This window comes from Triticum urartu, chromosome 1A (assembly GCF_056163025.1).
Source record: "Triticum urartu cultivar PI428250 chromosome 1A, HENAU_Tu73, whole genome shotgun sequence".
In the NCBI taxonomy this organism is placed as follows: domain Eukaryota; kingdom Viridiplantae; phylum Streptophyta; class Magnoliopsida; order Poales; family Poaceae; genus Triticum; species Triticum urartu.
The window spans coordinates 151,313,229-151,384,804 of record NC_141873.1 but is presented as its reverse complement, the minus strand read 5'-3'; the positions used below and the strand labels follow the sequence as shown (position 1 = coordinate 151,384,804).

General features: G+C 48.2%; 2 protein-coding genes, 2 long non-coding RNA genes and 1 pseudogene across 9 annotated transcripts in view; 4 read left to right on the top strand and 1 right to left on the bottom strand.

The window, feature by feature from the left end:
- Positions 1-16,675: 16,675 nt before the first annotated feature.
- On the top strand, positions 16,676-49,034 carry LOC147990421 (plant-specific TFIIB-related protein PTF2-like; annotated as a pseudogene).
- On the top strand, positions 43,035-44,551 carry LOC147990422 (uncharacterized). Its single transcript, XM_087516229.1, has 5 exons — positions 43,035-43,082; positions 43,162-43,364; positions 43,448-43,760; positions 43,848-43,946; positions 44,030-44,551. The coding sequence occupies exons 1-5, from the start codon at positions 43,050-43,052 to the stop codon at positions 44,549-44,551; spliced, it is 1,170 nt and encodes a 389-aa protein (XP_087372355.1). The 5' UTR covers positions 43,035-43,049.
- Positions 49,035-49,147: 113 nt separating the features above from the next.
- LOC147990420 (uncharacterized) lies at positions 49,148-51,199 on the bottom strand. The gene is made up of 3 exons (XM_087516231.1): positions 50,035-51,199; positions 49,708-49,948; positions 49,148-49,594 (listed from the first exon to the last, which is right to left on the bottom strand). The coding sequence occupies exons 1-3, from the start codon at positions 50,259-50,261 to the stop codon at positions 49,484-49,486; spliced, it is 579 nt and encodes a 192-aa protein (XP_087372357.1). The 5' UTR covers positions 50,262-51,199; the 3' UTR covers positions 49,148-49,483.
- A 1,822-nt stretch (positions 51,200-53,021) lies between these two features.
- On the top strand, positions 53,022-53,514 carry LOC147990419 (uncharacterized). Its single transcript, XR_015599391.1, has 3 exons — positions 53,022-53,090; positions 53,191-53,302; positions 53,386-53,514. It is a non-coding gene; the product is annotated as an uncharacterized LOC147990419 (long non-coding RNA).
- A 7,004-nt stretch (positions 53,515-60,518) lies between these two features.
- The window catches only part of LOC125552705 (uncharacterized), an 11,664-nt gene continuing 606 nt past the window's right edge, over positions 60,519-71,576 (top strand). The window contains exons 1-6 of one of the 6 annotated variants that reach the window (XR_015599390.1): positions 60,519-60,687; positions 60,770-60,813; positions 60,926-61,014; positions 61,445-61,512; positions 65,001-65,083; positions 65,432-65,475. This is a non-coding gene — a long non-coding RNA (uncharacterized LOC125552705). Of the gene's footprint in view, positions 60,688-60,769; positions 60,814-60,925; positions 61,015-61,444; positions 61,513-61,659; positions 62,203-65,000; positions 65,476-71,576 lie in introns of those variants that run through there. The other 5 variants (XR_015599389.1, XR_007303752.2, XR_007303746.2 and 2 more) reach the window with 5 other exon arrangements.

Sequence of the window (71,576 nt, the reverse complement as noted above, 5' to 3'; positions counted from 1 at the left end):
AGTAGAGGACGTCTAACTTGTTTTTGCAGGGCATGTTGTGATGTGATATGGTCAAGACGTGATGAGATATAAGTTGTTGTATGAGATGATCATGTTTTGTAACCGAGTTATCGGCAACTGGCAGGAGCCATATGGTTTTCGCTTTATTGTATGCAATGCAATCGCCCTGTAATGCTTTACTTTATCACTAAGCGGTAGAGATAGTCATAGAAGCATAAGATTGGTGAGACGACAACGATGCTACGATGGAGATCAAGGTGTCGCGCCGGTGACGTTGGTGATCATGACGGTGCTTCGGAGATGGAGATCACAAGCACAAGATGATGATGGCCATATCATATCACTTATATTGATTGCATGTGATGTTTATCTTTTATGCATCTTATCTTGCTTTGATTGACGGTGGCATTATAAGATGATCCCTCACTAAATTATCAAAGTATAAGTGTTCTCCCTGAGTATGCACCATTGCGAAAGTTCTTCGTGCTGAGACACCACGTGATGATCGGGTGTGATAGGCTCTACGTTCAAATACAACGGGTGCAAAACAGTTGCACACGCGGAATACTCAAGTTAAACTTGACGAGCCTAGCATATAACAGATATGGCCTCGGAACACGGAGACCGAAAGGTCGAGCGTGAATCATATAGTAGATATGATCAACATAGTGATGTTCACCGTTGAAACTACTCCATCTCACGTGATGATCGAACATGGTTTAGTTAATATGGATCACGTGATCACTTAGAGGATTAGAGGGATGTCTATCTAAGTGGGAGTTCTTAAGTAATATGATTAATTGAACTTTAATTTATCATGAACTTAGTCCTGGTAGTATTAGCATATCTATGTTGTAGATCAATAGCTCGCGTTTAGCTCCCCTGTTTTATTTTGATATGTTCCTAGAGAAAACTGAGTTGAAAGATGTTAGTAGCAATGATGCGGATTGGATCCGTGATCTGAGGATTATCCTCATTGCTGCACAGAAGAATTATGTCCTTGATGCACCGCTAGGTGACAGAACTATTGTAGGAGTAGATGCAGACGGTATGAACGTTTTGACAAAAGCTCGGTATGATGACTACTTGATAGTTTAGTGCACCATGCTTAACGGCTTAGAATCGGGACTTCAAAGACATTTTGAACGTCATGGACCATATGAGATGTTCCAGGAGTTGAAGTTAATATTTCAAGAAAATACCCGAGTTGAGAGGTATGAAGTCTCCAACAAGTTCTATAGCTAAAAGATGGAGGAGAATAGCTCAAGCAATGAGCATGTGCTCAGATTGTCTGGGTACTACAATCACTTGAATCAGGTGGGAGTTAATCTTCCAGATAAGACAGTGATTGGCAGAGTTCTCTAGTCACTATCACCAAGTTACTAGAACTTCGTGATGAACTATAATATGCAAGGGATAACAGAAACAATTCCCAAGCTCTTCGTGATGCTGAAATCGACGAAGGTAGAAATCAAGAAAAACATCAAGTGTTGATGGTTGACAAGACCATTAGTTTCAAGTAAAGGGCAAAGGGAAGAAGGGGAACTTCAAGTAGAATGGCAAGCGAGTTGCTGCTCAAGTGAAGAAGCCCAAGTCTGGACCTAAGCCTGAGACTAAGTGCTTCTACTGCAAAGGGACTAGTCACTGGAAGCGGAACTGCCCCAAGTATTTGGTGGATAAGAAGGATGGCAAAGTGAACAAAGCTATATTTGATATACATGTTATTGATGTGTACTTTACTAGTGTTTATAGGAACCCCTCGATATTTGATACTGGTTCAGTTGCTAAGAGTAGTAACTCGAAACGGGAGTTGCAGAATGAACAGAGACTAGTTAAGGGTGAAGTGACGATGTGTATTGGAAGTGGTTCCAAGATTGATATGATCATCATCGCACACTTCCTATACTTTCGGGATTAGTGTTGAACCTAAAGTAAATGTTATTTAGTGTTTGCGTTGAGCATGAATATGCTTGGATCATGTTTATTGCAATACGGTTATTCATGTAAGTTAGAGAATAATTGTTGTTCTGTTTACATGAATAAAACCTTCTATGGTCATACACCCAATGAAAATGGTTTGTTGGATCTCGATCATGGTGATACACATTTTCATAATATGTAAGCCAAAAGATGCAAAGTTAATAATGATAGTGCAACTTATTTGTGGCACTGCCATTTAGGTCATATTGGTGTAAAGCACATGAAGAAACTCCATATTGATGGACTTTTGGAATCACTTGATTATGAATCACTTGATGCTTGCAAACCATGCCTCATGGGCAAGATGACTAAGACTCCGTTCTCCGGAACAATGGAGCGAGCAACTGACTTATTGGAAATAATACATACTGATGTATGCGGTCCGATGAGTGTTAAGGCTCACAGCAAGTATCGTTATTTTCTGACCTTCACAGATGATTTGAGCAGATATGGGTATATCTACTTGATGAAACACAAGTCTGAAACATTTGAAAAGTTCAAAGAATTTCAGAGTGAAGTGGAGAATCATCGTAACAAGAAAATAAAAGTTTCTACGATATGATCGCAGAGGTGAAATATTTGAGTTACGAGTTTGGCCTTCAGTTAAAACAATGTGAAATAGTTTCACTACTCACGCCACCTGGAACACCACAGTGTAATGGTGTGTCCGAACGTCATAACCGTACTTTATTGGATATAGTGCAATCTATGATGTTTCTTACTGATTTACCACTATAGTTTTGGGATTGTGCATTAGAGACAGCTGCATTCACGTTAAAAAGGGCACAATCTAAATCCGTTGAGACAACACCGGATGAACTGTGGTTTGGCAAGAAACCAAAGTTGTCATTTCTTAAAGTTTGGGGTTGCGATGCTTATGTGAAAAGTTTCATCCTGATAAGCTCAAACCCAAATCGGAAAAGTGCGTCTTCATAGGATACCCAAAAGTTACTGTTGGGTACACCTTCTATCATAGATCCGAAGGCAAGATATTCGTTGCTAAGAATGGATCCTTTCTAGAGAAGGAGTTTCTCTCGAAAGAAGTGAGTGGGAGGAAAGTAGAACTTGATGAGGTAACTGTACCTGCTCCCTTATTGGAAAGTAGTTCATCACAGAAATCTGTTCCTGTGACTCCTACACCAATTAGTGAGGAAGCTAATGATGATGATCATGTAACTTCAGATCAAGTTACTACCGAACCTCGTAGGTCAACCAGAATGAAATCCGCACCAGAGTGGTACGGTAATCCAGTTCTGGAGGTCATGTTACTTGAACATGACGAACCTACGAACTATGAGGAAGCAATGATGAGCCCAGATTCCGCAAAATGGCTTGAGGCCATGAAATCTGAGATGGGATCCATGTATGAGAACAAAGTGTGGACTTTGGTTGACTTGCCCGGTGATCGGCAAGCCATAGAAAATAAATGGATCTTCAAGAGGAAGACGGACGCTGATAGTAGTGTTACTATCTACAAAGCTAGACTTTTCAGAAAAAGGTTTTTTGACAAAGTTCAAGGTGTTGACTACGATGAGATTTTCTCACTTGTAGCGATGCTTAAGTCTGTCCGAATCATGTTAGAAAATTGCCACATTTTATGAAATCTTGCAAATGGATGTCGAAACTACATTCCTTAATAGATTTCTTAAAGAAGAGTTGTATATGATGCAACCAAAAGTTTTTGTCAAAATATGCAAGCTCCAGCGATCCATCTATGTACTGGTGCAAGCATCTCGAAGTTGGAATATACGCTTTGATAAGTTGATCAAAGCATATAGTTTTATACAGACTTGCGGTGAAGCCTGTATTTACAAGAAAGTGAGTGGGAGCACTACAACATTTCTGATAAGTATATATGAATGACATATTGTTGATCGGAAATAATGTAGAATTATTCTGCAAAGCATAAAGGAGTTTTTCAAAGAAGGACCTCAGTGAAACTGCTTACATATTGAGCATCAAGATCTATAGAGATAGATCAACACGCTTGATAAGTTTTTTCAATGAGTACATACCTTGACAAGATTTTGAAGTAGTTCAAAATGGAACAGTCAAAGAAAGAGTTTCTTGCCTGTGTTACAAGGTGTGAAATTGATAAGACTCAAAGCCCGACCACGGCAGAAGATAGAAAGAGAATGAAAGTCATTCCCTATGCCTCGGCCCTAGGATCTATAAAGTATGGCATTCTGTATACCAGATCTATTGTATACCCTACACTGATTTTGGCAAGGGAGTACAATAGTGATCTAGGAGTAGATCACTGGACAGTGGTCAAAATTATCCTTAGTGGAATATGGATATGTTTCTCGGTTATGGAAGTGACAAAAGGTTCATCGTAAAGGGTTATGTCGATGCAAGTTTTGACACTGATCCAGACGACTCTAAGTCTCAATCTGGATACATATTGAAAGTGGGAACAATTAGCTAGAGTAGCTCTGTGCAGAGCATTGTTGACATAGAAATTTGCAAAATACATACGGATCTGAATGTGGCAGACCCATTGACTAAACTTCTCTCACAAGCAAAACATGATCACACCTTAGTACTCTTTGGGTGTTAATCACATAGCGATGTGAACTAGATTATTGACTCTAGTAAACCCTTTGGGTGTTGGTCACATGACGATGTGAACTATGGGTGTTAATCACATGGTGATGTGAACCATTGGTGTTAAATCACATGGCGATGTGAACTAGATTATTGACTCTAGTGCAAGTGGGAGACTGAAGGAAATATGCCCTAGAGGCAATAATAAAGTTATTATTTATTTCCTTATTTCATGATAAATGTTTATTATTCATGCTAGAATTGTATTAACCGGAACCATGATACATGTGTGAATACATAAACAAACAGAGTGTCACTAGTATGCCTCTACTTGACTAGCTCGTTAATCAAAGATGGTTATGTTTCCTAGCCATAGACATGAGTTGTCATTTGATTAACGGGATCACATCATTAGGAGAATGATGTGATTGACTTGGCCCATTCCGTTAGCTTAGCACTTGATCGTTTAGTATGTTGCTATTGCTTTCTTCATGACTTATATATGTTCCTATGACTATGAGATTATGCAACTCCCGTTTACTGGAGGAACACTTTGTGTGCTACCAAACATCACAACGTAACTGGGTGATTATAAAGGTGCTCTACAGGTGTCTCCGAAGGTACTTGTTGGGTTGGCGTATTTCGAGATTAGGATTTGTCACTGTGCTTGTCGGAGAGGTATCTCTGGGCCCTCTCAATAATACACATCACTTAAGCCTTGCAAGCATTGCAACTAATGAGTTAGTTGTGGGATGATGTATTACGGAACGAGTAAATAGACTTGTCGGTAACGAGATTGAACTAGGTATTGAGATATCGACGATCGAATCTCGGGCAAGTAACATACCGATGACAAAGGGAACAACGTATGTTGTTATGCGGTCTGGCCGATAAAGATCTTCGTAGAATATGTGGGAGCCAATATGAGCATCCAGGTTCCGCTATTGGTTATTGACCGGAGACGTGTCTCGGTCATGTCTACATAGTTCTCGAACCCGTAGGGTCCGCACGCTTAACGTTTCGATGACAGTTATATTATGAGTTTGTATGTTTTGATGTACCGAAGGTTGTTCGGTGTCTCGGATGTGATCACGGACAGGATGAGGAGTCTCGAAATGGTCGAGACATGAAGATTGATATATTGGAAGCCTATATTTGGATATCGGAAGTGTTCCGGGAGAAATCGGGATTTTATCGGAGTACCGAGAGGTTACCGGAACCCTCCGGGAGCCTAATGGGCCATAGTGGGCCTTAGTGGAAGAGAGGAGAGGCAGCCAGGGCAAGGGCCATGCGCCCCTCCCCCCTAGTCCGAATAGGACAAGGAGAGGGGGGCGGCGCTCCCCCTTTCCTTCCTCTCCTCCACCTCTCCCCCCAAGTCCTAATCCAACTAGGAAAAGGGAGGGAGTCCTACTCCCGGTGGGAGTAGGACTCCTCCTGGCGCGCCCTCTCTCCTGGCCGGCCGCACCCCCCTTTCTCCTTTATATACGGGGGCGGGGGGCAACCTAGAAACACAAAAATTGATCGTTTGATCTTTTAGCCGTGTGTGGTGCCCCCCTCCACCATAGTCCACCTAGATAATACTATAGCAGTGCTTAGGCGAAGCCCTGCATCGGTAGAACATCATCGTCGTCACCACGCCGTCGTGCTGACGAAACTCTCCCTCAACACTCGGCTAGATCGGAGTTCAAGGGACGTCATCGGGCTGAACGTGTGCTGAACTCAGAGGTGTCGTACGTTCGGTACTTGATCGGTCGGATCATGAAGACGTACGACTACATCAACCGCGTTGTGCTAACGCTTCCGCTTTCGGTCTACGAGGGTACATAGACAACACTCTCCCCTCTCGTTGCTATGCATCACCATGATCTTGCGTGTGCGTAGGATTTTTTTTGAAATTACTACGTTTCCCAAAATTATATAATAAATTTTTACCGACCATGAAGAGTATACCACAAGAAAATGGAGTCCAGGAGGTACACAAGGTGCTCACAAGCCCCCAGGCGTGCCCAGGGGGTAGGGGCGTGCCTGGCAGGCTTGTCACCTCCTCGTGCACTTCTCGGACTACTTTTAATTTTTCTATTTTTCTACATATTACAAAATGGATAAAATTTTCTATTGGAAAAGTTTTGGAGTCTGTTTACTTACCGTAACTCATACCTCTTTGTTTTCGGAGTCTGAAACGGGCTGGTAGATATCCCTTATGTACACCTCCGGGGTTATGACATTAATAATATTACTTTCAACATTTATAGGAGTACCTAAGATATAAATGCTTGATTCTTTGCCCATTCACAACTCTCGGAAAGGTTCCTTCTGCGTTGTTGATTTTGATGGCAACGGAACGATATACTTCCTCGACAATGTAAGGACCTTCCCATTTGGAGAGAAGTTTTCCTGCAAAAAATCTTAAACGAGAATTGTATAGCAAAACATAATCACCTACATTGAACTCATGTTTTTGTATCCTTTTATCATGCCATCTCTTAACTTTTTCTTTAAACAACTTGGCATTCTCATATGCCTGAGTTCTCCATTCATCAAGAGAGCTAATATCAAATAACCTCTTCTCACCAGCAAGTTTAAAGTCATAGTTGAGCTCTTTGATTTCCCAATAGGCCTTATGCTCTAGCTCAAGAGGTAAATGACATGCTTTTCCATAAACCATTTTATAAGGAGACATGCCCATGGGATTCTTATAAGCAGTTCTATAAGCCCATAGTGCATCATCAAGTTTTTTAGACCAATTCTTTCTAGACCTATTAATAGTCTTTTACAAAATTAATTTAATCTCTCTATTACTTAACTCTACTTGACCACTAGACTTAGGATGATAAGGAGATGCAATTCTATGGTTGACATCATACTTAGCAAGCATTTTACGGAAAACACCATGAATAAAATGTGAACCACCATCAGTCATTAAATATCTAGGGACTCCAAATCTAGGGAAAATAACTTCTTTAAGCATCTTAATAGAGGTGTTATGATCAGCACTACTAGTTGGAATAGCTTCTACCCACTTAGTAACATAATCAACATCAACTAAAATATGAGTATACCCGTTGGACTTTGGAAAAGGTCCCATATAATTAAAACCCCAAACATCAAATGGTTTAATAACAAGTGAATAATTCATAGGCATTTCCTGATGTTTACTAATATTACCTATTCTTTGACATTCATCACAAGACAAGACAAACTTACGGGCATCCTTGAAGAGAGTAGGCTAATAAAAACCGGATTGCAATACCTTATGTGCAGTTCTATCTCCAGCATGGTGTCCTCCGTATGCCTCGGAGTGGCATTTCTGTAGGATCTGTCCTTGTTCATGCTCAGGTACACAACGTCTAATAACACCATCTACTCCTTATTTATAAAGGTGAGAATCATCCCAAAAGTAATGTCTCAAATCATAGAAGAACTTTTTCTTTTGTTGGTAAGTGAAACTAGGTGGTATATATTTAGCAACAATATAATTAGCATAGTCAGCATACCAAGGTGTATTACGTGAAGTACTGATGACCTTCAATTGCTCATCAGGGAAACTATCATCAATAGGTAGTGGGTCATCAAGAACATTCTCTACACTAGACAAGTTATCTGCTCCAGGGTTCTCGGCACCCTTTCTATCAACAATATGCAAATCAAATTCTTGTAGCAGGAGAACCCATCTAATAAGTCTAGGTTTAGCATCTTTCTTTTCCATGAGATATTTAATAGCAGCATGATCAGTGTGAATAGTAAATTTGGAATCAACAATATAAGATCTAAACTTATCACATGCAAACACAACTGCTAAAAATTCTTTTTCAGTGGTAGCATAATTTGTTTGGGCACTGTCTAAAGTTTTACTAGCATAATGGATAACATTTAATTTCTTATCAACTCTTTGTCCCAGAACAGCACCAACAGCGTAGTCACTAGCATCACACATAATTTCAAAAGGTAGGTTCCAATCAGGTGGTTGAACAATAGGTGCAGTTATCAAGGCCTTCTTAAGTATTTCAAATGCTTCTACACAATCATCATCAAAAACAAAAGGTATATATTTTTGCAAGAGATTAGTGAGAGGCCTAGAAATCTTAGAGAAGTCTTTAATAAACCTTCTATAGAAGCCGGCATGACCAAGGAAACTTCTTATACCTTTCACGTCTGAAGGGCACGGCATCTTCTCAATAGCATCAACCTTAGCCTTATCAACTTCAATACCTCTCTCAGAAATTTTATGTCCCAAGACAATGCCTTCATTAACCATAAAGTGGCACTTCTCCCAATTCAAGACAAGATTAGTTTCTTCACATCTCTGCAAAACTCGATCGAGGTTGCTTAAGCAATCATCAAAAGAAGACCCATAAACGGAGAAATCATCCATGAAAACCTCAACAATATTTTCACAAAAGTCAGAGAATATAGCCATCATACATCTTTGAAAGGTAGCAGGTGCATTACATAAACCAAAAGGCATACGTCTATAAGCAAAGGTACCGAAAGGACAAGTAAAAGTGGTTTTCTTCTGATCAGGTTGTGCAATAGGTATTTGGGAGAAACCAGAATAACCATCTAGAAAGCAAACGTGTGTGTGTGTTTAGATAATCTTTCTAGCATTTGATCGATAAAACGTAGAGGGTAATGATCTTTCTTAGTAGCTTTATTTAATTTCCTAAAATCAATTACCATTCTATAGCCAGTAACAATTCTTTATGGAATCAATTCATCTTTATCATTAGGAACAATGGTAATACCTCCCTTCTTAGGGACACAATGTACTGTACTTACCCAATCACTATGAGCAACAGGATAAATAATACCTGCTTCCAGGAGCTTTAATATTTCTTTTCTTACCACCTCTTTCATTTCAGGATTCAATCTCCATTGGTGATCGGCAACTGGTTTGGAATCAGGATCAGTTTTAATTTTGTGCTGACATAGAGTGGGACTAATGCCCTTAAGGTCATCAAGAGTATATCCAATAGCAGCACGGTGCTTTCTCAGAGTTTTCAATAATTTCTTTTCTTCATGCTCTGAAAGGTTAGCACTAATAATAACATGATATATTTATTTTTCATGAAGATAAGCATACTTAAGAGTATCAGGTAATGGTTTATGCTCAAACACGGGATCACCTTTAGGTGGAGGTGGATCCCCAAGTAACTCAACAGGCAAATTATTCTTAAGGATAGGCTGTTGATCAAAGAAGATTCTATCTATTTCATTTCTTTCATTCACATGCATATCATTCTCATGCTCAAGTAAATATTGTTCTAACGGATCAGTAGGAGGCACAACAATAGAATCAAGACCAATAATTTCATCCTTACTACGCAATCCTTTATCATGAGGTTGTCTACCAAACTTTGAGAAATTAAATTCATGTGACACACCTCCAAAATCAACAGTAACAGTTTGCTTCTCACAATCTATTTGAGCATTAACAGTATTGAGGAAAGGTCTACCAAATATGATGGGACAAAAGCTATCTTGTGTGGTAGCAAGAACAAGGAAATCAGTAGGGTACTTGGTTTTTCCACACAATACTTCAACATCTCTAATAATTCCCACAGGGCAAATAGTATCTCTATTAGCAAGCTTAATAGTAACATCGATAAATTCCATCTCAACAGGTGCAATCTCATCTTTAATTTCATCATACAAAGTTTTAGGTATTGCACTAATACTAGCACCCACATCACATAAGCCATGATAACAATGATCTCCTATCTTAACAGAAACAACAGGCTTGCCAACAACAGGTCCATGTTTATCGTTAACATGAGGTTTAGAAATTCTAGCAGCAGTTTCACAGAATTGAACAACATGCCCATCAATATTATCGGCCAAGAGATCTTTAACAATGGCAATACTAGGCTCAACTTTAATTTGTTCAGCGGGTGTAGGTGTTCTAATGTAGCCCTTACGTACCACGGTTGAAGCTTTAGCATGATTCTTCATTCTAACAGGGAAAGGTGGTCTCTCAATATAAGTAGTAGGAATAATGGAATAATTATAAGCAATAATTTTCTCTTCAACCGGAATGGGTTTAACTACATTAAATTCTATGGGAGGATGATATTTAAACCACTTCTCCTTAGGGAGATCAATATGAGTAGCAAATGATTCACATAAAGAAGCTACTATCTCAGAGTCAAGTCCATGTTTAGCGCTAAAATCATGAAAGATATCTGTTTCTACGAAGGATTTAACGCAATCAAACTTGAGATTCATACCTGACTCCTTACCTTCATCAGACTCCCAATCTTCAGAGTTCCGTTTAATTCTTTCCAATAAATCCCAACGGAAGTCAATATCTTTTTTCATAAAAGAACCGGTACAAGAAGTATCAAGCATGGTGCGATTGTTGTGAGAAAGTCGAGCATACAAGTTCTGAATAATAATTTCTCTCGAGAGCTCATGATTGGGGCATGAATATAACATTGACTTAAGCCTCCCCCAAGCTTGAGCTATACTTTCTCTATCATGAGGCCAAAAATTATAGATATAATTCCGATCACGATGAACCAAATGCATAGGATAAAACTTTTGATGAAATTCCAATTTCAATCGGTTGTAGTTCCATGATAAGGGAAAGACCTTCTTCTTGACCTCATCCTCGGGCAAACCTGCAAGCTTAAAATCATCCTCGGGCAAACCTGCAAGCTTAAATAAACCACAAACTTCATCTACATAGATTAGATGCAAGTCGGGATGTGATGTTCCATCTCCAGTAAAAGGATTAGCCAATAGTTTCTCTATCATACCCGAAGGGATCTCATAATAAATATTTTCAATAGGTGCAGTAGGTTGAGGAGCAACTCTTTGTGCCTCGGGTCGGGGTGAAGATACCCCGAACAAGCCCCTCAAAGGATTAGTTTCCATAGCAACAAGTAACAGAAAATTTCAGCACACTGTATAGATGTTTCCTTACCAAATTCCACTCACCAAAGGCGCTTCACTCCCCGGCAACGGCGCCAGAAAAGAGTCTTGATGACCCACAAGTATAGGGGATCAATCGTAGTCTTTTTGATAAGTAAGAGTATCGAACTCAACGATGAGCAGAAGGAAATGACAAGTGGTTTTCAGTAAGGTAATGCCTGCAAGTGCTGAAGGTAGCGATAACAGATAGTTTTGTGATAAGATAATTGGTAGCGGGTAACAAGTAACGGTAGTAGTAAAAGTGCAGCAAGGTGGCCCAATCCCTTTTGTAGCAAGGGACAAGCCGAAACGAACTCTTATAATAGGTAAAGCGCTCCCGATGACACATCGGAATTACTGTCAAGCTAGTTTTCATCATGTTCATATGATTCGCGTTCGCTACTTTGATAGATTGGTATGTGGGTGGACCGGTGCTTGGGTGCCGCCCTTACTGGGACAAGCCTCCCACTTATTATTAACCCCCTTCGCAAGCATCCGCAACTACGAACCAAGTATTAAAACATAGTCTAACCATAGCATTAAACTAGTGGATCCAAATCAGCCCCTTACGAAGCAACGCATAAACTAGGGTTTAAGCTTCTGTCACTCTAGCAACCCATCATCTACTTATTACTTCCCAATGCCTTCCTCTAGGCCCAAATAATGGTGAAGTGTCATGTAGTCGACGTTCACATAACACCACTAGAGGAGAGACAACATACAACACATCAAAATATCGAACGAATACCAAATTCACATGACTACTATTAGCAAGACTTAACCCATGTCCTTAGAAACAAACATAACTACTCACAAAGCATAATTATGTTCATGATCAGAGAGGTAATAATTATCATTAAGTATCTGAACATATGATCTTCCACCAATTAAACCAACTAGCATCAACTACAAGGAGTAACTAACACTACTAGCAACCTTACAGGTACCAATCGGAGTCGCGAGACGGAGATTGGATACAAGAGATGAACTAGGGTTTGGAGATGAGATGGTGCTGATGAAGATGTTGATGGAGATGAGTCCCCTCCGATGAGAGGAGCGTTGGTGATGACGATGGCGACGATTTCCCCCTCCGGGAGGGAAGTTTCCCCAGCAGGACAGCCCTGCCGGAGCTCTAGATTGGTTCTGCTCAAGTTCCGCCTCGTGGCAGCGGCGTATCTTCCCAAAAGCTCTCCCTTGATTTTTTTCCAGGATATAATGCTTCATATAGCAGAAGAGGGGAGCCAGAGGGGCAACAGGGGGCCCACAAGCCCTGTAGGCACACCCAGGGGGGGTGGGGCGCGCCTACCAGGCTTGTGGCCTCCTGGCAGCTCCCCTCTGGTATTTCTTCTGCCCAGTATTTTTTATATATTCCAAAATAATTGAATTTCGTGGCTTTTGGAGTTGTGCAGAATAGCTATCTCCAACTTGCTCCTTTTCCAATCCAGAATTCCAGCTGCCGGCATTCTCCCTCTTTATGTAAACCTTGTAAAATAAGAGAGAATATGCATAAGTATTGTACCATAATGTGTAATAACAGCCCATAATGCGATAAATATCAATATAAAAGCATGATGCAAAATGGACGTATCACGTATCTAGTGGAATCAAGCTTGGGAGGAGGACTATGAGGAGTATTAATATGAGGGTGAGTGGGTTGATGCACATAGTTAAAAGGCATATCATTGTAAGAAGAAGGTGTTCCTTAAGGGAGTGTGTTCTTATTCTTAGATGGGTCCTCCACATTATCTACCACCACTTTGGAAGGGACGGTAGATGATGAGGTAGCATTTTTAGCAAGTTAAGCATCCATCATGGTGGCAACGTTAGCCATGAGATTTACTTCCATTTTTTGAAGGAATTTCATCATGACCCCCATTGTGACCGGAGCCTCCTCCATGATGGTTGTGTTTGTGTTTAGAGGAAGTCCGAGACCCGGATCAATCGGAGTCCCGTCATCACTTAACTTAGGATGTTCTTCCCCTCCAAATATCCTTCTCTTTAGGCGGTGAAGCCTTGATCAAAGAGACCTTGCTCTGACACCAATTCAAAGGATCGAGTAGGTTATCTAGAGGGGGGGGCTGAATAGGCAACTACAAATTTTTCTTTTCTTTTAACAAATTAGGGATTTGCTCAAAATATAAGTTCTCTAGAAAGTGCAACTATGTGAACAATCCTATATGATGAGCAAGATACAAGCTAGCACAAGATACGATAAGTAAGCTAGCTAAACAAGTAAAGGCAAGGTAAAAGATAACAACACGGTGACACAGAGATTTATCCTGAAGTTCACTTCCCAAAGGAAGCTACTCTCCGTTGGAGCGGTGCACAGTCACAAAGTGATCCCCGAATAGGCGTCAATGCCACGCCGTATCTCCTTCGTGTCCTCACCAACGTGATATGACACAAACCACTATGTTGCCTTTGAGGTAGATAGACAAACCTTTACAAGGATGAGGCACACTCCACAACTCAATTGGAGGCTCTCACCAAATTCCCGCGGCTCCCAAAGCCACAAGAATCACAAGGTCGAGGGGGACACTCCACAACTCAATTGAAGGCTCCTCAACTAGTCTCCACGGCTACCAAAACCACGGGGACGACCATGAACCGTCTAGGGCTCCTAAGAACCCAAGAGTAACAAGAACTCAATGGAATGGAGGGGGAAATCGGATTCCTTTGGTGAAAGTGTAGATCAAGGTCAACTCCCTCAAATCCTAGAAGGATAGAGTGTTTGAGTGGGTAGGGAGAGAGTTCTTGGTGATTTGAGCTTGCAACAATGGTAGGGGAAATATTTCTGGTCGTGGTAGTGTGTTTGTGGAAGAAGGGGTGACTTATATAGGTCCATTGAAAAACTAGCCGTTTTTTCCAGGAAATACACATCCGGAATGGATCCGGAATTCATCTGGAATTCCGGACGCTCGGAATAATCCGAATCCCAGCTCACTGGTCTCCGGATGGAAAACAGGGAGTGGAGACTCATTTCAGAACCAGTCCAGAGTGAGTTCGGAAATTCCGACTCGGCCGGAATTCTGAGTGAATTCCGAACCACTCGGAATTAGTGCATTTTGCGAGTTTTCTATGGTAGATCAAATTTCTGTCAACTTCCCCAATGATTGCAGGAATGTGGAAAGGTGTAGACGTGATTTGTGAAGGTGCAACATTTCCCAAACCATTCCAAAGAGACGTCCCTCTTGATAGTACGGCTTTCCTATGACTCAAATAAACGAGTAAAATTAGGGGCCACCGTCTTCAAGCTTTTTCCTTTCTCTGAGGGGTCATCCAACAATGTGCAATGCTTCTATGTTTCCTAAAACACTTGAGTACACAGTGAGATCATTTAATCATGTTGTTAACAAACACCAAAATATACTTAGGAGAAATATGTCCTTACATATGGCTCCCCTTGTGTCGAATCAACAAATTTGGGTTTTACTTCTCTCGAAGACTGTTGCGATCCCCTACACTTGTGGGTCATCAGCCCACTCGGGATAATCGTTGAACAAGGAAAGCAAGAAGTCCAAGCCGGACCCAAACAAGGAAAACTTACCGTACAAGGCAAGAAGAAATAGAGATAGACCCCAACTCTTACTTGTAACCGACCTAGGGCACCCGGGACCCAGCCTAGTATATAAAGGCACGGGAGGGGCCTCTCTAGACACCGAACGCACAATCCACCGTAGTCCCCTATAGCCATCATCAACCTCGTGCCAAGTCGCATCTCGCCTTTGTAATCATCTCCATCAATACGATCAAACAAGCAGGGGTAGGTCTTTACCTCGTACGAGGGGCCGAACCTGGGTAAATCTCGGTCCCTGTCTTGCCTGATAACCGTCGAGTCCCCGGCATCGTACGTTTGCTCCCTTATACAGAAAATCCTAGCTACCCAATCATGGGATTTGTCGTTTGCCCCTGAGCTTTGCGCCGGATCCATGGCGGCGGCGGCAGCTGCGACCGCGCGGACGGGATACGCCACCCCCAGGTACGAAACGAGGTGGAAACGAACTGGCGGGAGGCGGCGACTCTTTTCTGCTGCAGGGAAGCGGGGGCGGGAAGCGGCAGCGAGATTCGGTAGCAGAGAGAGGCGGGGGAAAGAAGAACTCGCGCGCGGTGAAACCTCAACATTAGTGTCAAAAAATGGCCACCAAAACTAAACAGATTGGGCACAGGATTTTTCCTGCTCACCGGATTTTTTTTCCGATTGGGGGCTTATTCGGGATCTGATCTTTCCATTTCGTTCCGAGCAAAAAAAAACAGTTATTTTTCGAGCCGGGGCTTATCCAGTTCCGGTAGAGATGCTTTTAGGCCTTCTTGGGCCTTTTTCTGTCGAGGGCCTTTTTCCGTTGAATGTTTCATCCGAGTCCCTACGTAACAGATTTCCCTTTCCCTTACAAAAAAATAACCCTAACAGATTCCCCATATTCTACCTCAAACACATAGCGAGCCCTAATTTGCAGATGGGAAACGTTTGGGGCCGAGGCACCGGCCGAAGCTTCGGCCGGTCCAGTCCACGCGCGCGCGATGCGACCCACTCACGAACAACCACGTGGCGCGATGGACCCGAGACGACTAGTCCTTCTCCCTTTTCTCTTCTTCCTCTCGCGCATCTCTCTCTTTCTCTCTCCTCGCTGCCATGGTCAACGCATCGCCCCACGCCGCAGGCCTCCCAGGCGCGCCGCCATTCAGCAGATCTGGCCGCCCTCGACCAGATCCGCGCGGATCCGCGTGCATCAAAGCTCTCCCTACCTTGCCGGAGCTGCAACCAGCCATGGCAGGACTGCACCCCGCGACGCAAATTTTGCTGGAACCTCGACGTCACGGCGAGATGGCGGATGACCGTTTTTTGCTACAACTGTGTTTTGGTTTTGCTACTACCATAGAGATTTTTTGCTGGAACCGACGGTATTTTCTGCTTCAATCAGAGATGCGCGATAGCTGGGGAGGCTGGCGAGTGCTGCAACCGTTGACAGGAAAGCTTCAACCCAAGATTAAAAATGCTTCAACCGTATATACCGAAAGCTGTAAACGTTCAGTGCTATCGAGGAAAGCTACAACCGTCTATATAAAATGCTATAACCTTTGATGAAAAAAGCTTCAACCAAACGATAGAGAAAAGCTACATCATTCATGAAGAAGATGCAACCCTTTGACAGCCAGGACAACGTTTTGCTGCAACCACACAAAATGTTTGCTGCTACCATAGACAGTAATTGTTACCACCATTCACGGCGGTGATCGGTGACTGAAAATCAAAAAAGTTGCAACCGGCGACGAAAAAAGCTTCAACCGGCTAGAAAAAAGCTTCGACCGAAGATATAGAAAGCTTCAACCGGTGACAAGAAACGCAAAAAGCTACAATCGTTAACACAAAAGCTTCAACCATATATTTCAAAAGCTTCAACCAGAGACCGACGACGAAAAAGCTGCAGCGGCGAGCCGTTGATGCACACGACCGTTTTCTATGCACCAATGATACTGCGACGGATGCTGGAACCGGCGGCCCCGACATTGTTGGACCTGGCGGCCGCCATTACCGCCTGTTTTTGATGCAGCTGGTACCTTTTTTGCTGCAGCGGAGAATGTGAGCAGCGGCGAGTGGCGATGGCGAGCGGCGACGGCGAGTGACGGCGAGCGGCAGCCATGACGAGCCACCGATACGGCGAGCCACCAGGAACGCGGGGTGTGGCAGACGGCGATGGCGGCCAGAGTCAACGATGCGCGGCGGATAAGGAAGACGATGACCAGGTCCACATCGAGCCCGTCCGATACGTGCGTGATCGAGCGGTTCCGCGCGCTCCGTGTTAGACAGATCCAGTGGCCCACGCGGGACCGGCCGAAAGTTTCGGCCGGTGCGCCGGCGCCTATTAGCGCCCTTTGCAGATCGGCGTCCACACCGAGCTGCTACTCGGCTTCTTCGCCGTCTTCTTTCCCCTCATCGTTTCTTCCCGCTCAAGCCACCGCCCTCCTTAGCATCTGACCTCCCCGCCGCACCGGACGCCGCTGGTCGCGCGCGCGATGGAGTCGACGTGCGTGTCGTGCGGCGAGGGCCCGGTGATTCCGGAACCGGCCTCGGGCGTGCTCGTCTGCACCGCCTGCGGCGTCGTCCATGACGCCGGCGCCGACGAGTTCGTCAACTCCACCTGCTTCACCGAGGGCGGGGAACTCGACCGTCGCGCCGCCACCACCGTCCACCACAGCTCCCAGTCCCCCTACCTCGACCACAAACTCTACGCCGCCTCCGACGTCATCACCTCCATGGCCGCCCGCTTCTCACTCTCGGCCAGCCGCGTCGACGAGGTCCTCAGAATAGCCCAATCCGCCACCGACAGGAATCTCGCCTGCCTGGGCACTGCCTTTCTCCCTGCGCTCGCAGCCGCCTGCACCTTGCTCGTCGCGCGATCCCACCGCCTTCCGATCTCCTTCGCCGAGGCCGCTGAGGCCGCGGCCTGCACCACGTTCGTGCTCGCTAACCTCGTGTACCGCATCGCCTCCCAACTCTACCTCCCTCCCCTCCCGTCCTTTGACTACTCTGCCGCGCTCGAACGCGCGGTGGAACGCTCAGGCAAGCTCACCGAAGCTGCGGGTGAGAAGAGGGATGCCATCCTTTCCCAAGCCCGATTTCTCCTCTGATGCGCCTCCAAGTGGTCGCTCACGACCGGTAGGCACCCGCTCCCACTTGTCGCTGGCGTCTCAGCACATAGCATATGCATGCACGTTAAAAAAAGAGGGTGTTGTATTGCACGTGACAAGCTTTGCTTTGGACTTTGTATTTATACACTATGTGTGCGTATTCGGGTGTCTCGGCCGGCTAGCAAGCGCACATATACGGTCCCGAATACCCGCCAGCTGAAGTGTACGTGTACATGAAATATAGCATGTGTTGGCATCAGATGGAATATACTTGGGCGTGAAGAAGAACAATAGAAAGGAAAGAAATATACAAACCGACATGGACGTGAAGAAGAATAGCAGAAGGAAAGAAATCCACGGCCGTGTCCCAGGTTGTCTAACTTGCCATCCATCGACACCCCGGGGTGGCTATATAAAGTCATTAGGAGGAGGCCCAGCAAAGGGGACCCCAGGCAGCCGAGGCCAAGAGAGATACAACACACATATCAAGACCCAGGAGGCACCTTCGGGAGGACTTGAAGATGGTGGCCGCTGTGTGCAGGTTGCAAGCAGCACGCGCCTGAAGGCGGCGGGCGGTGCCGGTACATGAGGAGATCAAGACACGCTGTGCACCCAGGAGGACGCGCCCATGGCAGCGGGTGTGCACCGAGAAAGACGCAATGATGACTATGGAAACGGCGTCACAATCATCTTTCTTTTTCTATGTGTTGTCGGCTATTTTGCAGGAAGAACGAACGCACGCACAAATAGAAGAGGCTACGCCCAGGCAAAGGAGACGCGCCGGCAACGGCAGCGTCCAGATAACCCAGGTAGCAAAGGAGAGGAGGAGGCAGCGCCGGTGTATGACGATGCGCCATGGTGCCGAACACGCCCCCGAGATAACGGCTCTGCGGAGATACGGCCGTGGGAGACATCTACATGCATGCAATCACAAGCATCGTGCAACAGCTAGCACGCCATCTGGTACGTAGAAGTGGTTTTGTTTGCAGGTTTCACTGCGGCAGGCACCAGGTCGCATCAAGACGACGAGGCTACTTCCGCACTTCACCAAAACGCTGAAGACGACAGTGTACCAATGGGGCTGCCAGCGCGCAGCCCATTGGACTCCTTTGTGGTGGCCGTCCTTGGTGATGAGGCCGACGATGTTTACTTCTTCAAGCTGGAGCCCTGAAGGCGCGAGGCTCACGGGGATGCCGCCGTGGATGGCGACATGGAGCTCGATAGGACGACGCCCTCGTTTTCTTCATCAAGCTGGCGTAATGGAGGACGAAGGTGGGGAGGCTTGCGAGGATGCCGCCGCCGTGCCGTGGTGGATCGCGGCACGAAGTTCACCAACACGACACCAGTGTAAACTTCATCAAGCCGGCGCCATGGAGGACGAAGGCGTGGAGGCTCTGGAGGATGCCTTCGCTGTGCCGCGGTGGATGGTGCCACGGAGTTCGCCAAGATGACGCCAATATCAATCAACCCGGTGCCGCAAGGATCGTGACGGGGAGCTCGCAAGGACGCCCGCCATCCACTTCGTCAAGCTGGAGCTAGAGGACGGAGGCGTGGCACCCGTCGAGGATGTCGCCGACGTCTACTTCGTCAAGCTGGGGCCCGGAGGTGTGGAGCTCGCAGGGACTCCGCCGTGTGCCGTGGAGGAAGGCGAGACGGAGCTCGCTAGGACGACGCCCGTCTTTTTCTTCATCAAGCCGGTGCCATGGAGGACAAAGTCGTGGAGGCTCGCAATGATGGCGCCGCCGTGTCACGGTGGATAGCGGCGCGGAGCTCGCCAAGACGACACCAACGCCAATATAACCAAGCCGGTGCCGTGGTGGATGGCGGCGCGGAGCTCGCCAAGACGACGCCCCTCGCCAACATCAACCCGGTATCGCGAAGGATCGTGGTGTGGAGCTCGCAAGGAGGACACCACCAATGTCTACCTCGTCAAGATGGAGCCCGCGACCCGGAGCCATGAAGATGACACACACCCTCGGTGCTGCCCGCAACACGGAGCCCGCGATGCGAAGAAGATGGTGCTACGTAATGATGTGGCTTCACCAACCCTTACCACTACATGGTGCTATTTGTGACACGAAGCCCATGGAGACGAGGCGTGATGGTGAGGAGGCGACTTGACTTCACCAACACTAACTCCCGATGGCCCCGTGAGGTGGTGCCTTTGTCTTGGAGGACCGCCGTAAACATGGCGTCCAGCCGAGACGAGGCACCAACCACACTGGCATTGCCGATCCGAGCGAGCGTTGGTTTTTCACCGACGCCGGTCTCCATAAGAATACTCCCGCGAGGCGAACCCCTTGCATATCCGATGAAGCCGCAACATCGTCAAGAAGTCCGAACAGAGCAGGACCCATGCAACTTCAACACCAACTACATCAACGTTGTCAAGACCGACGAGGCGCGACAGTGAGGGCGAACATGGCCAGCACAAAGCCATGTTTTGAGCGGCACGTGTACCGACGAGGACACAGGCTTTGCCGCCGCCCACACCACACACACACACCAGCATCATTATGCATGGAGAACGCGAAGCGAAGACAACGAAGGCGACCACATGGCTTAATCGGAGGTATCTCGCGGAGCAACCCGCGGGAGTAGTTAACCGGGAGCTTTTCGAGGCCCCGGGAACCAGGAGACCGCACATCGCCATAGTCAGGCAGGCCGCGCTAGTAGGCCAAGGAGCGCAACCATTTTTTATGGGATCTTGTAATTTTGTTCATCCAAAGAGATAAATGAAATACTTGTTTCCCGTATCACTTTTCTTTGTGTACTACGGTACACTGGCACGCCCGCATTTTTCTTTTTCCCCGGCGCATTAGAGAAATCAAATTCCCCCTCTTCCTTTTTAACGGAGTGCCATAAGATTTTTCTCGTGTCAAACAAATTGGCACGCCCAGTGGGACATGGTTCTCCTCCCATCTTTGCTTCACTGTGGTCGTCGAAATCGTCTTCGCCAATCTCCAATGTGTACGTCATGCTGCAAGGATCTTCGTCGGCAAGCCTCTTTCTTGCAGGTGAACTCTACCATGACAGTTAATCGGAGCCGCTATGATCTAGTATGGATCATTGCTGCCTATGGTCTTCTTCGAGCATGGCGCCAGGGTCTACATGTACCAAGCCTAAGATCCCGCGCAGTTTCAAACTGTGCAGTCAAAGAAGGCGCAAAGGTGGGCGGCGCCAAGACGATGGAGCGCCACGAGCTAATGCTGGAGGTGCACCCAGTTGAAGGAATCATCAAGGGCAGACATCCATGAAGACATGGATGCAGCTCAACGCCTCCGTGCTAATACTGTCAATGGGAGGGCTATTGCGGCATCCTTTCATGCCTCTACCCGGCTCGGCTCCTACTCAGAGCCGTCAACGCCAACACCACGACGCATCGAGGTCAAGCTAGCTGAAGGCTTGGAGGCCATCTCCCACAACCCACGTAGGCTCATGGTTGCAGATGGTCAAGACATCAAGATGATGAGAGGAACCCTCGACCCACTCAACATTGGCGGCCATGGGACCCTCCACGGCAAACACTTCCACCACAACAGGCGGACTGTCCTAGCCTGGGAGCTCGATCACAGCTCCATGTGACTGTCGACGGGTGTCGGTGTCAAAACCGGCGGATCTCGGGTAGGGGGTCCCGAACTGTGCGTCTAGGCCGGATGGTAACAGGAGGCAAGGGACATGAAGTTTTACCCAGGTTCGGGCCCTCTCGATGGAGGTAAAACCCTACGTCCTGCTTGATTAATATTGATGATATGGGTAGTACAAGAGTAGATCTACCACGAGATCGGAGAGGCTAAACCCTAGAAGCTAGCCTATGGTATGATTGTTGTTGTGTATGTTGTTCTACGGACTAAAACCCTCCGGTTTATATAGACACCGGAGAGGGTTAGGGTTACACAAAGTCGGTTACAATGGTAGGAGATCTGCATATCCGTATCGCCAAGCTTGCCTTCCACGCCAAGGAAAGTCCCTTCCGGACACGGGACGGAGTCTTCAATCTTGTATCTTCATTGTCCAGGAGTCCGGCTGAAGGTATAGTCCGGCCATCCGGACACCCCCTAATCCAGGACTCCCTCAGTAGCCCCCGAACCAGGCTTCAATGACGATGAGTCCAGCGCACAGATTGTCTTCGGCATTGCAAGGCGGGTTCTCCAAATTCCGTGTACCTGTTGAATAAAGTCCGGTTTCTTGTAGATGTTGCGCTCCTTAGCTTCTACGCCCAATAATGGCCGCTTCCCACGTGTCAAACGAATATGAAAAGTCTGAGTGTTTTTACATTCACACCCCTAGCCGCGTAAATGAGCTGACCTATTTAAGGGGACGAGGATTTAGATCCAAACCACATCTTCCCCCCTTCGCGAGTGTTCATCAGAGCGCATCCGACAAAGGTCCATTCCACCATGGCCAGCCGTCGCGACTCCTCCTCTCGCCCTTCCAGCCCTCAGCCTGGATATTGGGAGAGATGCTCCATCCCGCATAGCGAGCTAGTGATGCTCCAGACCAAGGGATTTCTCCCCCCGGCCTATATGGTCCCGGTTCGAGCCGGCCTTGCCATCTATAATGGCGGAGAGCAAGCAGAGAGTGCCCCTAATCCCTCCAAAAGAGAGCGGGTGTGCCTCGTCCCTTATTTAATAAGGGGGCTCGGATTTCTAATCCATCCATTTCTCTGGGGGCTCCTGGAGTTCTATGGCCTCCAGCTACACAATCTCACGCCTGCCTCCGTATTGCATATCACGGGCTTCGTAGCCCTCTGCGAGCTGTTTTTGGGTATCGAGGCTCATTTCGGGCTATGGAAAAGGTTATTCTACATTGTGCCCCGCTCTAAGGAGGGGTCAATGTATCAAGTGGGCGAAGCCGAAGTGTGGCGCATCGCCGGGACCGGATATCTGTCTGGAACCCCAAAGAAGGCGTCCGAAGACTGGCCCTCGGAATGGTTTTATATAGAAGACGTCCCGCTGCCGGATCTTGTCCGGATCGGCCTCCCTGAATTCGACAGTGCTCCCTTAAAGAAGCGCCAAAGCTGTCGTCCATGGAGCCCTCAGAGGGAAAGTGACCGGGACATCATTTACCTGATGGGCCGAATAAGATTGTTAGCCCATTCCGGACTAACCATGATCGGGGTTATGGCCGAATGCATTATGCGGGGGGTGCAACCGCTTCAGTACAGAAGCCACCCCATGTGGGACTTCAACGGGGAGGACGACGCCACCCGCTACGGCCGTAAGGGGCTGGATTCAGCTGCCGCTCTACTAAAGATCTTGTCCACTTTGTATAAGGGAGAAGAGGAGGAATTTCTCCGCGTCAACCCATAGGGTGGATTCTCTATGCACAATCCCCCAAGCTGGGTAAGCGGTCGCATTTACTTGCCCATCCGTTTTGTATTCCCATTGTTAAATATTCAGTCTGACGACTTCAACGCAGGAACTATGCCGGACTGTTAAGAAAATAAGCAGCCCTCCTCCACAACCCGAGGATCCAGGACAGTCCCTCGACCCGGCCTCTCAAGAGGATCCGGACATATCTATGGAGCTGATTGATGGAGTGTTCCATCAATTGAGCAAGGACAACGCCTTGGTGGCCATTATGGCCGATTACCCAGGGCTAATCCCGGCCTCCCAGGTAACTGAGATCGAAGTCCCAGTACCCTGAATAGGTGTCCGCCCTCTCGTGTTTTCAGTTTCCTGATTACAACCGAACTTTGCAGGGGAGGTTTTTGAGGCGGAAGGCCGAACCTGCGGCGACAAGTCAACGAGGGGCCGCAGGGCCCCGTGGGCAGAAAAGAAGTGCAGTCTGGACCGAGGCGTCAGCGCAAAGGTATGGCGCGCCCCCTTATCCCAGGTGTTATACCTTCGATGCATATTGACACTCGTGCTCTCTTCAGGACAAAGAGACCTTGCCGGACTATATCCGGAGAGACTGCCAATTGCGCGTCCACCAGCCAGGCTCCAAAGCCTAGTCCGGAGGCGGAGCCGAACGCAAGGCGCGCGCCAGATGCTCCTCCGATGGAGGATGTGGATGGGTTGTCTGCCACCAACTCTGAGGTGGAGAGTGCCATGAACCACATGCGCCGGACAATCCTTCGCGATGCTTGTTTCTCCCAAGGGGCGTTAGATGCCTTCAATTCAGGAGATGCGTACCTCCGTGCCGCTCAAAATGGTCTAGCCAGAGCCACGGAGCAATATGTAAAATACATACGGGTAAGAAAATTTTGGTAATTATATATATATACCAGTAGCCCCCGAGACTTGAAACAGTTAGAATAACTGATTTAAGGATCATTTGTTATGCAGGTTCTTACAGAAAAGAATTCCCTACTGTCCAAGGAGCTGGAAGAGTGCAAAGCCCAACTTGAGGCCGCACTGGCCGCGGCAGGGGAGCCCAAGGAGACCCCCTCTGGTAATATACACTTCGAAAGATAAGTATTTTGCGAAGCACGGCATGGGTGCGAATCTGACAAACGAAATTGCAGATGGCGCCGGATTGAATCCGAAAAGGCAACACCTCCTACGCCAGTTAAAGGCTGGTGAGAAGGTGCTGACAAAGGTGAGGCGGGAGAAGAACGATCTCCAAGATGGCAACACCAAGCTGGGCGTCGAGCTGAAAGATGTTCGTGCCCAGCTGTCAGACTCCGTTAAGGAGAATCAGCGGCTTCGGCGTGACATATTTAGTAAGTGCTTGAACAAACCTTTGAAAGAAAGTTCGGCGGGGAAGTCGACTAACAGAGCAATGCCTGTAGGTGTGCTAATAGGTCGTCCTGCAGAGGAGATGCCCGGTTCTACGGGTGACCTTCTTCCCGAGCTCTCGCAACTGCTCGATCGAGTTCGACAGGCGATGCAAGGCGTTGCCCAGGCCCTGTGGCCATCCATCTCCATGCCCGAAGGTCTTGGAGAGCTTGAGGAGAAGCTAAAGGGAGCACGGCGGCGCTACCAATTGTGGAAGATATCGGCCTGCCGTCAAGGCGCTAGGGAGGCCTGGGCCATGGTGAAGACGCGGTACACAAAGGCTGACCCCAACCACATGGCCGAGGTCGGTCCTGTAGGGCCCAATGGGAAGGAGATCCCTGTAAGCTTAGTATACGGCCAAGTAGAGTTGGCCGCAAAGTATTCCCAACAGGACTGTAAATTAGGCAGCCTGTTAGATGGTATTGAAGAGGAATACAATCAGTCAAAATGACTATGTAATTTAATTGACATTTATAATGCCTTCTAGCCGGATTGTAGATCATTTGTCATGGCCGACCTTTTCGCTTCAGCCTCGGGACCTGACGGTCCGGAGTGTGTCTGAATTCCCATGTGGTTATATAGGAACCGGGGAATGCATGGAGACCAGGCGTAGGGGTCATTAGTGCGTGAACAAACAAGTGCCCGACTAGTTATGTTATATTACATGGTTAGTAAGAAACATCTTCCAGGGAGAATAGTTCCGTTAGGGGTTCCTTTCCCTGGGAGGCATGCCCTAAAGTGCATGTCTATGCTGCGAAAAGAAACGCAGGAAAAACATCTGGGGGCGTATAGATAAATAATAAAAAGGATCATCTTTAGTTCACCGACTGAATATTCCCTTAAGAACGCTAGCTTTCAGCTTCACCCAGTCTGAGGTACACGTCCGGCTGACCCGGCAGTAACAATCGTAGAGGTGCTCCCTTTACCACCTAGCTGAACAATCGGGAACGTAGGGGTAAGCACAGGAGCCAGGCAACCCAGCTTGGCCAAAACTTAAGTCATATCGATGCATATAATGGTGAATAAAAGGTACATGCGGAAGTGTGACACATGTGTTGGGCAGGAAGCCCGTATAAATAAGCTTCTATTAAAAGAAGCCCCCAGGTTTAATGAGTGCGAATAGCACATCATTTGATGAGCCTTTAAAGGTTATAAGAGAAAGGAAGGGGTGAAGGGGAGAAATGTAAGACAGACAGTATATATAAAAAATGGACAGAGGAAGGAGACGAACACAGAGTCCGGCGCTAGGCATAGAATCTTCGAAGACGGGCTACGTTCCATGGGTTTGGCTCGAGTCGGTTATCCGATGCATCTCGCAGGCGGTACGCTCCACCAGTCAGGACTTGGTCAATTATGAAGGGACATTCCCACTTGGGCTTGAGTTTGTCCTTTTTCTTGTCCGGCAGGCGTAGAACTAATTCGCCAACATTGTAATTTTTGGCCCGTACTTCTCTGCTCTGGTATCTTCAAGCCTGCTGTTGATAGAATGTGGAACGGGCTTTTGCCACGTCGCGCTTCTCCTCCAATGCGTCCAAACTGTCCTGCCGATCGAGCTCGGCTTCTCTTTCTTCGTACATGCGCACTTGAGTTGAGTCATGAATTATGTCGCAAGGCAAAACTGCCTCTGCGCCGTACACCATAAAGAATGGTGTGTATCCGGTGGTGCGATTCGGCGTGGTCTGCAGCCCCCAGAGTACGGAGTCGAGCTCCTCTACCCAGTGCGTGTTAGATTCCTTGAGGGACCGCACTAATCTGGGTTTGATGCCGCTCATGATAAGACCATTTGCACGTTCGACCTGGCCGTTAGTTTGTGGGTGATAGACGGAAGCATAATCGAGCTTGATGCCCATGTTTTTGCACCAGAGTTTTACCTCGTCGGCCGTGAAGTTCGTGTCGTTATCAGTGATGATGCTGTGGGGGACGCCGTAACGGTGTACAACCCCGGATATAAAGTCTATCACCGGTCTAGATTCGGCCGTCTTAACAGGCTTGGCTTCTATCCATTTGGTGAACTTATCCACCATGACCAGTAAGTATATTTGCTTGTGGGTTCCGCCTTTAAGGGGTCCAACCATGTCAAGCCCCCAGACCGCGAAGGGCCAAGTAATGGGGATAGTTTGGAGGGCGGTGGGTGGCATATGGCTTTGGTTTGCAAAGAGCTGGCAACCGGTGCATCGTTGGACTAAGTCCTGAGCGTCTGCCCGGGCCGTCGGCCAATAGAAGCCTGTACGGAAGGCCTTGCTTACAAGGGACCGAGCTGCAGCGTGATGACCGCCGAGTCCGGCATGAATTTCAGCCAGGAGGTTCCACCCCTCCTCTTCGGACATGCACCTTTGAAGGACTCCGGTAGCGCTTTTCTTATAAAGCTCTCCCTCGTGGACTCTGTAGGCTTTGGATCGCCGCACTATGCAGCGTGTCTCATTTTGGTCCTCGGGGAGTTCTTGCCTAGTAAGGTAGGCGAGGAATGGTTCTGTCCACGGGGCGATGACGGCCATTATTACGTGGGCTGAAGGTGTTATTTCATTGGCAGAGCCTCCGATTGTGTCAGAATGTTCGGTGTCGGGCAGTGCGGTTGGGTCCGGGCTGTTATTGTTCGGCTCCCCTTCCCATACTACGGATGGCTTGAACAGCCTTTCCAAAAAGATGTTGGGGGGGACTACATCGCGTTTTGCGCCGATGCGTGCCAGGACATCTGCCGCCTGATTATTTTCCCGGGCTATATGGTGAAATTCAAGCCCCTCGAACCGAGCTGACATTTTTAGGACAGCGTTGCGGTAAGCTGACATTTTTGGATCCTTGGCATCGAAGTCTCCATTTATTTGGGATATTGCGAGGTTCGAGTCCCCGCGCACCTCTAGGCGTTGAATGCCCATGGATACTGCCATCCGGAGACCATGTAAAAGGGCCTCATATTCGGCTGCATTGTTGGAGTCCGTGTACATAATCTGGAGTACATATTGAACTGTGTCTCCTGTGGGGGACGTCAGAACGACGCCAGCCCCCGGTCCGGCCAACATCTTGGAGCCGTCGAAATGCATGATCCAATTTGAATATGTGGCGTACTCTTTAGGGAGTTCGGCCTTCGTCCATTCTGCGACGAAGTCGGCCAAGACTTGCGACTTGATGGCTTGCCGTGGCTTATAAGTTATGTCGAATGGGAGGAGCTCAATGGCCCATTTTGCAATCCGGCCCGTTGCGTCACGGTTGTTTATAATATCGTTAAGTGGTACTTCCGAGGCTAATGTTATTGAACACTCTTGAAAGTAGTGTCGCAGCTTCCGGGATGCCATGAATACTGCGTACGCAATCTTTTGATAATGCGGATACCATGATTTGCAGGGAGTGAGGATAGTGGACACATAATAGACCGGCTTTTGAAGGGGGAATTTGTGTCCGTCCGCTTCTCGTTCGACGACGAGCACTGCGCTTACAACCTGATGTGTTGCTGCAATGTATAATAGCATTGGTTCGCCAATGTTTGGGGCGGCCAGGACTGGGTTTGTTGCCAGTATGGCTTTTATTTCGCCGAGTTCGGCCGTGGCTGCATCCATCCATTCGAAGTGTTCGGTGCGCCGAAGGAGGCGGTAAAGGGGTAGGGCCTTTTCTCCCAAGCGGGAGATAAAGCGGCTTAGAGCCGCCACGCATCCGGTTAACTTTTGTATTTGTTTGAGGTCCTTTGGGATATCCAGTTGCGACAGAGCTCGGATATTGGCTGGATTTGCTTTAATCCCTCTACTGGATACAATGAAGCCCAAGAGCTTTCCGGCTGGAACACCGAAAACGCATTTTTCCGGGTTGAGCTTGATGTCGTATGTTCGGAGGTTATCAAATGTGAGCCTCAAGTCGTCTACTAGAGATTCGACATGTCTTGTTTTGACGACCACATCATCTACATATGCCTCTATTGTTTTGCCAATCTGACTTGCCAGACATGTCTGAATCATGCGCTGATATGTTGCGCCGGCATTTTTGAGCCTGAAGGGCATCGTGTTGAAGCAGAATGGGCCGTATGGTGTGATAAATGCCGTTGTGGCTTGGTCTGGTTCTGCCATCTTGATTTGATGGTAGCCGGAATATGCGTCAAGGAAACACAATGAATCGTGTCCTGCGGTAGCGTCGATAATTTGATCGATGCAGGGGAGGGGGAAGGGATCCTTTGGGCAAGCCTTGTTAAGGTCTTTAAAATCAACACACAGGCGCCAGGATTTGTCCTTCTTAGGTATCATCACCAGGTTTGCTAGCCATTCTGGATGTTTTATATCTCTAATGAATCTGGCCTCCAATAGCTTTGCTAGCTCCTCTCCCATGGCATGTCTCTTAGGTTCGGAAAAACGCCGAAGAGCCTGTTTGACAGGTTTGAATCCTGTTTCGATATTTAAGCTGTGCTCGGCCAGCCTGCGTGGGATTCCTGGCATGTCTGAAGGGTGCCAGGCGAAAATGTCCCAATTCTCTCGTAGGAACTCTCGCAGTGCGGCGTCTACATCATGGTTTAACGGTGCCCCGATGGAAGCTGTTTTATTGGGGTCCGTTGGATGGACTTGGAATTTGACTATTTCGTCCGCGGGCTTAAAGGAGGTGGACTTGAATCTTTTGTCGAGTACCACATCGTCCCGATTCACCGTAGAGCACAGCGCAGTCAGTTCCTCAGCCGCTAGGGCTTCGGATAGTGCCTCGAGGGCCAGTGCGGCTGTCTTGTTTTCAGCGCGGAGTGCTGTGTCCGGATCACTAGCGAGAGTGATGATCCCGTTAGGCCCAGGCATCTTGAGCTTCATGTACCCGTAATGGGGTATTGCTTGGAAGATTGTAAATGCTTCCCGCCCTAGCAGAGCGTGATAACCGCTACTGAACGGAGCCACATGGAACGTGATCTCTTCGGACCTGTAATTATCCGGCGTGCCGAACACCACATCTAGTGTGATTTTTCCTGTACAGCGCGCTTCCCGACTGAGGATTATTCCTCTAAAGGTTGTGCTACTTCGCTCAATGCGGTTCCAGTCTATTTCCATTTTTTGAAGGGTTTCCTTATAAATGAGGTTCAATCCGCTGCCGCCGTCCATGAGTACCTTGGTAAGACGAAAGCCGTCCACTATTGGACTGAGGACCAATGCGGCTGGTGCTCGGGCAGTTCGGAATTTAGGTTCATCACTAGCGTTAAAGGTAATAGCCATGTCACTCCATGGGTTTATTGTTGCTACTTGGTAGACTTCGGCAAGGCTGCGGAGTGTCCTTTTTCGCATATTATTTGATGCGAAAGTCTCGAAGACTGTTAATACCGTATTGGTGTCTCTGGGGTGGCTTTCTGTGGCCTTCGGAATTAGGAGATTTTCGCCAATTTTGGCCACCTTCCGGAGTATCCAACATGCTCTAAGGCTGTGAGTTGGTGTGGTGTCCTCTGTATTGTGAATTTTACAGGGTCCATTAAGCCATCCTTCCAGTACGGTTCCATGCCCTGTAGAGGGTTTTTGCTTTTTAGTGCTTGACCCAGGTGTCTGGTGATGATGCACCCTTTTATTTCGGACTGGGTTTGTATTCAGGGCCGGATTGTCCCAAAAATTTATTTCAGTTTTCCAAGCGCTTTCCATCGCACAGTACTTTCGTACAATGGACGCCAAGTCAGCGAAGCGTGTAATATCACGGCGACTTATGGCGTTGAGTATTCCCTTGTCCGTGCAATTATTGTAGAAGATTGAGATTGCGTCTTCCTCGTGGCAGTCCCTTAGCCTGTTCTTAACCAGGAGGAATTTGGCCTAGTAATGATGTACTGTTTCATTGGGTTCTTGCCTGATTTTGGATAGATCGCTTATGTTGGGGTGGGTGGGTGGAATTAAATCCGAAGCCTCATCCCATCTGAGGCTCAGAGGCCGAGGAATTTCTGAACTCGAAAATTTGGATTCCTGGATGTTGTCCAATGAATCCAGCCCGTCGCCTGACTCTAAGTTCAGGTCTTGAGTGATATCCTCCCCTCCGCGGGTATCCGTCTTGGAGGGATCGGGAATCCGGACGTAGCGAGTCCTTAAGATAGATGAAGGGTCGCTGCACTGTCCCTCTACCATGGCAACGTGATGGGTGAGTTGGGGAGAGTTAATCTCTCTCAGATCGGGTTTAGGCCCAATCTGGTCGTAATCCGTAGCGACTCCCAGGGCGGCGAAGCGATCCAAGAGCTCGTTTATGGAGGAGAGCTCCATTGGATCTAACTGCTTGGCGAGTTCCGAGCTGACATGAAGATTGTTTTCGATGGCTTGAGAGGTCATCGTCGGCGCAGAAGCCGAACAGGCGGTCATAAGAAAACCACCTAGCCGAAGGGTTTGGCCGACAGCCAAAGCTCCCTTAGCAACGGCGCCGTCTTTAAAGACGGGGCGAGGCATCCTTCCTGATGGCGACGACACAGAGGAACTCTCAATGAAAGCACCAATGTCGGTGTCAAAACCGGCGGATCTCGGGTAGGGGGTCCCGAACTGTGCGTCTAGGCCGGATGGTAACAGGAGGCAAGGGACACGAAGTTTTACCCAGGTTCGGGCCCTCTCGATGGAGGTAAAACCCTACGTCCTGCTTGATTAATATTGATGATATGGGTAGTGCGAGAGTAGATCTACCACGAGATCGGAGAGGCTAAACCCTAGAAGCTAGCCTATGGTATGATTGTTGTTGTGTATGTTGTTCTACGGACTAAAACCCTCCAGTTTATATAGACACCGGAGAGGGTTAGGGTTACACAAAGTCGGTTACAATGGTAGGAGATCTGCATATCCGTATCGCCAAGCTTGCCTTCCACGCCAAGGAAAGTCCCTTCCGGACACGGGACGGAGTCTTCAATCTTGTATCTTCATTGTCCAGGAGTCAGGCTGAAGGTATAGTCCAGCCATCCGGACACCCCCTAATCCAGGACTCCCTCAACGGGGCTCCATCATCCAGTCGGCACCATGTGCCACTCCGTCCTCTCCAGGTGAAGGGTCGTTAGTGTAGGCGCAAACTGCGGCTCACCCGAGCTGACACGGGACTCCTCCAAGGTGGGTTACCATCCACACCATCACCGACAATGAGTGCCCCCAAGGCGGGGCACCGGCTACACCTCCGTCGGCATGGAGTTCCCACAAGACGGGGCACCATCTACCTCAATTGACATGAAGCTCGACTAGGAGGGATGCCTTTTTCACATCCACCGACACAGATATCACCAAAGATGAGACGTTATCTACACCGCCATCGCGGAGCTTGAGCAAGGTGGGGACATCATCTACATCGTTGCTGCCTACAAGAAGCTGGGCCCAGGCGGGGCTCGCTCTACACCACCGCGAGCAAGGTGTTTAGCCTTCGGTGGGGCTCGGTCTGAACCATCCTATACATGTGCATGCTCCGGGTGGACCACCATCAACACCGTCACTAACTGGGGGCTGGCGCCAGCTACACCAACTTGGAACTCGCCAAAGGAGGCACCAAAGGACGCACCATAACGGCAGCGTCCAGGAGATGTCATCGAAAGGGAGAAGTGCACTAGGGAGGCGACGATACATTGGTGGTGGCAAACACACCACGTGCGCCTTGAGGTTGCATTACCAAGAAGACAAGCAAGACAAAGACTCACGCAGGGGGCGGAGGAGTGGCCGCGCCCATGGCGGCGGCACGCTCGCCCGGCAACATGTGTGCGGCCCGGCGCTGTCCGGCGGCGACAGTGCATGAGCCGAGATGGACGCATGGCCAAGAAAAGGCACACACACATCCATCCATCACCCAACACATCATCCAGCCATCTCTCATCACATCCGCCCAGCATACACACACCTGAGGAGCACGCACAAGCGGCAACGGTAGGACGAGCCGACGGCGGCGGCGGAATCGTCGGGCAACGCGCGTGCCCTGGCCCTAATCAGCGGCCATCGTGTGAGGAGATGCACCCGTGGATGTCCATGGAGAAGCCGAGCTGCCAGAGGAATCTGAGGCGCACGCACTCTACCTGGCTCGGCGGACGGCTCCGGTGGCAACATGCCTGTCGGGAGAGGCATAACGATGTATCTCCTTGTGTTATATCCACTTTCTTGCAGGATGGTCAGCGTTTAGGAGATGGGGAAGCAGCCGTAACAGAGTGGGTCCCAGGAAAACACACCCTCAAAAAAGGCACAAAGAGAAGGGAAGGAGCCAAGAGAGAAGAGACGCGCCGACTGCGGCAGCGAGTACGACAACCTCGTTTGGAGGTGCATGTACACTAGACCGGCAAGAGAACGTCGCGGCAGCGGCGACGGCAGCGTCACCCATCCAAGCTCTAAGATGCACCGGCAGCGACGGCAAGACAGCCGCGTGAAGTCAAGCTAGCTCTCTGCAGAAGCATTTGAAGACATCTTGGGTTGCATGGCACATGCATACGAGGCCACGCACAATTTTTTTATAATTCTTTTCTTTGTTCTCACTTAGCAAACGCAGACGAACATGGAGATGCGCCCGCGGTGTGGCAGCGTCAAGGGAGCCGCCGAAGAGGCCCTAGCACTTGGTGCACTTGCTCCAAAGGCAGACATGGACGACGTAACAACGACATCATCTCCATGAACGTACCATGACGTTGACGCACGTCCGCTGGAGAACTCGCCGGTGGTGTCTTCTTCCATGTGCGTTTTCACGACAACGGTGGCGAGGCCGCCAGCGTGTATCGCGAGGCCAACTCTACCTCGACGATGACATCAGAGGGGTTGCCGGCGTATGGCCTGGCGCCATCTACACCATCACCATAATGTACGAGCTGCCAGCATGCAGCCCGGAGTCATCTCCTCTTCCTCTAACCCCTGGACGACGCCCCGAGCCAGACGAGATCCACGTGGTGATCAAGTGCAGTTGTACACAAGCAAGTAGGAGAAGGCCAACATCCAAGGCTGCACCATCCTCTATCCGGGATGTGGGAAGAACAAATTCATGGCGTCCATCTTCAAGGAGATGCCTTCATGTGTCTTCTTTGTTTCTCTTTGTCGTCCTCATATTTCAGTATATCCACCGGCCGAACAAACACCCGAGAGCCGCAACACACAAACCAGGTGGAGATGCGCCCGTGGTGGTAATGTCGAGCAACCCAGGAGGCAGCAGATGGAGGCCGCAGGCACCGCGCTGAGGAGGACCATGCGCTCTAGCCGGGACCATTGCGGATGATGTGCCGACCGCCGTGGTGCTACAGTGCCTTCTTCCATCTGCACCAACACACTACATCGACAACCATCCGGGAGCGGCGATGCAAAGAGCGCCCTAGACGGAGCATCCACACGTGCCCAAGGTGGCCACGGATGGCATGCCAACGACTAGGGTGTATGTCCATCCGGTGAAGCAGGAAAGGCATCCGTCATTAGGTGAAAAGGCGAAGCCGTGTACACACGAGGAGGAGGAAGCCAGCATCCAAGGCTCCACCACCATCCTCCTACACCAAGAAGAACGAAATCATGGCGTCCGTCTTCTTCAATGGGACACCTGCATAGTTAATGTATGTTTATCTCTCTTTTCATCTCTCATTTCAGCGAGCGATGACGCACAGCGCGCCGCGTTGGATGACGCACACACTCAGTTGGAGGCAACAACACCACGCCGCCAATATAAGCTGCGCCAAAGGGAAGTTGCAGAAGAGGCCCCGGCACTTGACGCACTTGTGCCCAAGGCAGCCATGGATGACGCACCGGCAACTGCACCCCATGGAAGTACCACGACATCGACGGACGCCTGCCAGAGAGCTCTTTGGCGGTGTCTCTTCCATGTATGCTTCCAAAACGGCAGTGGCAAGGCTGTCGGGGAGTAGCTCGGCGCTAACTCCACGCCACCGATGACATTGGAGGGGTTGCGGTGTGCGGCCTGGTGCCATCTACACCACCCGTGACCATGTTGGAGTCATCATCATCAACCTTCGGCTCAACAAGGAAGGCTGATACATCAACATGTCTTCACCATCTTCGTCGACTTCACACCCGGCGGGGACACGGACTACAACGACGTGCTGCCATCCAACTACATCGGCACGGTGTCGTGATCTTCATGAACTCTTCATTTGGCAAGGGTGTCGTCTGCATCGCAGCTGACACAAGCCAACGTCAGATGTTATTCACGCCGACTTTTGACTTGACAAGGTCGTTGGTTCCATTGACACCCGACATCTCCTGCATCTGACCCAACATCCACCCCGATGCACATCATCAACATCGTCTTAGCGCCGGCGAGGCGAAGCTGTACTCCACCGATATGTCTTTCTCCGATGAAGCAACCCATATCTTTCCAGGCACCGACGAGGCGAAGGCAAGTCATCTAGTCCGACACCGACAAGGCGGACACCACCAGGCCGGGCACCGACGAGGCAAAGGCCGCCCACTTCATCATCGGACAACGACAAGACGGAGGGATACGGCTTAGTAGAGCTGGATCGATTGTGTACCGCTCTCCCTTTCACTTCATCACCATGTCCCCACCATCTACACCAAGCTAACAACACAATCAAAGCCTTCAACAAGACACTCAGCAAGATACTCAAGAAGACAGTGACAAGGAATGGGAGAGACTGGCATGACCATCTCCTCGAGTCCTTGTGGGCGTATCGCGTTACTGTCCGTACTCCAACACAGGTGACTCTGTTTTCTCTCATTTACGGGAGTGAGGCGGTCCTACCACTGGAGGTCCAGCTACCCTATTTGAGGGTGGCTATCCAAGATGAGATCACCCAAGACGAACAGGTACAGTTTCGGTTTCAGGAGCTCAATGCCCTTGAAGAGGGGCGACTTCATGCCTTATAGCACCCGGAGATTTACCGCCAGAATATGGTGAGAGCTTATGACAAGCTCGTCAAGCAACACGTCTTCCGCAAAGGCGAGTTGGTCCTCGTGCTTAGGCAGCCCATTATCATGACGCATAAGACGAAGGGTAAGTTCGAGCCAAAGTGGGAAGGACCATACGTGATCGTGCAAGTCTACGACGAGGGAGCATATATACCCATTCGTCGATTTCCAGGGAGTCCGACCTATGCCCCTAATCAACGGAAGGTTCCTAATTTTTTTTTATTTTTTTGCCTCTTTTGTTGCCTTTTGGATTTTCATCGGGGAAACTTTTTCTGTGGGCTTTTGGATCCATGATGCATTCTCCTTAGCATTTCGTGGATATATCTAGTTTTCCCCAAAAAATTTTACGGACTAAGTAAAAAAAATGGCTTTCCCCTATCGCACTACGCTGTTGATTGAAGTTTCGGCTACCCTAGGACTTGTTGGAGGGCGGCACAATGTGTCCATTTGCAGGTGGAGTGGCTCCTACACCCACAATGCACGACACGTACCAGGTGTATGCTTCCGGAGGCAGCGGAGATGATTACTTGTGCACTTTTGAGTATTGAGACCCCGCGCTCTTTATGTTTCCCGGCATGCCTCGTGTTCACAGAGGCTCGCACTCCAGGGAAGACTATAGGAAAAGATCATGGAGGGCTGCCTGACCCGACACAAGTTGGTTTGGTGCGTAGTCACATGGCAACCCTGGGGTGCGCCACCAGAAGCCCCAGATAAAGTGTTAGAGGGTTTTTCCTAGTCCACAGAGGTGAATAGTTCCCTTCCAAGTTCCCAAGGTGGGTCCCCAAGAAATCCTGGAAGAAGAATACTCAAGAAGTTCGAGCCGAATGTCAAAACAAGTCCATGAAGTCCGCGGCAAATCAATCATCCGCGTGAGCAATCAAGATGAAATTCCGAAAGTCCAAGAAGCAAATCCAAGAAAGAAAATCCCAACAGTCCAAGAAGCAATCAAGTAGTCCCAAGCAATAAGGAACCCACTGAAAGGAATGCGGGAGGTAGCTGTTCACCACCCCTCAATATGCACGAAGAAAAATCGCCAATCCGTTGTCCCAAAACCATTTGCCCTGAACCTACCATACCCAAGTCTGTGGGTGCATGGGGCATGTGCAGGGGGCATGTTGAGCTGTGGGGCCCTCAATATGATGATGGGCTAGAGTATGAATTTTTGTTGCCTCTCGGAAGCATCCCGAGACACGACTTCTTCATACACGTACATCGAAGCTTATTTAATTTGTGGAGTTGCAATCGTCAAGGTCTTTTGACGGTTCCCAATGACAAGTCCTTCGGTAGCCTTCTCGGATATCGCGCCCAATAGCTGGTGTATAACGGGAAAGCCAACATTTTAAAAACCCACAATTTTTTTCTCTGCCTGCTTTCGTTTGGTGTTTCTAGTTGTGCTCCTCCAACATCTCTGCAGCCATGGAGAAGCGCTTCATGTCATCGTCAGCGGCATTCTGACGACAAACCACTACATCGAACTACATCATGGGTGTTTGGGGGCAGCAATACCGATGCGTCCATGACAACGCCGATGACACCCCGACAACCAATGGTCTACACCGATAGGCACAATGGGCGCCAGAAGCTGGCGCCGGCGTATCTCCGTGGCTCCGTCTTCAACAACAATGAAGCATGGGGGCAACATCAACCCCTCAATCATTCACAAGGCCGATGGCGTCTCGGCGTACCACCAAAATTGTCACACCATGATTGGTGTGGCGATTCACTCAATGAAGGGGAGTTATCGACGGTCTACCGATGCATTGCCTACATCAACACAATGAGATCATGGAAGCAGTGCAACACGCCAGTGCGGCCAGCGTGAACCTATGAAACCCTCCAATCAAGTCGGTTGGCACCGTAGCAGCTAGACGGTCGTGGCGAGATTGGTAAAGTTTTCTTTTCGTTTTCAGGACAAGGCATGTTATTTCGCCATAGAATGAAGACGAGACAGAGTTGCCTGTTGACTGGCATCGTGCTTGTTATACGATCCGACGAGCTCCCTAAAGAACACACTTGTGGATGGACATACCTACACTAAGACATGTCATTACTAATCAATCATCTTCGGAATGGCGCGCAGGTTGTCACAGAGATGTGAACTTTGAACCGGTTCTTCAGGCTGCATCTGAATCATGCGCCAAGAAAAGAGAGAGAAGTTTTCGTCGAGTCAACCTCGATTTGCTTCGCACTCAAGCTCAACTCGACGAGGGGGCATTTGTTCGACGAGTTTTTGTGCAATATTGCATATATATATATATATATATATATATATATATATATATATATATATATATATATATTAATGATTTTTTTATGCAGGCTATGCGAGGAAAGGCAAGTTATAATACAAAGGCAAATTTTATTATCGTGGCACATGCACGCATGGCAAATGCCCACGTACTCAGCGCATAGCATATGCATGCACGTTAAAAAAAGAGGGTGTTGTATTGCACGTGACAAGCTTTGCTTTGGACTTGGTATTTATACACTATGTGTGCGTATTCGGGTGTCTCGGCCGGCTAGCAAGCGCACATATACGTACCCGAATACCCGCCAGCTGAAGTGTACGTGTACATGAAATATAGCATGTGTTGGCATCAGATGGAATATACTTGGGCGTGAAGAAGAACAACAGAAAGGAAAGAAATATACAAACCGACTTGGACATGAAGAAGAATAGCAGAAGGAAAGAAATCCACGGCCGTGTCCCAGGTTGTCTAACTTGCCATCCATCGACACCCCGGGGTGGCTATATAAAGTCATTAGGAGGAGGTGCAGCAAAGGGGACCTCAGGTAGCCGAGGCCAAGAGAGATAGAACACACATATCAAGACCCAGGAGGCACCTTCGGAAGGACTTGAAGATGGTGGCCGCTGTGTGCAGGTTGCAAGCAGCACGCGCCTGAAGGCGGCGGGCGGTGCCGGTACCTGAGGAGATCAAGACGCGCTGTGCACCCAGGAGGACGCGCCCATGGCAGCGGGTGTGCACCGAGAAGGACGCAATGACGACTATGGAAACGGCGTCACAATCATCTTTCTTTTTCTATGTGTTGTCAGCTATTTTGCAGGAAGAACGAACGCACGCACAAATAGAAGAGGCTACGCCCAGGCAAAGGAGACGCGCCGGCAACGGCAGCGTCCAGATAACCCAGGCAGCAAAGGAGAGGAGGAGGCAGCGCCGGTGTATGACGATGCGCCATGGTGCCGAACACGCCGCCGAGATAACGGCTCTGCGGAGATACGGTCGTGGGAGACATCTACATGCATGCAATCACAAGCATCGTGCAACAGCTAGCACGCCATCTGGTACGTAGAAGTGGTTTTGTTTGCAGGTTTCACTGCGGCAGGCACCAGATCGCATCAAGACGACGAGGCTACTTCCGCACTTCACCAAAACGCTGAAGACGACAGTGTACCAATGGGGCTGCCGGCGCGCAGCCCGTTGGACTCCTTTGTGATGGCTGTCCTTGGTGATGAGGCCGACGACGTTTACTTCGTCAAGCTAGAGCCCCGAAGGCGCGAGGCTCGCTAGGATGCCGCCGTGGATGGCGACATGGAGCTCGCTAGGACGACGCCCTCGTTTTCTTCATCAAGCTGGCGTAATGGAAGACGAAGGTGGGGAGGCTTGCGAGGATGCCGCCGACGTGCCGCGGTGGATCGCGGCGCGAAGTTCGCCAAGACGACACCAATGTAAACTTCATCAAGCTGGCGCCATGGAGGACGAAGGCGTGGAGGCTCTGGAGGATGCCTTCATCGTGCCGCGGTGGATGGTGCCACGGAGTTCGCCAAGATGACGCCAATATCAATCAACCCGGTGCTGCAAGGATCGTGACGGGGAGCTCGCAAGAAGGACGCCCGCCATCCACTTCGTCAAGCTGGAGCTAGAGGACGGAGGCGTGGCACCCGTCGAGGATGCAGCCGACGTCTACTTCGTCAAGCTGGGGCCCGGAGGCGTGGAGCTCGCAGGGACTCCGCCGTGTGCCGTGGAGGAAGGCGAGACGGAGCTCGCTAGGACGACGCCCGTCTTTTTCTTCATCAAGCCGGTGTCATGGAGGACAAAGTCGTGGAGGCTCGCAATGATGGCGCTGCCGTGTCGCGGTGGATAGCGGCGCGGAGCTCGCCAAGACGACACCAACGCCAATATAACCAAGCCGGTGCCGTGGTGGATGGCGGCGCGGAGCTCGCCAAGATGACGCCCATCGCCAACATCAACCCGGTACCGCGAAGGATCGTGGTGTGGAGCTCGCAAGGAGGACACCACCAATGTCTACCTCGTCAAGATGGAGCCCGCGACCCGGAGCCATGAAGATAACACACACCCTCGGTGCTGCCAGCAACACGGAGCCCGCGATGCGAAGAAGATGGTGCTACGCAATGATGTGGCTTCACCAACCTTTACCACTACATGGTGCTATTTGTGACACGAAGCCCATGGAGACGAGGCGTGATGGCAAGGAGGCGACTTGACTTCACCAACACTAACTCCCGATGGCCCCGTGAGGCGGTGCCTTTGTCTTGGAGGACCACCGTAAACACGGCGTCCATCCGAGACGAGGCGCCAACCACACTGGCATTGCCGATCCGAGCGAGCGTTGGTTTTTCACCGACGCCGGTCTTCATAAGAATACTCCCGCGAGGCGAACCCCTTGCATACCCAATGAAGCCGCAACATCGTTAAGAAGTCCGAGCAGAGCAGGACCCATGCAACTTCAACACCAACTACATCAACGTTGTCAAGACCGACGAGGCGCGACAGCGAGGGCGAACATGGCCAGCACAAAGCCATGTTTTGAGCGGCACGTGTACCGATGAGGACACGGGCTTTGCCGCCGCCCACACCACACACACACCAGCATCATCATGCATGGAGAACGCGAAGCGAAGATGACGAAGGCGACCACATGGCTTAACCGGAGGTATCTCGCGGAGCAACCCGCGGGAGTAATTAACCGGGAGCTTTTCGAGGCTCCGGGAACTAGAAGACCGCACATCGGCATAGTCAGGCAGGCCGCGCTAGTAGGCCAAGGAGCGCAACCATTTTTTATGGGATCTTGTAATTTTGTTCATCCAAAGAGATAAATGAAATACTTGTTTCCCGTATCACTTTTCTTTGTGTACTATGGTACACTGGCACGCCCGCATTTTTTTCCCCAGCGCATGAGAGAAATCAAACTCCCCCTCTTCCTTTTTAACGGAGTGACATAAGATTTTTCTCGTGTCAAACAGATAGATTTCGCGGCAGAGCTGAACAAGGTCACTTCTGTCGCTGTGGAAGATATTGCCTTGGATATTTCGGCGGTGCCGCACACCAGCCGCCTCCGATACAACGAACTTGTTGCTGCGCTGGTGGGTGCCGCACAGAAGTGGACAAAATTACTGTTCTGACCTATAAGGCTAACTAAATCCCGATTTGACCTCGATTCGAAACAAATTTCGTTTTTGACCTTTTTTGGTGACGCCAAGATCCCTGGCGTCTGGGTTACGAAGCAGACGGCGTCTGGCCCCTGGCCCGCACTGCCCGCCTGCCCGTTGACCTGCTGACGTGGCAAACGGGCCAGACGCCAGGAACCCTGGCGTCTGGCCCTGGTAACTGGATAACGCCGCGGGGCCTGCCCACCCACCCATCTGTTCTTCTCCCTGCGGCGCACGAACAGAGGGGGTTATCTCCTTCGTCCCTCTTCTCCCTCACACCAATCCCCCCCTTGATCTACTTCATCCTCCACCCAAATTTGTGGATCTGAGGCCCCCAAGCTTCTTTGAGGTATTCTCCCCCATTCCCTCCAACTTGTTTTGCTTTTCCCCTCTCTTGTTGGATGCATTATTTCACATTAGGTGATGTTAGATTAGTAGATGGTTTCTTTGTTTTAGGAAATAGTTTGTAGTTGATAGATGATTTGGTAGGTAGTGTAGTTGGTAGATGTTTGTAGTTGTCCACCAATAGACATAGTTTGTGATTTTTTTTGAATTATAGATGATGTATGCATGTGCTAGTAAATTAGCTATATGTTGAATATATAGATGGCATAATCTTTGTTTGAATCTGAGAAGACAACTTTGGCAAGCAAATATATTTAGAAAAAATATTATATGTGTGAAGTGGTATGACAATATAGTTGAATATATAGATGGCAATTTTTTTTGCAAAAGAGATGATGAAATTTGATTATTGTGTGTGACATGATTTGTTCAATAGAATGGCGGATGATGATTATGAAATTTATTTGATGGTGAAATTTGGTACTCTAGATGATATGTGTGCATATGTAGAAGAAAGAAATGATGTGGTTATTTTTGAGAAGAATGGTGTTTTCATATGGCATAAACTTGGAGAAGGAAATTGTTTGATATTGTTCATGTATTCATAGATGTTTGTGATTTGTTTTGTAGGATGGCGGATGGTGATGGACCTTGGTATGACGGATTAATCGATGAGTGGGATAAGGAGCATCGTGCTCGTGCCATTGAGAATGGACAGGTAAGAAGCAAGAGTGGGTCAATTTTTGTTGTTTCTCATTTGTGTTCTTGTATTGATTATTAAAACATCACTTTATTTGCAGGTTGTAGTTGCTATGCGCATGAGGGGTCATTCCGCTGATGACTTTGATTACGACCCGTGGTATGAGCCTTACATTCGGAGATTGGGTCTTCTCCCATTCGTATTGCAGTTTAAGCGACGCGCTCCGCCGGTGAACTACGCGGCGCTGACCGCACTTGTGGATCATTGGAGGCCGGAGACTCACTCATTCCACCTTCCATGTGGGGAGATGACGATGACCCTACAGGACATGGCTATGATAAGCGGCCTTCCTATCAACAGACAAGCTGTTACCGGTCGTGTCAGCGTGGGTAATTGGCGAGAACGGACTGCCGATTTAATTGGCGTTCAGCCCGAGGGCCCTCAGGAAGGCAAGGCCGATACCGCGAAAGTGAGGCATTCTTGGCTAAAAATGGTCAGAGGAAACACCAATCCGTGCCCTCAGGATGCCAATGACGTGGTTGTGCAGCAGTACGCGCGGGCCTATCTTTGGTATGTACTAACCAAGGTAGTCTTCTTAGATGCAACCGGGAACTCAGCCCTCTGGATGTTGTTGGAGCTACTCAATAACTGGGATACCCAGGCTGGGGTTCGGCCGCACTAGCATATTTGTATCGTCAGGTAAGAGATATTTGCAACCATTTATCTTGCATTTGTCATGCGCCTCCATATCTAACATGTTTGTTTGATTGCAGCTTGACTTGGCGTGTCGGAGAAAGGGAGATACATCCTCATTGTCTGGGTTTGTTTGGAGCCTATCCGTGTGGATGTGGGAGCGGATCCCGGTTGGACGGCCCGATTTAAAGAACCCCCTCATGGCAAACGCATGGGGTAATCATGACGGGTTGCATGATGATGATCCATATCGGCGCCCTACGCTTGCTTACTATTGGGAACAAGTGACAGTCTACACAGGAAGCTCGCATGTGCGATACAAGTGCTATATGAACGAGCTGGACACCTTGACTGCTGAGCAGGTTTTGAGAAGTTCGATGAGATAAAATTTAGTTAAGAATAAAACTTATGTAGCTAACAATGTATCTCTTTGTTTTGCAGGTATATTGGTTGCCTTATGTGGAAGATCGTGACTTTGGTAATGAGATGTGCACGCGTGATAGCCATCTTTGGCGGGCGAGGTGCCCAATGATATGCTTCTTCGCAGTCGAGTGGCACTTTGTAGACCGTGTGGCAAGACAATTTGGAAGAAGACAAGGTATTCCAATTGAGGAGAGCAAGGAGGAAATGCTATCTCTGCATCGGTAAGCAAGCATGCCTTGAGTATGTAGTAGAGCATTGAATAAGTCAATGTTTGCTAATGCTTTGTCCCGTGCATCATTTGTAGGTTCGATCGAAGGAACAATCAGGATATATCGGATTGGGCAAACAAACACCGTGCATGGATAGAAATTTGGAATCAAAGAGACACACTAGTGCAATCAGAGAATAGACCTCACAATCAGTTAGCATATCAGAAGTATCAAGTGTGGTATGCGGATCGTTACCGGTTAAAGCTGAAGCCAGGTTGGACTCACGAGGAGTGGTCGGAGTTGGTGTCTGAAGAACTGGGGACTGCAGAAGGTTATCATACCTTCAACACGGGTGTGAGAGACACCAGAGGGGCTCATGTTGACTACGCACCGATGCATGACGAAATGGTAGTCTGTTTGACCTATTACTCTAACATACTTGCATCATGTTGTCTTCTTTCAAATACATAAGTTTGGTGTGTTCATGAATTGCAGGGCAGAGAGTTGCTTCTGTGCGTCAACGATGCCAATGTTGCACTGAGTCATCCACCTGGTGGTGCATTATCTGAGAGGACTCTTAGGAGCACGATGGAGGTGTGACCAATATATTATAAAAGTTTCTTTTCACGGATTATTTATTTGCATCTCATATCATAGCATATTTTGTGTTGTTGCAGAAGTTCAAGAAGCGGTTTCATAAGATGGCAGCAATGCTTTCTTGCCATGGTGCTCAGTCCACTGACGTGTATGCACCTGGTAGCCGCGCCGCCACAGCTAATAGACGGCGTTATCTCCAGAACGATGAGGACACGGAGGAGTTCCATGAAGAGGAGCCAGCACATCAAGAGGAGCCAACACATCATGAGGAGCATGAGTATGATGCAACACATCAAGAGGATCATGAGTATGATGTTGATGCTCCACAACCATCACAGGTTACACAACCGACACAAGGCAATGCTCGCTCTAGGAAAGGCAAAGCCATAGCTAAGACACCAGGCAAGAAAGGTAGAAAGAAGACATGGAACACACAATTCCATAGTCCGGAGTATCCTCATCAGCTTATCCCAAGAGGAATGCAAAGATATAAGACCAACATTGAGGCGGAGGAGGAGGCATACAACGAAGAGGAGGAAGAGGCTAGCGAAGAGGAGGAGCCTACACTTGCAACCATTGCGAAGAGAGGAAGGAGGAAGTGAGCTTCTTGTTTGGAAGTGAATGAACTAGGTGGCGTTTGTATGCATGAACTTGGTGTCTTATGTATGCACTTGGTGTCTTATCTATGCTTGAATTTGTCGTGATGAAAAATTTGTGAACTTGTTCTCGTTTGTATGCAAGAATTTGTCGTGGTGAAAGTTCTGTGAAATGAGCTATAATCTATGTTGTATGAACCTGTCATATGAATATATATGTGTTATCTTCTTGTATCAAACAGCAAGTTCAAGATTACAGGGGCCCAGACACCAGGGTCCTTGGCGTCTGGTTTAAGCCAGGGGACCAGATGCCAGGGCACCCACTGAGTATCCTTAGCCATCTACAACACACAAATCTCTTAGTAGCTAACCTATGATAAATTAAACCACGAGGAAAACAAACTAGGGTTTTCACAAAACTATGATACATTAAAACAACCAAAAGATAGGGGTGGAGTTGATTTACCTTCTAGTTTCGAAATCCTGAAGATCCAACGGTGAAACCGGACCGATTCGTGAGAGATTTGAGGGGGGTTAGGGTGCTGGATGAGGGAGTGACGTTGGCAGGGCTAGAGGTGAGAGTGGGTGGATATGAATGAAATGAGAGGGGTAGAGGTGGAGATGAATGGATGAGAGGGGTAGAGGTGGGCCCAAAGAATCTTATCCACTTGAATCTTATCCATCAGACAGATAACTGCAAAAATGCTAGGGACCCAGACGCCATGGACCTTGGCGTCTGGGTGTCCATCAGACACATCAGGCATTTGCCTGGTCTCCTGCGTGAGCAAAATGAGCCAGACGCCACGGTCCTTGGCGTCTGGTTGTGGGAGCCAGACGCCATGGTCCCTGGCGTCTGGGGTGTCCATCAGACACATCAGGCATTTGTCTGGTCTCCTACGTGAGCAAAATGAGCCAGACGCCACGGTCCTTGGCGTCTGGGTGTGAGAGCCAGACGCCATGGTCCATCATTAACATGTATGTTTCTCGCCTTCGCCGCCGTTATCAAATGCGAGCATGGCCAATGATACTTACTAGGCCTCTCGCACTAGCACCACCGAGTCTTCAGTTTCACCTCAAATGCAGCACCACCATATTGTCTACCGTCTCGTGTTGTGCCACCTGGCTCATCAATTTGATAGATCATTTCAAGTCTATCGAATATGATAACTTGTTGCCGTGAAGACTTGCTTGCTTGTAACTGCAACCATTCATCAACCTTTTCCGGATAATCCTTTTTTTTCACCTATCCATTTTGCAGTCTCTTCAGAATGCCTCTGAAAGTACTCATTAAGCTTGAAGAAGGTGTACTCCACTATTGCAGTCACCGGCAATGCACGAGCACCCTTCAACACATTGTTGAAACATTCTACGAGATTGCTCGTCATGTCGCCATATCGCCAACCACCATCGTCATGAGCGCGTGCCCACTTGTGCTTCTCACCGTCCGCATGAGAAACCTCACTTTCACAGTGGGATCAAAGGCTATGTCTTTCATCCATTTGTATCCGAGATACTCAGATGTGAGTTGACGGTGTGTCTTTCTAAGTCATTTCGATGGCGGTTTGCATCTATGAGTGGTATCACAACTTTTCAACACCCATTCTTCAGTTTCTTTAAGCTTTCTTGCACGAACCTTCCATGTGCATTCCTTTTGCTCACACACCACGGTGTAACGCAACTTCATGTCGGAGTGCTCAACATAAATTGGCCTATGGTTTCGAATGGCATAGTCAGCCAACCAAAACTTCAGCATAGGCAAGCTCAGAAACTTCAATCCTTTCTTCAAATAAGCATTCTCGTCCTCATTCTCCACCCTTGGTTCTCCTGGATCCGGGCATGGTGTTGGCTCAATCGCCGTCATTCTCATTCCACCGTCAACAACAGCTTTATGGGCAAGGCTGAGATCTTTAAACAAGTGAGTTCTTTTTTGTAAGCCCGTCAGCTCAAAGTGGATTTGGTTCTCCTCCTTTGTGAATCCATCCTCGTCCAACTGTTCAACTGGACCCTCGTCATCCGAGTCATACGCATATTGACGCCTAAAAGGCAAGTCACGATCCATGTCCTTTTGCGCTATGTACGCATCCAGGTCACCAACATCATTACCATGAAACCCTTCCTCTTGCTCTTCGTCATCATCATAAACATCTTCATCCTCTTGAATTACTTCGTCACTAGCAATCACCTCAACTTCATTTGCTTGGCTAGTTGGTGGTTGGCTAGAAGCATTGGGGGCATACAACTCAACCTCATTTGCTTTGATAGATGGTACACGGGGACGTGGTGGGGGATAAACATTGGGGGCATCAACCACAACCCTATGCTCAACAAGTGGCACCATTGTCCTCTCGCTCATGTCATCCATTGAGGAAGAGACATGTCGGTTCAAATCAATGGTAAACCGAGGAGATTCAACCTTGGTGGCAAACAATTCAAGTGACTTGTCTTTCGATTGGGATACTTTTTCCTTGTATACATCCCAATGCAAATCCGAGGTGATAGGCATACTTTTCAAGCGAGATTTGGCTCCAACTCCAACATCATACCTTCCTATTAACTTAACATCAACATTGGTGTCCATCCACTCTAAGACTTGTCTCACTTTTGCAACAACATCCTCATAGCTAGGGCTTGTATCAAAAACCAATGGTTCCTCACCCGTGTCGGCATTGTTACTCAAGAATGCCTCCTTGTCCATGTAATGAACATTAACAAGTCTCTCCATCTAAAAATAACATGAATGGATTTAAGACTTCAATGAGAATTGGTGTGTTTATCCAAATACATCTAATTCTATCCAAATCATATCAAGACTAAATTATTGGTGATGTCCACAAAAGTATCACTAATTAACACACACTAAGCAAAGTTAACCCTAATCACTAACTAACCCTAACCCCCAATCTTTCTACTCAACAAGCATATATTCCTACTACACACCATGCATAGCACTATATTATCAAAGTTAACCAAGCCATTCACACTAACATAAGGGAGAAAACATGAACTAGGGTTCCACCAACATGTATAAAATGCAACCAAAATAACAAGATTTGACAAAAAATAATTGGATGATTTGGGGGAGATTAACAAGAGCAACAAAGTGATGGAAAGATCCACCTAAGGGATGTACCTTTTGGAGAGGATTTGAGGGGGAGCTTGAGGGGTAGGAGAGAGTGTGAGAGCTCCAAGTGTTCTTCAAGCTCGGGTTGTGGATTGGGGAAAGTGTGTGGGGTGGGTCCCACACACTTTCCCCAAGGGTTATTCTGTTACCAGGGCCAGACGCCAAGGTCCCTGACGTCTGGCCCCTTTGCCACGTCAGCAGGTCAACAGGCACGCGGGCAGTGCGGGCCAGGGGCCAGACGCCAGGGTCCCTGACGTCTGCTTCGTAACCCAGACGCCAGGGATCTTGGCGTCACCGAAAAAGGTCAGAAACGAAATTTATTTTGAAACGAGGTCAAATCGGGATTTAGTTAGCCCTATAGGTCAGAACAGTCATTTTGTCCCGCAGAAGTTGCTTCCGTGGGGCTCCGACGTCAATACCAGAAACCTTCAGTTAAGTGCCCCCATCCTGCTGCAGCTCATGCAGATGCAGTCACAGTCCGGCCAGTCGGAACAGTTTCAAGAGTGCTTTCGTCCAGACATTGCCAGCACTGTGAAGGAGTACTCATCTGTTGACTTGGACGAATCCAAGTACTTCCAGATTGACCCCCTTGATGTTGATGATTTCGATTTCAAGAATTATGGGCAAGAGTTGAAGGAACCAGAGGATTTGAAGATCTTAGAGGGATGCATGTCAGATACTTACCAGAATATCTTGAAGAGGATTGCTCAGCTAAAGGAACTTGGGAACTTTGGTAAAGTTCCTAGCAGGAGGAAGCGGTGGAAGAGAGAGTTGGAGCTGGAACCATGGGATAATGCCCAGACCAAGAACAAACCCTTCGAGGAGGAAGCAGATATTGACATTGGCTATGGTGCACCTCCTCCATCCTTTACTGCTGGAGTGGATTTGCAGAAGCGGAGGCGAGCACGGATTGAAGCTGCTAAGTGTCGGATCAATGAAATTATGAAGGCTCCTGCTACTCGTATTGCAAATGCAATTGATTCACCATCTGCTCTTGGACACGAAGATGTCTGTCCACCACAAAAAAATATCAGGAAAAATCAATGGCGAAAGAGACGAAATGAAAAGGATCATCTGACAGAGATTTCAAATGCTCCGGACTGTGTGAAGAAGAGAAAGAAAAGAGACTCATGTAATGTTATTGACTGGGAAGATTGTGTCATTGAGCTCCTGTTATTACATGGTGCAAATGAAGCAGAGATAGAACAAGGCCAGTACAAAAGATTGTTGGAGCTGCGTGTCTTCAGTGCATAAGTGGAGAGCGATGAAAACTTGGCGATGCAGACTCTCCAGTCATTAGTATTTGATTACTGGCTTGCTTTCTGAACATAGGTTGTCATTACTCTGAATCATGCATAGTTTTTGTTAGAGAAATTCCTCGCTGTTTGCATTATTCACATGATTGCATCCCGATTTGTCTACCGTATTTACTATGTTCACCGCCGTGTATTTATCCTACCATAGTGCCTGAAGCACATTACTTTGTTTGAACTGTAAGAGCATCTCCACTCGCAGCCCCCATATAGCATCCGGATTACAACTTTGGAGAGGGCTTTGGGGGGCGTCCGGACAAAACACGTCGTATGGGGATAGCTGTTTCCCACTCGTTGACCCCAAACCACCCCCAAATTATCTCAGTGCATTAGCACAAACACCTTGGAGGCATGGAGGTCGGCGCTGCCCAGGCCGCTGGCCGCCTCCACGCGCTTCCCGTTCGCCGCGTGGGCGAGCTGCCCAGGCCGCCGGCTTCACGCCCTGCCCCGTCGGCGCGCTGCAGCAGCCAGCGGTCGAGGTTGATCTACTCGAGGTCGCCGGCGTCAGGTACAGGACAGCAACGAAGAGGAAGAGCTGCATGTATCTCTGCTTGTTCGTGTAGACGGCGGTCTGCACCCTTCCTGGAGCAAGTATTCTTGAGCATCAAGTAGATCCTGAAAATCCCGTCGCCATTCAAGATCAGAAAGATGTACAGCATGTGCATCTAGACAACGAACTGAATAAGATTAGGAAAAAAACAAGAAACAATTGGGGATTTTGGAGAGACCGTCATGGAGCCCAGCTCCGGCTGCAACAGGATGCAGAGCTGCTCAAGATGCAGACGGTAGAGAGCACGCACACCGGTGCCTCCGCCTCGCCCACGTGTCCGGTGAACCACATCCCAAAGCTCCATGAGCAGGCCGAGCTGCTGGACGGCATCCTCGGCGGCACCCATTGCGCGCCACCACGGCACGAGCTCGAGGACGGCCACCACGGCACGAGCTCGAGGACGGCCACCACGGCACGAGCTCGAGGACGGCGACTACGGCGCGAGGACGGCCACCACGGCGCGAGGACGGCCACCACGGCCTCGCACTCCGCCTCGCGGAGCTGCGCGCAGAGCCGACGATGCAGAGATTGGAGAAAGGGGAGGGGCTCCTGACCATCTCCTGGGCGAGCGGGTTGACGACGAGGCGCTGGAGCTGGTCCACCTGCGCGTGCAGCGTGGCCTGCTGCGCCGCAACCATGGCGGGGATCGAGCCCGCCTCGACGAGGGCTCCGGCTTCGGCCGCGAGCGGCGGCGGGGAGAGGCGCCGGAGGCGGGGGCGCGACGGCGACCATGGGCAGTTTGGTGTGGACTTATGTCTGTAAGTATTACTTGGCTTTTAAATGTACCACACTACCACTCCCTGCCATATACTCCCTCCGTCCAAAAATACTTGTCATCAAAATAACAAAAATGGATGTATCTAAAACTAAAATACATCTAAATACATTCTTTTTTATTCATTTTGATGACAAGTATTTTCGAACGGAGGGAATATATATTATGAGCCTATCTATTCACCGACGCCGAGGTTTGGCTCTCGGGCACCGTGACATTTGATACCTTGTGTGAAAATACTAGACAGACGACACTCCATGCACGATGCATGCATGATTTACAATCAGATGGATGTGAAGCACTTTATTCCCTGATTCAATGGCTGGATGTGGAGCGTCGTTCATGCATCGTCCAATCGTCCAAAAACGTCGTGTGTATAGCAGCTCTCTATCTTATGCGTCCATGCGGTGCTGCGGTCCATCGGTTGAGCAGTATTCGTACGTGTATAAGAGCCTTAATTGATTCGCTGCAGCCTTAATTGCTGAATGTTCTTGGCACAGATTGTCATTCCCTTGCACTTTGTAATTTTCAGAAATTTATACTTCTCACTTCTGTTATGGACTTAGGCTGGTTGTAATGAGGAGTATCATATACTAGTATCATGCATATGATACTGGTGTATGATACTACCTCCCTAATGCATGGTACTCCCTCCGTTTTTATTTACTTCGTATATTAGCTTTGGTTAAAGTTAAACTTTGACAAAGTTTGTAGACAAAAATATTAACATATACAATAAGAAATCAACACCATTAGATTCATTATCGAATGTACTTCCACATAGTATAAATTTGTTATGGTAAATATTTATATTTTCTTCTATAAACTTGGTCAAACTTTAGGAAGTTTGACTTCAGTCAACTCTAATATGTGAAGTAAATAAAAACAGAGGGAGTATCATATATTAGTATGATGTAGTACTTTATTTATTGCCATGCATGACACAAAGTAGCATAGCATTTATTATGATACGGTATCATGATATGATACTACACCCTCTCTTTCTTCATTTAATGCTATGACATCTCATCAAAATTGCCTAGTTGGCATGCATGATACTATCTATGATACTACCATTACGACCAGCCTTAGATCCACAACGGGATAACTACCGTGCAGAAGATAGCCAGACGGCATGGCTGCAAGGGATTGGATAGATATAGGTTGAAAAGAGAGAATAATTAGGGAGAGATTAGATTAATTGTTCCTTTTCCAAAGCTAGATACATGACATCCTTATATAGTGGAAGCTATGGCTCTTGGCCTTTTCCAGCACAATACGGACTCCTAATAAATTAGAATCCTCTGATTCTAAACTTCATAATACAATACTACTCCCTCCGTTCCTAAATACTTGTCTTTCTAGGCATTTTAACAAGTGACTACATACGGAGCAAAATGAGTGAATCTACACTCTAAGATATGTCTACATACATCCGTATGTAGTAGTCATTTGAAATGTCTAGAAAGACAAGTATTTGGGAACGGAGGGAGTATCTCCTAAAAGACTCTGCTCCTGTCCTTTTGCTTCCTGATGCATGTCTCTTCCCAATACGTGACCAGCTGCTGCAATATGTCAATGCATTGGCCCTCTTGCCGGCCGGCTCCACTGTACTAGTGTCACAACACTTCACTGTTAGTACCACGCCTCTCTTATACATAGCAACTATATATCATATTTTACACCTATTAGGTAACCAAAATACGACACTGTTGTGTTGGCCTCAAAACTGGACAGACTGTGACTCTTTTGATGTCCTATTTGCTAATGCTTCATATGTGTTGTTTCAGGGAGCTGTCCAATACTTGATTGTAGGTGAATAACGGACTCCTTGATTGAATTTGTCACATCTAAAATTTATGTACAACTATGATGTGATAAAGACTATATCATACATCATTCTCTGTTTGCTCCTGACTCATGTGTTTCAGATGTGATTGCCTCGACTGCTTTGTCTTTAGGTCACATATTCTTATGTACTGTCGTTCCAAAATAGAATTACAATGTTTTTCTTGTTAATTAGTTTGAGTACGGCTACATGTTCTTGAGGCTCTTTTCTCTTGGTACCCTTGTCCTGAACTATGCTTGGACGACCACACATGTAGATAAGATCAGGGAGGGCAGTATTTCAGTTAAGCTGTGAATGCATTGGAAATCTGAATGCATGAGTGTCATTAGCTTTTTCCTTCACGTTTAGATTTGAAGTTTTTGTTACTGTCTCAGTAGTCAGTACTATATTTATAGACCTTTTGCTGGTAGGAAATAGGTTATATTAATTGTTGCGTGCAGACTGTAGTTCCGTTTAGCATGGTCCTAACTTTATGTCTTCCATTCTTACAGAGGTATCCTTAGCATACCAATTAAGCTCATGTTTGTCTCTAGATCATAGCTATACATCACAGAAAATCTTGTTATAACAAGTGGTCCAACCTTACAGCTCTTGTAAATACTAACTAGCCATTCTCTGCTTGGTTCATCTGTCAAACCTGCATTGTATCATTGTAAGGAATTATTAGGACTACTTTGACACTAAACATGGGTTGCACTGAACATGGTCAGTTCATGAAAAAGCTCACTGTGTTAGTAGGATACTTCAAGGATGGTTCCTCTGTAACCCGTTAAAGCTGTTGTGGAGGCCTGTCGAAAGCCTGTACATGGTGCAGTTCACAAGATACAACATTGTGGGGAAAAACCTGGCATGGAGGAGGATATTCCCTTCTGTACCTACAGCCTAACTTCACTGGCGGATCTGCCAAGGCCCAGTGCGACGCCTACATGGTTCATTGGTCAGTTATATTGTGTTCTTTGTAGATACATATACCATACTATGTTGCTTTTTTTTAGCTCCTCTACCTGATCCTTGTTGCCTGCCTTGTTTTTCTACAGATGTCATTGGTAGGATAACCATGGTCTCGGATATCATCCTTATCCATCCATGCATCATAGTGGCTTCGAAAACAAGGCCAGTTATGCTCAAGTATCTGCTATAAGTTATTTGGTTTGTTCACTATGTTCCTTTGTACCCGCTGTTTTTTCTGATGGTTTCTATGACTGACTGCTTGCTTATGTATAAATGTGTAGGGCCAGGAGATCCAGATTACCATGTGATGGTGCTGTTGAATTTGACGTAGACATGGTCCATGCAGTGTGTGAAAAGGAGCCTCTTATTCCTATATTTGTAGGAACCTTACCCAAGACTGTTCATTCTTTTTTAGAAAAGGAGGATGACCCCCGGCCTCTGCATCTGGGAGATGCATACGGCCACTTTATTGATTATTCTCGAGGACCTTACAAAGTATTACAACAATGTGCCTGAATCCACCATCTTGGCAACATATGTCGCTACTCCTATCCAATAGCAATATATGCCGCTACTCCTATCCAATATGATGAAGGGGTGCTAGCTGGGCCACTACCCAAACCACTCACCTAAGCCTAACATCAAAAGCCGGAAGCCGAAACTCATTCGGAAGCCCTAGCCGAGCCACATACCGGGTCTGGGACACAATCCGGTCAGACGCACTCGTGTGTCGTCGTCGCCATCTTCCACAGGTCTTCAGATCATATTGAGGCTTCTACCTTGTCTGGCCACTCTGCCATCGACGTCACCATGACGCCAGACAGCAACCTCCTCCTGCTCGAGTCCAGTACCGCGCATCGGGCGCCGAGTCTCCACTGCACCACGCCGCCGAGATCCGCCGTCATCAATGTGCAGGATGAAGCACCGCTCCACCAAAAAACCGCCCACTGGTCCCTCAAACCCGTGTACGCCTCCAAGAATGACGCCCCCAAGGAGGAAACGACACCAACGCACCACCGTCATCTGATCTACTGATCTAGGGTTTCCCCCGGAGGTAGCGGATAGAGGTCTGGAGCTTCTCCACGGCGAGGCCTTCAAGAAGGTAATGACACGAGAAAGTGTCGCCAACACCGGTCTTGGCATCAAGCCAAGAACTAGGTTTTCACCCGGATCCGCTGAAGGAACCGCCATCCAGCATCGTGTGCACGGGTCGCCGCCGATCTGAGCCGCCGCACATTGAGGTCGCACTGGCCAGATCAGATCTGTCCGGAGGGCAACCCACACATGGCGCCGACCCAACCCAGGCCCTCCATGCCGCCAAGGGCCAGAGGCGCCGGGGCCTCCACCACGCGCAGCCGCCCTGCCACCCACGCGGCCCAGGACGCGGCCCAGGACGGCCAGCACCGCCACATCGCGTCGACGGTGCGCGCCCACCAGATCCGAGCAGAACGCCCCGATCCGCCGTCAAAACGGTCAGCCACCGCTCCTCCACCGCGAGGAAGAGAGGAGGGGACCGCCGCTCCCTGGGGCCGCCGCCCCAGCATCCAGCGCCACCGCGCCATAGAAGAGGCCGGAGGGCCAGATCCATGCCGGCGCACAGCTCCGCGTCGCATGGCGCGCCGTCCAGGGCTGACCTCCATGCGTGACAGGAGAGGAAAGGCCCGCCGCCGCCGGCAACCGCACGGGCTTTGCCCGGCGGGGACGCTCGACGGCGGCGAAGGGGAGGGAGCAGGAGGGGGGTGGCGGTGGCGGCGGGGTTAGGTCACCCGAGCCGCCCCCCTGGAGAGCGACGCGGGTGCGAGTCACCAGACCCAAGACTGTTCATGGTAAATACTTTAGCTATTGCTTCTCTGCAATCATGCTGTTTTGATATATCAGTGTTTTTGTAATTCACATGATACGCCGTCTTGGTTTACTGCAGGTGTTAGAGGGCTCAGTGGTAGCTCCGCTTGCCGATGGTATATTCATGAGGATATACCCGATATCAATTCCTTCAGTGCTAGGTCTGTTCTATAGAACGAATATATTCCTGTTCTTTCTTGGTTTTCTTCTTTGCCTGCTCTACATTAATATTTTATCTCTTTATGTTATTAGCATGGGAGACTGAGTTCACTCCTCTCACAGTTTATGCTCCCTCAGGGCAAAATGCCATTTAACCCTCTGTGCATCCAGATCCAATTGTTCAACCGTGCTTCAGCTGGCTCAACTTGGTCCTTTTGACGAAATGGTGAGCTTGCTGCTCTTTAATATTGATCCTTGGTGTAATAAGTCATCACTTTTTTTGTGACTCTTAATGTTGGTTCATGTTCTTTATGCAGAACAAGTGGTTCCACTGTACTGCTATTGTTGACAGAATTATGCCTGATAAGCGTTGGTGGTTTGCTTCGTGTGGCGCATGCCGCAAATCCGCTAGGTTCCTCGGTGACCGGTGCCAATGCTCAGACATTAGCTGCACTTCTGGTGGTGCAGACCTAACGTAAGCATTGTTTCCTTCCCTATTTAATCCACCTATTAATCGCCATGTAGTGACCTGCTCACTTTCTGTTTTTTAGATACTGTGTTGGTGTCATAGCGACCGATGGCACGACGGAGGCTGAGTTTGTCCTCTTTGACAAAGTTGCGACAGGGGCCAGGGAAATCTCTTGTGGCCTTGCTGTGGCAGAGATACCCTGGCCAAGCTACACTTGAGGACGCGGCACGTTTGGCTGCGCTTGACATGACTATCCGACCAGATTCGATCAGCTTGTTGGACAGAAGTCTAAGCTCCTGGTTTCCATAAGAAGAGTCTTTTTTTTTTCAAAATTGGAGAATTTGTCTTTCCAGATAAGCATGATAGAAGAGACTTATAATCCTGAGCTACCGTCATCTGTTTTTGGTCTCGCTTCAGCCTCCGATAAATCATCCTCATCCAGTCAGGTTTTGGAGCTGGGTGCCCCTTATGTGGGTAATGCTGTGTCGACCGTAATGAGCCCACCTTGTGGCCTGAGTCTCCATGATGGACATACCTTACCTGCTAGCGGCCAGTCACCCACAATTCAGGTATACTTAATGTAATTGGTTTACCATTCTTTTGTTTGTTTTGTTTCTTTAGTCGTTTGCTTTTTAATTCTAAACTTGTGTATTTTGATCATCAGCCTCACACGCTGACTTTCCACGGTACCGGCTTGCCCTTCACCTCCAGTGGCAGGGTATGTGCCTAAAGCTTTTGTCGGTGCATATATAGCTTACCTATTCCATTCCTATCTTAAAGTGTCGCTGCCATGCAAGTCAACTGCTCATAAATGTGGTCCAAGGCGTTCTCACGGTTCATGCTATTGTGAGCAGCATTTCCTCTTCGCAAGAAACGTTCACAACCCTACTGGTTCATGCTATTGTGAGTGTTTTTTATTGCAGCTCTGCCCATACTACACATTCTACAGTTTCATGGATGAAGCTGAACTCTATTGGTGCTAAAGCATCGATTTTTACATTATAGATTTTCTCCCATGTGCATCTTGACTAGCCTCGGAAGAGCCTGCTCAAGATTTTATAATTTGATTTGATAAGGTTCAGCCCTAATTTTGTGTTACTTATTCAGTTTGAGTTTCACAGATTGCAATAAATATGCTTGATGTGGTTAGCTGTTAGCCAGAATTGATGATCTGAGCATGTACTAACTTTATTATTTAGAAAAAATAGTGATGGTAGATCCCATGCAGGTAGCATGTTATAATGTTTTTGCTTCTGTATCATTTGGGTATATAAATTGTTTGAATGGCAAGTATTATGCAGTATTTGAGAAACCTAGACATATGCTAAATCCGTAAGGTGCTCTCTTATTTTGCAATATTTCTCTGGCCTCCTCTTTTAATTATGAGTGAGGTATCATTGGATTCTTGTGACTATTGATCCTATTTTCTGCAGAATTGGACAATCATGATACACTCGGTTAAAACCTTGTGATGGTGCCCCAACTGATCATGTTTTCACACCTATGATTCAGACAGCATTTGAACTTGCAGGTATTTGTGGAAATGTTTCTCCAGTTATTGGCAGGGGAGCTCGTGAGGCCATCAACTAAGCTGGGTGCTTTATGGCGAGCTTGATCATGGACTGACATGTGATCAAAATATTTAATTCTCTATCAGGTACTCCTCTCTCTTTGACTGCCCCATCTGGTCTTGTTTAGACTTTAGAGTCAAGCACTCTGATTTTCAATTGTTAATTGATTGTTTTCCTGAACACAATGTGCCCAATCTGAGAAAGAAGAGCAGATTATAGCGGAAGAATTTGGTGGAGAAGAAGAGCAAGGTGATTTATCTCTCTTGTGAACACAATCAAGTTTAATCTGAGCAATTGGTTAATTGGTGCCTATTTTTAGTAACTTAATATACCTTCTGTATAGAAAGCACAGAAAATGTCACGGGCTGTATTCAGGCTGTTATGTGCTATTCATGATCTGAGAAATATTTCATGTAGTTTTTGAGGTTAAGTGGGCCCGCCTTGTGTTTGATAGTCCATACTTGGTTGGTGAATACTAGAGGCTGGGGCGCCCCTCGGGGGGGCTCCTTGCCGGTTTGGTGCATTCCAATCACCCCGCATGATTCATATTATGCGATTCGGCTCTGTCCACCTATCATCCAGTCAGTATCTACAAGGTCTTTTACTATTTTTTAGGTAATTCAGAGCAAAAATGTACGGGAAGTGACACTGCTTATGTGCAAGGTACACAATAACCCATATCATGTTGGTATGAAGAAGACACAAGAACCTGATGCACTACATAGCCGATGCAACATACATTACGACAAAGGCATGGAGCATTATCAGTTTTGTACATCAAAACAAACATAGCCTGTTGGTGTTGCGCGTAGATTCCTTTCTTTCTTCTCCACTATAATTTCGTCTTTGCTTTGGCCTCTTTACCTTCCTGTCATCACTGGAATGAAGAGCAGGTTCACCTCGTGTTCAAACTGTCACGTAATCAGTCAAGAAGTTGATCAAGTGTTATCGTTTCCTTTAACGCTCTACCTCTAAATAGTTGGTACATCTAGGTAGATTGATTAAAAAAATGTTCTATGATAATATTGATCATTTGCAAGAAATTGGATGTACCAGTCAATATTGAATATTTCAGAGAAGTTGATGCAGTTGCTGTGTGATTTACTTGCAAGATTTCATTCAGAAAAGTATAGAAATGCAGTTAATAGGTGTGTACTTGCAACTCTTTTCTCTCTGTGTTTACCATGGACAAGAATGAATGAACCACACAGTTTGATAAATCAGCCCACTTGAGTTGGCATGCTAACTTATATGTAATCTCTGGTCAGAATGCAATAGATCATATTTGTAGTGTCATGCTGACTACCACCCACTGATGGCCTGATCTGACAATTTTCTAACCAGTTGTTGTACATGACAAGACCTATGTGATGAATCATAAATCTGAAAGAAATCATAAATGAATCTGAAAGTAGTACTGAATTTTGGGAGCATTGGTTGAAGTGGGAAATTACTCCTATAAATGATAGGACGCTACCTGGCCATCCAGGGCACATGGTGAGGCGCTTAAGGCAGCTTATCCTGGCCATTGATTGTGGTAGAAACAGTGGGTAAATAGTAAATTTGGATTCACCCTGACCGTTGGATGTCTCCTCCTGCCGTTTTCACTTCCTCTTTGGCTGGATTGGTCGATGACAACTGGGGCCGTGTGCGTGTGGGTCCGTATGTTCGCTGCACCGAGTTACCCTGCTCCAAGTGGCTCCTTGATTTCGATTCGGTGCGGTGAAAATATCTGCCCCTCGCACGTCGGCACCAGCCTCCTTGTCTCTGGACGAGTTAACGAATCAGTATCATTAGTCATTTTTTTTGCCATGCAGTATCAACTCTAAGCTTAAATGTTGCAAAACGATCTAACCCATGTATAAACGCGTATTGACAGTGTATCTGACCGCTGGGACCTATATGTCAGAAGTCAAATCTGGTATGTTTTTTTGCAGAAAACACCTTTGTTGTAAATTTAATCGCTCAAAGCCCCGCCGCCTCGACCTCGCTGGCCTCCCCTCGCCGGAGCCCCGTCGCTGGCTCGCCGGAGCAGCAGAGCGGCGGCTGGCTCGCCGGTGCAGCGGCTCGTGTTAGGTGACGAGGGCTAAGGGCGGCCCGGTCGGGCGGTGCGGCAGCGCGGTCGGGCGATGCGGCGGCACGGTGGCCGGAACCATCGCTGGATTCAAACGCCGCCGCCCGTGTCCCTCGTCCCTGAATCCCCGATCCGCTCGAGCTAAACGAGCCAGCGTTGCATGGGCTGCAGCATGGCCCAACCGTGGCCTAGTGAGGCCAACATTTAAAAAAAATATGTGATAACATGTATTTCTTTAATGTACAGTTACTCAAAAATTTGATAACATGTACTAAAAATTATTGTGTAATCGTAATAAATTTTATAATGCATGCTGAACATTTTATAAAATACTATAATTTTAAATACGTGCTCAACTTTTCCCAAAAATGTTCTGAACATTATTTTAAATGCACAAACACTTTATTTACCTTTCAAAGTAATTTTAAAACTTTTGAACTCAACCCAAAGATAATGCAGAGACTAGCAGGTTTATTCTTCAGACCGAATGTAGTGTATGTATATTGATAAAAATCATACACACACATATATATAGACATCGTATATTATAAAATGTTCAATATATACACGATTAAGTTTTTATAATATGACATCGTATATTTAAATAAGATCATTGCATATTTAAAAATGTTCAATATACATATTAAACGATGCGGCAAACATTTTTTTAATTGTACGACGCGATGGACATATAATACTCTTTAGTATCGCATAAAAACCGGAACGGCTCGGAGTTTAAAGACGTATGCACGTACTAGTTTTTTTTTCTTTTTTTGCATAGTATACATGTACTAGTTGAGGCAGCCACTAGTTGACGCATAGGATGGCGTGTGGCAGAGGCAGCAAGCGTGCACGGCGAACGACTCGGCGGGATCGATTCGGCGGTCGCGCGATTTTCTACTTTGTAAAAAAAACGAATGGCACAAAGTATAACTAGACCTGCGTGTGCAGTTTAGGCGAGAAGGAGCAGCGGCGCAGCGGCAGCGAGCGTTCTCTTCTAACGGCACCTTGCGGGTTCGAATCCATGCGAGCGCGTTGCCTTATTTTTGAAAAAAGGGTTCTTGTGGCAAGACCTTTTTTTGAAAAAATAAAGGATATATGTGTGATTAAATAAAAAGTAAGGGTTGTTTTTGTAAAAGAGCATGCCACGTCAATCCCTGACACACGGGTCCCAGCGGTCAGATGCGTGGTCAATACGCACTTATATGGCTGTCAGATCGTTTTACAACACTTAGGCTTAGAGTTGGTACTGCATGACCAAAAAAATGACTAATGGTACTGATTACGTGCCGAAGTGTGGTAGTTCCCTGCAATTAACTCTTCTCGACCCGGCTTCTTTCCTCTCTCTCCCGTTCACTTTCCCCTTTTCGACCCACTGTTCCCGCGTGTTCTGCTCGCATCGCCTTCTTCCGCCCCAATCTGCTTGCTTTCACGATGACCTTCGCCGTCGATCATGCGTATGGCTGAGGTTAGATCGTCCACCTTGTTGTTCGGTTCGTCCACGGTTCGATCTCCTCCGTTCTAAACCTTCCTTTTTTCCTTTCCTGCAGATCTAGGTTGCCCTCTGTTTTCTTGACGTGGTATTGATTCTTGAGTAGGTGCCCCTCTTTGCTTTTTCTTCCGGTGTATTTTCGTTTCCTCTGCTTGCATTTCTTGCCTTGCGGCTTACATGTTTGATGAAATTCCTAACTCGCCGGTGCTCTCAGGTTTTACTGAACGTGGTCTGCTGGTGCTCAACTGTGCGTCCTTCTTCCACCGTTCATCGACCGTCTGCTGCTACTCATTCTTAGCAGAGGTTTGTCTCTCGCGCTCTTACGCCTTTTAGGTCTTCTATGGTACCTTTTGGTGTTCCTTTCTGTTAGCAGACTTCTTTTTATAGATCTTTGTGTGTGCCTTTTTTCAAGTAGGTTCTTGTAAATAGAAAAATATTAGCCTTCATGCAAGTCGTCTAAACTGATGACAGTATCGGGTGCCTTATTCACCTAGAAAGGAAGAAGTAGTGCTCTTTTTTACATTGGATATTGTTATTTCTTTTCTGTATATTTGTAATTACTTTCTAGGTTTACACGTTCTTACTTTCTGTATTATTTTGTTTCTACTGCTTTATGGGTTTAGACGTTGTTCTTTTCTTCTTCAGAAATCTCCTTTGCAGATTTTGTATGACGTTTACCTGATTGTTGACCTGATATTCTTTTTGGTTGTCTTTTGGCCTTGTCTGCAAACAGGTCTACCAGGTCCAGAATATCATCTTGGCTCGATCCTGCCCTGTACTGTGCTTAGTGCTCCTATCAAGGTTTGTTTCTTCCCTGTAGAATATATGTATTGCATATATGTGTAATATGTGTCTATGTTTATTTACACTTGTTTTGTTCCTGCGGATTATCTTCGTGGGTTGTGGTTGTGTTTTTTTTTCTTATCATTTTGTTGCGATGCTCTCCAGGATGTGTGTTGTTGTTTACTTCGTCGTTCCTGTTTTAGAGACTCTTGCAGCTCGTTGTGCTTTGCCGACCTTGTTTTACTTGTATGAGGTGACTGAGGACGGCTCTGTTTTGGCTGGGGTAGAGCTTGAGCTTCCTTTGGAAGGCGTCGGCGCGGTGTCACGGAGGCAGTTCTTTTGGAGCACAGCCTGGCGTGGCTGCGTTGGCGCTTACGATCACGCTGCTGTGCAGGCCATCAATTGAGACTACAACTATGAATGCATGATGGCGTATAGGGAATCCATGCGTTCTGCTGTTCTTGTCGCTGTGCATGCTGCTCGGCACGCCGGGAGATTGGAGAGAGAGGTTTCTGTAGGGCCAGGGTTATTTACCTCGCCTCCTGTTGAGCGGGGAACGTTAGATTGGAATTTATCGTGCTCTCAGCTTATGGCATCCATGCGTAATGTGTAGATTTTGTAATTGATTCTTGTACTGAAACTAGGCTGCTTACTGTTTGAGAGCTTTGTATAACGAGATGTGGTTTATAGTGAGATTATTGCGTAGTCGGGTGTGCTGTTCTCTGTACCAAGTATTCTCTTGCTCCCTGCGTCGCTTCTCCGTGTAAAAAAGTTTTCGGTAGGCTCTTCTCTTTGCTTCTTTTTGGGCTTGCAGCAGACAAAGTGAACACACTTTGATTCCTGCCAGGATTTTAGGTGGGCTATTAGTGTAGGTGGGCTGTTAGTTTTGTTTCTCTTTGGGCTTGTGGAAAGCAGACTGAATAGGCCTTGGCTCTTGCTATCTCAACCTTGTTTTTGTAGTGTTTTGGTTTGTCCCATTTCTTTTGTTTTGCTGTTAGATGCTTAGCTTCTTGTTGGATCCATTTGAGGGTGTTTTGATGCCTTTTTAGTTCGGGTTTCCTTCGTTGGTTATTTCTTCCCTTTCGTGTACAGGGATGAAAGTGGTTGGTGGTAAAGCATTTCCAGTGCCCTCTTTATATTATTTTATCCCTTTTATTTGGGTTCTGTTCTTTTAGATTTGTTTCTTACTTTCAGGATTTCAAAAGGTTTTAGTGCTGCTGCGTTGAGTATGGTAGTTCCTTGCTTTAGTCAATGTTTTATGCTCCGGCATGTCCATCTTTAGATTTCTCTAGTTTGTTTGGGTGCTTTCTTGACATTCCAGTGATGTTTGTGCTATGATGTAGGATTTGTAGTCCAGTGATTTTGCTATGACCTCCCTCACGCCTATGTTCTACCGTATACACTATGGATAGCCCTCCTGTTGTTTCTCGCCGCCGCAGGGCCGCTGCTGGGGTGGCTCTTGTGCCTCTTCCTTGTGCCTCTCTTCATAAGAATCCTACGGATAGCCCTCCTGTTGTCCGTCGCCCCCGTAGGGTGGCTGCTGGGGTGCCTCTTGTGTCTCTTCCTCGTCCCTCTCATCGTAAAAATCTTATCTCATCGGCGTTTGTTGGATATATTGCTTCAGGCCTTCCCAAGAGAAAATGTATGACCCTTCTTGTCACTTCTCGGTAGTCCCTTTTTATGTTACCTTATTAATGCCTTTGTTTTCGTGTTATTACTATAGACGATGGTTTCTTCCCTGTTCTTACCTCTGAGGTTACTGCTGCGAATCGAAAGAAACGCAAGCTCATACACGATAGATGGTTTGGTGGTCGTGTGCTAGGTGCTTATTTAGTTCCTTTACTCTTTACTTCCTTAGACTTGTCTTATGTTTATGACGCCGTGTGAGCTTTTGGATTGCTGTATTTCGTACATATGCACCGTTTACTTCTCCCTTAGATCCTTTGTAGGTTGGTTTCACCGATGAGGAGGTTGCTATCTTTAAAGGTAATACATGCGATATCTTGTTTGCGCTGCCTCTGTCTTACCAGAGTCTATTGTCGTATGATTTGATCTAAGGACGTACTTGTTCCATAGCTGGTTATGTAGGCAGGTCTTTCTATGGAGGCCCAGCATATAAGTATTCCCGTTGTAAGTCGAGCTTCTAGTATCAGGAGAGGGCGAAGTCTGAATCTGCAGTAAGCAAAAGGCGGGTTGTCTACAACCTCTGCTGCAAGGGTGGGAAAGTATTTGTTGAGCCTTTCAAAAAACCGCCTCCATTTCTTGTTGACCTTCTAAAATTTGATGGACCCCCACAGAGCAAGGAATTCATTGAAAAATACGACGATATAACTGTTTGTTTGCTTTTACTTCCATGGGGGCGAAAATAGATCGTTCAGTAAATAATGGTGGTGGTCCAAACATTTTTAAAATCTCCGGCGGTATATGTCATCGGATGGGATCTCTTTTGCCACAGGAAGGGAATGCTCCAAAATTTGCAGAGCTGTATGTGTTTCATGGTGGAAATGAGATTGATAATCGAATTCAGGCTTTAAACAAGGAAGATAGAATTCTGGGTGGGTTAGATAAGGATATTGTTAATGGTCTGAAGCTCATGCTTGATGAGCACAATTCTCTTGTAAAAAAATTCCGCATCGCTGAGGAGATCTTGGCTGAGATGAATTTGCTGAAATTTCTATTCGTATAGTTGCTCCTGGCAAAGATGATGGCCCTCAGTTTAATCTTCCTTCCACGGATGAGCTTGCATGCTTAGTTGTTGGTGAATTAACATTGGAAACTCCTAGCCGTGATATAATAATACATGGTAGGGGAACACATTTGCAGCAAATTTCGTCTTTACATCCTGCTTATATGGCTTTACAATACCCTCTACTCTTTCCGTTCGGTGAGCGTGGATTTCAGCTTGGTGTGAAATACATAGCGGTAGATCACGAAGGTTCCAACAAAAGAGAGAAAATGACCATGCAGGATTTTTATTGTTTTTGTTCACACTATAAAGAAGGCCAGCATAACCCTTGTTTGTCTTGTGGTCTGTTGTCTGATCAGGCAGTTGTAGATTCTCGTGTATGCACAGATGAGTCTAGGCTACATTTTATTTTGCTATGCAACGATGATCTGAGAGCTGAGAATTTACAAGGGCTTGTAGATGCGGTTGGAGCGGGCCGCATAGATGGAAGTTCAGTTGGTAAAAAAATATTGCCCTCTTCTTTTACTGGTGGACGCCGTTATATGATCGAAAATTTTCAGGATGTAGTGGCTATCGCCCGTGTGCATGGTTGTCCTGAGCTTTTTACTACTTTCGCATGTAATCCTAAGTGGCCTGAGATAACGGAAGCTCTTTCTGTTGAACCTGGCCAGAGACCACACAATAGGGCTGATATTACTGTTAGGGTGTACCACATGAAACTTAATGAGTACCTTCGGCAAAGTGGTCGCAAGTAATGCAACCTGTTGCTTACTTTCTCTGTGGAGATTTTTTTGGGTTTAACTTGACTACCTTCTCCCAGTTTTGCACACCGTGGAATTTCAAAAAGGGGGCTTACCGCACGCGCATATACTTACTTGGCAAGACAAAGAGAAGCGGGGTGAGGTTAGCCCTTCTTTGATTGATTCGTTTGTGTGTGCACAAATTCCTGATCCCGTGGGAGATCCTCTTGGATATGCCCTCGTTGCTGAGTTCATGATGCATGGGCCATGTGGAAGAAACATCGATTGATGAAGTAGGCTTTCCTGTCTACAGGCGTCCAAATAATGGCCGTTTTATCATGAAAAACAAGACTAGGCTTGATAATAGGCATGTTGTGCCTTATAACATGGCAATGCTAAAGAAATATCAAGCTCATTTAAATGTTGAGTGGTGTAACAAAACACATGTCTTAAAATATCTGTATAAGTATGTTACCAAGGGCCCTGACATGTCAAAAACTCTGTTTAATAGGATAAAAAATTCTGAGGATCCAAATGATAATGGGGTGGATGAAATTGAAGAGTATAGAGCGTGTCGATATGTATGTGCCCATGATTCATTTTGGAGGTGTTATGGGTATGACATACACAGTAAAGAACCTTCTGTAGAAAGACTTGCTGTTCATTTACCAAATAAACATATTGTGCGATTTCGTGCAAGGGCCAACCTTAAGGCTATTGTTAACAATTCTTTGCTGCACAAAACCATGTTAACAGAATGGTTTGTTGCTAATGCTAGATACAAAAGTGCCAGGTCTTTAACATAATGTGATTTTCCCACAAAATGGTCTTGGAATGCACAGAGTAAGGTATGGATGAAAAGAAAACTTGGCAAAAGAATTGGTAGGATTTACTATGTGCATCCTTCTGTTGGTGAACTTTATTATCTTAGAATGCTGCTAATGATTGTAAAAAGCGGAAAGTCCTCGCGAGCGGGGGCTGGCAGCAGGATACGCGCGATGCGCACACACCTTGCCGTTACTGGCGCTCGCTTCTCGCGAGACCCTCTCGGGTGGACCGGCGGACCTCTCAGGAAACCAAAACCTCGCGAGCTCGTGAGGGGCTCCTCTCAGAAGGAATGCACGTCCACAACCGCCAAACCAGTTTGAAGCCCGGCTAAACCAAAGTAAGTTACGGCATTAAGCCCGCAAGGGGAGTCGCGAGCACCCAAAAGCACGATTTAAGCCTAGCCTAAGGAATGAAGTGGTAGTCTATTTACATGAGGGGCTTCCCCTCTCTAAAATGCTCTTACATCGTGAGGGGCCGTACCCAAGCTTTTGCGTGCAGGTTCAAAAAAAAGGAGCGAGGGCTCAGCCGGACATATCGCTCGCCTCGTCCCCCGAATAGCTTCCGGACAGGCTGCGAGTGCCATCGCTGTCGCTATCTTCACTGCCATCAGCCACACTGCCATCAGCCACACTGCCATCAGCTACGCCACCATCAACCACGTCTCCCTCATCCGCGACGACCACCACAGCAACAACGTCATCATTAGAAGCAAAGGCCCTAACCAGAGCGTCCACATTGTCGTCCACCCAGTGCGCGAGGTTGCCCCGGATGACCGCGAGCACTAGGGCAATGGCGGAGGCAAAATTAAAGTCAGGATTGGTGTTCAGGAGATGGCTGAAGACAAGGGAGAATGCGCGCCCGAGAAGGCCTTGGCTCTTTTCGTCCACAAGCTCGCGAGCCCTCTCAGCACGGCTCTCCAGGCACGTAACAACATTAGTGAAGAAGCGAAGATGGCTGGCGTAATCCTCGGCGTGGGGATGAGGGGCATGCTCATTGCAGATGGCACCAAGCGCCTGGTTGGCCTTCGTCCTGAGGTCCCGAAGCATGGGAGTGTGCTCGCGCAGTAGCATCTGCCGGCGAAGTGCCTCCTCCCTGCTTTGCTGCGCGAAGGACTCGGCGCTGGCAACCCGCTGCTGAAGAGAGAGCAGCTCGTCACGGGCGGAGGCCAGCTCGGCCTGCACCGAGATCAGGGCGGCTGCGGCGGCTTTCTCGCGCTGTTCCACCTCAGCCAGCCCTGACCTTGGGGCAGCAGTCCTGCCCACACCTTCAGCTTCCACGAGCTTTAGCTTCAGGTCGTACCTGCCAGCAAGATCCGCGCGAGCCTCAGCCACCCTGCGGTCGACCTCCTCATGGGACCTGGCCTCACGTGCGCCGACAACATCCTCTGCTTGGGCAACTTGGCGCTCCCTCGTCTCCAACTACTCAAGCTCAAGGCTGCGCTCCGTGGCCTCCAGCAATAGTGCTTCCTCGCGCCTCAAGATCTCCTCCTCGTCGGACAGAGCACCCTTCATCGACGCCAGGCAACTCTGTGCGCCTCCACCTGCTGCTCCAGGGAGGCGTTCAAGGCCTGCAGCTCCCGCCTGCGCTCCTCGGCGGCCGCGTGGTGATTGTCCGCCTCCCTGGCCTCCTCCAAGGCCCGGGTGCTGGCCTCTCGCGAGGTTGCTAGGGATGCCTCGGCCTTTGCATTGGCGTGCTCGCGCTGGAGGCGCCCGAGGTTGATAGCCACCTTCAGTTGATGCCACTCCACCAGCCGGAGGCCTTCGGCTTCAAGGCGAGCGTCGACGCCCCCGAGTTCTCCGCCGAGCCAGCTCATTGCGCCCATTGCCTCCTGAAAGAGCTCGTGGCGGATGACACTCCGCTCGTGCGCCAACTTAAGCGCGCAACCGGGTTCGTCCCCTGCAGCGGGGGTAGTCGATGGGATTCGAAGCGGCTCACCCCCTTTTGGCAGGGGGGCTGGGGGCTGGCGCCTCCCGGGCCGCCGACTGGGCTTCAGCAGGGGCTCGCATGGCTTGAGGCCCGTTGCTTGAAGAAGAAGCCAGGATCGAGGTCACCCCGCTGCCGTCCACAACCAGAGGAGAAACCCTTGGCACACTTGCCGCACCCCAGGCAAGGCCACGAAGGAGAGACGGCAAAGGCGCGGGCTCAAGGCGTCAGGCTAGCGTGTTTGCCTCTCCGGCCAACCTCGTGCCGGGTGCGGCATGCTGGCTTGGGGCGCTCAAGGCCAACAGGGAATTCGAGGCAGGAGATGGTTGCTTCCCGGGAGACTTCGCCGCCTTAGCAGAAGGGACCCTGAGGAGCCACAGTCAGGAGGAGAAGCAGCACTCGAGAAATTACAAAGATAAGGTACTCACTCGTCTATGGTGATATACTTCCTCTGCTTCAACGGCCGGAAGGCATCACTGCTGCAGCTTGGAGACTCTTTCCTCTTGCGGAGCACATCAAAATCCAGACGGAGCCTGCCGAAGCCTTGGACGCAGCCACCAGCGCAGGGCGCGGCTGGTGGGGCACCTGAGGAGACGACCTCGGGAGTGCTGGGCTGAGGGGAGACCACTGGCTCCGCCTCATGATGACCTGCTGAGACCTCGGAAGCTTCGGCCTTAGGAGCAGCGGATTGCGTCGCCCCCTCAGCTGTCACCCCAGGGCAAGAGTCGCGGGATCCCGGGGGTGGCACCTCAGGAGCCTCGAGCGGTGCCGATGCCTTAGCACCCGCGCCTCCGGCCTCTAGCGGTGCTCGCCCCCTGCATCCACTCTTGGGGTAAGTTTGGCGCTGGCGGCAAGGAGGGGAACCACGGAGACAGGGTTCTCGCGGGGCCCTTCAAGGCCGACTGGACGCAGCACCCATTCATCGAAGGGGGCATCTGCCCCGTGAACTCCACCCTTTTCGAGTAGAAGTACAAAAGACAGCCCTCCTACGGCATATCGGCTGGCGAGGGGTCGCCCGTCAGGACCTCGAGCACCATTCTTCGCGCCTCGAGCGGAAGCCCCGACTCCCGAAGCCTCATGCGATCCTGGCCGTCGGACAGGGCCCACATCAGCTGGGAATGGCACTGGAGTGGGGCGACGTGGCGTCGGAGGAACTCCTTCATCACCATGGGCGCAGTCATGCCGAGATCTTTCAGCCTCTTCAACCGGAGCCAGACGAAGGCAAGGCGGGGGTCCGCGAGCTTCTCGTGGCCCCAGCCGGAGCTAGGAACGGCGGGCACCAAAGGGGGCGAAAGCAGGGGGTTGAGCACACTGACATCCACGAACACCCAGCGTGTCTGAAAGCCGCTCATAGATGGTGGGAGCTCAAAGTCAATCCCCGAGCCTGCTGTCGCAGCCACGGCCTGGAAGCTTAGGCATCCCGAGCATTGTTGAGGATCGGTCAGGTGCAGCGAGAAGAAATGGCACAGTAGGGCCACGGAAGGAGCAATGCCCACCATGGCCTCGCAGACGAAGGCGAAAATGGCAAGAAGGGAAACGGATTGGGGATCTAGGTGCAGCATATGGATCTGATAGTAGGAAAGCATGGCGTTGAAGAAGGTGGAAAAGGGAGGAACCAGGCCAGCCCACAGGGCTTCAATGGAGAATTGGACCTCGGTTGCTGTCCTATCAACAGAGGCGCGGGATGCCGGCCAGGCCACCATCTTCCCCCATTCGTTGAAGCCGGTGGCGAGCGCTGAGCGGACCTTGTCCATGGCTTCCTCGTTGAGCACCAACAACCGACCAACGACGGGTTTAATGCCCGGAGGTGGCTCGGCTAAAGACTGGGACTTCTTCTTCCCCTTCCCCGTTCGGCTCGGCGCCATGAAAATGGGGAGGGCCAAGCTCAGGTTAAGTTGGGAGAGGAGTTTGTTGTTTTGGAAGGCAGAAGAATTGGAGAAGCGTGTCGCCAGCAGCGAAGGAATAACTGTGTAAGTCATGGTGGCCGCCAAGCTAGGCAGATATCAAGGCTGCGTGGGGAAATGGGGCCACCAACGTCCCATCAATCGCCATGCGTCAACCAAGGCCGCAGGCTGTTGGGGCCCGCGGCGCTCCGCACTTGCCCTTTGGCTTCACCTCGAAGCCAAGTCTGAGCGCGCCTTGGGCCCGGGGGCTACTGTCGGCGTCCTGGGAACGGGGGTCCCGAGACTTTCCTGCCTGTGGCCCACGGCGTGGCTCCTCAGCGGCCCCGTATAGCCCATCTTCACCAGCAAACACTCAAGACCCTCGCGAGGGGCCGAGCCTCGCGAGGTAGACGACGCAAGACCTCCTCGGGGGCGGCCTCACCAGGCTGGCTCGCGAGGGGCGGAGAAATCAAGGCAAGGGGCACCTCGCGAGGTTCCTATATATGACGCAAGCCATGACGACCAAGGCCAGGCGGGCACCAGGCGGGCGCCAGCGCGCATAGTGTACTTGTTTCCTCTTTGGTGCTAAAGAGGCAAGCGCAGGCGAGGAGTCCCGAGGTAGCAGGCAAAGGTTTCCATATCGGTTCAACGAGACCATGACCAGTAGGACGGCAGGATGGAGGTCATCGTGGAGCCCAGGACGGCGTCACCACCAGAGCCTTGGCAGGCGAAGACCACCTTTTGTCAGGATAGCTTGTACTAGCTGTCCCCCTTCACATTGGCCGTTGTGGGACCTTCCCGCTTAATATTTGGGAAGAGGACCCGGGCCTCTATATATAGGACTAGCCACCAGCGTAGGGAGGCATATCATCTTGGACCGGATCCATTCCACCAAGGTCACCACAAAAACTCACCAATCACAAGAACTCTCCTCAGGAGGCTATTCATCCCTTGTAACTGTTCATCCTCAGCCCAAGAGACAATCCACCACACCACACTGGAGTAGGGTATTACACCACATCGGTGGCCCGAACCAGTATAAATCTTGTGTCCCTTTGTTCTGCAAGTTCGACGCGCTGAGCCTTGAGATTGCGGTGAGGGCGTGAGCTAGAGGGAGAAGAGATCTTCGTGCGCACCCCAGTGTTCGAACCTCAAGGGTTTTGCCGGAACCCGAAATCCGACAGGACACGATCATACCATTTTGGCGCAATCTGTTGAATCCTCAATCAATTAACTCATTTGTCCTCCCAAAAGAAAGAACCTCGTCCATCTTCGAGATCCAGGGACACCACAACCTGATATATCGCAGGAGACTCCATCGATAATGATTAGTTTAAAACACACATAGCAAAATAGCATAACCAAGGTTTGCAGTATGTCAATTGGCATCAGTAAATGTGCACGAACAACATTTTGACATGTCTGTAAACATTTAAGGTATCCATTTTGATAGGCATTCATTAGAAATGCCCTAAGAGAATCTCCAATAGATGATGCAAATTTGGAGATGTAAAACTAGGTGTTATATAATTTACATCACTAAAAAGTGCTTTTCACATCTCCAAAAATTACCCAACTCCAACAGATGGTGTATATTGGTGATGTAGTAGTCCAACTCCAATAGATGATGCCAATGTGAAGATGTAAAACTGGCTGATAGCCGCGCGGCTGTGTACGACCACTGTACAACTGCACAATTTGAAATAAAAATATCCTGAATTAAAACTTTAAATTTTCACCTGTCCACAATATCAAATTATTACATAATTCATCAAATCAACAACATCAAATGCAACAAAAATACAACAAAGTTCTTGCACAATAAGACAAATAAATAATGAAACTAGGCAATTCTTTCGCTATGCCATTTCCAGTACACCCCATCAAGTCTTTCTGAAGTTCATTGTGTCTATTGATATGTCTCCAACGTATCTATAATTTTTGATTGTTCCACGCTATTATATTACCTGTTTTGGATGTTTATGAGCTTTATTATACACTTTTATATTATTTTTGGGACTA

Coding starts and splice junctions, on each gene's coding strand:
- LOC147990420 (XM_087516231.1), bottom strand. CDS start 50,261: ATGGTCGCCGTCGCGCCCCCGCCTCCGGCGCCTCTCCCCGCCGCCGCT. Junction 49,949..50,034: donor CTGCATCGTCGGCTCTGCGC/GCAGCTCCGCGA, acceptor GCCGTCCTCGAG/CTCGTGCCGTGGTGGCCGTC. Junction 49,595..49,707: donor CGGAGCTGGGCTCCATGACG/GTCTCTCCAAAA, acceptor CGGGATTTTCAG/GATCTACTTGATGCTCAAGA.
- LOC147990422 (XM_087516229.1), top strand. CDS start 43,050: ATGAACGAGCTGGACACCTTGACTGCTGAGCAG. Junction 43,365..43,447: donor GAAATGCTATCTCTGCATCG/GTAAGCAAGCAT, acceptor CATCATTTGTAG/GTTCGATCGAAGGAACAATC. Junction 43,947..44,029: donor CTCTTAGGAGCACGATGGAG/GTGTGACCAATA, acceptor GTGTTGTTGCAG/AAGTTCAAGAAGCGGTTTCA.